Below are 72,089 nucleotides of genomic sequence, written 5' to 3' on the forward strand. Positions count from 1 at the left end.
CATCTGTCTGAATTCAGGCTGAGATATTCTGACACTCCATCTTTTAGTTCAATCAAAGGCAAATATATACATGTATATACTAGGAAAATGGTGAACTGTGTTTTTCTCTGTTGTAGTTTTTTCTTCATTTAAAAAATGTATTTTACCATTTCTAATGTCTGGAAATATTTATTTTCTTTTCATGTTCACTGATTTTCTTTCCCTGCAAGTAATAAGTAACAAGGGCCTATTAATGGACTGAATGTTCTATTGTTATATAAATTCTTAAAAGGAAAAAAAGAAAAAGTTTCAACTTTAAGAAACTTTGAAGGTTCTAGAACTGTCTAGTTCTTCTGTTTACATAGATTTTACCTGATCTGATTTTAGGAGAAATCATCATTATGGATCGATTTTGTTTCTCAAGTAACTACAAAATTACAGGGTAGCTCATTGGTCCATAGGAATAGGAACTGTTGTTTAGGAATGTGAACTGTTGTTTAGTACACCAAATTGTCAGTCATAATTCAAAGATTTGAGTCTCAAACAAACATTTCCTTCCAAATGTTGAGCTGGAAGGCCAATGAGCCACAAAATCACTCACTGTTGAAGTATATTTGAACAGTAAATTGACAAGAGCACACACCATCTTCTGTGGAAGAGCTTTCTGGATGTAGTAGGCTTGCTAAATTTACACTAACGGTTCTATGAAAGCACCAGAAAGTTGTAGATATACAGTAAATACTTCACCTCATCGGAAGCAGTGAGTTAGAGAACAGGGAATAAAAACATATGGTGTTTGTATTCCAATACAGATAAATCCAGCTGTTGCAAGAAAAGCTTCCTGAAAAAGATCTGGTCAGTGATCACCACTGGATTTACCAAGCTCCTGTAATCCCTACAGGCTCCCAGTTTTGGCCTTTGTTGTTTCTCGTGGTTTTTGTTAATTCTGCAGTGGATTTTCTTTGCTTTGTTTCTTTGTTTTTAGAAAACAGAAGATTATCCCATTCTTCATTTCTGACATCAGGCAAGAATTCCTATTAACTAGGCTTTCCAGGTTGATGTTTGGCAACAGCAAGGGAAGGCAAAAGAAACTGCTGTTTCTGTGGATTAGAAATTCTGAGAAAGTAAGGTTTTCCATTTGAAACATCACATTTGGAGACTTTAAAAATCATCATCTCCAGGTTTCCGGGCATCAGATATTTTACATCTTTATTCCATTTTTAATAGATAATGGATTCAAAGACATCCCACTTTTAATTTTCAACACGGATCTAGAAAGCTCATATTTCTTTAATGGGCATTGTATCTCAGATTGACTCTTTGAAAATAGTGCAACTTGGTTTCGTGAAGATTCTCATTTGTATCTCCCTGGAAGTTCTTCTCTTTCTACTCATCTTTTGAAGAGGAAAGAGGCACTGGATAGAACCCTACTGTGAACTAAAAGAGGCATAATGAGAGTGAACTTCTGTTTGAGCTCATCATGTGCCTTTTGTAAAAACATGAGGTGACAATGATATTTCCTGCTTTCTTTACAGTGGCTGCAAAGTAAAGGAAAAAATAAAGTTAAGGAACACTTTTATTATGTCTACTGAAAGGGCAATAGCTATTCTTTGATATACTTCTGAAACACATTAAATTACAAATCAAATTCAAATGATATATTTAACAAAATATTTCTGTGTAATCACACAAGCAAGACTTGTAAATAACAGAGTTCAAAGCTCTGGAGCAGATGGGCTTTCTGTTTTAATTCTTCATCTGATTTGCTGTGTGCCGGTAAATCTCTGAGTTTCATTTGCTTTATTCAAATCCCTTGGCTATTCAGGACACATTGTGTCTGTTGTAGAATGTCAGCTGTTTTATATAGACTCCTAAACTAAAACAAAACATATGTATATTTAGCACACACAAAGAATATGAAAAACAAAATGTTGAAAAAAAAATAATCCTGCACTTGTGACCTGTATAAATCCTCTGTATAGGTGTTATGTACACCTCTAAAGAGAGAGGATGCAGATACTCATGCAATAGGCCAGATTTTAAAAAGAGTTTACTAGAAATTCAAAAGCAAAAAATAGTGGTAAATTAGGAGTTAAATACTTTAAACTTTTACACTACTATAAAAATCTTTCTCTATGCCAATTTTAATTTAATTTAATTTAATTTGCCCAAATAGGATTCAATTGGTTTAACTTGATTGCTAGTAATCACTTACACTAACTTTCGAGCTCAGAGCACTGCACATAGAAGTCGTGCCAAGTTAGTTTGGGCTGACTGTTTAGATTTAATAATATTGTTTTTAAAGGATTTAGCTCTTTACTATCTTGTAACATCATACTATCATTTTGAAAACTTTCTGGACATAAAGCTGGCTTGGAAAAAAATAATATTCTTTCCAAATATGACTATAACACTTTCCACTGAGATGCACATCAGCTTATATTGAGTTACCAACAGATCTGTAGTGAATCCCTAACAGTCTTGGACTTGATAAATGCATTACCCTTAGGTGTGTTTGGGTAGGACAGGGAAAGAAAATAAGCATAATGCGATGTGTCTTTCCCTTAGCACTTGTTCTTTGAAAGAGCATTCCTGTTGCTAGCAACAAATTATATTTGTCTTTCAAAGACTAGACATTTTCTTCTGTGATTTTTCCCTTAAAAGCCAGTTATTTTGTTACCACGGTCCATCACAAAACAGCCTGTTTGTTTGATTACATCCAAATATTTTTAGCATTTACTATGGAATGACATGATAACTGTGATAACAACCCTTGAAAAGAAAAGAGAAAATCTGGGTTACATGTGAGCACTGATGGACAGGAATCTCAGCCATGGAGGAAAAATAGTTTTGTCCTACTTTCTGAGCAGATGAGAATTAGAGACAGAATGAACCACTTCCAATTTTAGGTCAATATTTTCACCCAGGGAGAACTCAGAAAAACATGTCATCCTTTGGTATGCAGCACTCATGTCTGTGGAGGCAAAGACCATCCTGTGTAACCCTTGACACTTTTCTAAAATAAAAACAGTTGCCATTGTTTATATACCAATTAAAATAATTCAAGAGGGGAAAATGTGGGATGCGAGGTTATGTCTCTTTGGCTCTGAAGCTATTCCAGCTACCCATTTGCTCTTTATGGCACAGAGGTGCATGAACCTCTGCCATTGAATCATTCATTTTTTACTCTATCTGTCTGTCTGTCTCTCTGTTTACAGACATATAAATGCAGCAAATATACATAAAATTTATTTGTTCATACGAAATAAGGGGAAAGTGAAATACTGGAGCTATGTTGAAAATGTATTTATTTTTGCAAACACACTACTTGTCGAGACTAAAAGAGATTCTGTGTGTATACACACACAAGGTCATTGTAGATAACGTACTTACCTCTCTAGTGATAGGGCAAGGAATCTGAGCTGTTTTACAATACACAACTTCCATGTACTTTAACAAAAAAACCTTGTACTGTTTTTGTAAACCCAGGAAAGGATCTCAGCCTACTTGTTGCTTAAGCAAAACTCTGACATTTCACGTTAAGAATAAAAGCATAGTAAATATATTAGCAAAGAACGTGAAAACATTGCATATTTGGAAAATACCTTTAGCCACTAAGAGACAGTCTGCATGTTCATTATTTGAAAACTCATTTAAAATTCCCTTGGGAAGTCACTAGGTTTTCCTGTTCCCTACTTTTCTGTGCACTGCTAACAACCTTGAAGCAAACTAACATGAACTACATTGCAGATGCCAGGAAACAAAGTAAAAAGTCCATTGCAGATCTCTTTAAAATAACCTGTGGCTATGCTGATGACAAGAACTGTCAGGACTTGGTAAACTAAGGGACTTTGATTAAAAACAAAACAAACAAACAAAAAAACCTGCTTTCCTAGTGCTTAGGGAAATCATTGCAGTGTTTAGCCTGTTATAAGTCAGGCATTCATCCAAAATGACTGCCACCTTGGAAGTTATTGCCAGCCTTAGCTATGGTTTGTAGGATTAAATCAAATCCTTCTCATGCTGTTACAAAAACAAACAAATCATGTGTTCTGTGAGTATGTGTAGACTGTGCAATATTTGATTTAAAAACCTGGGTAAAGCTTGCAATAGATAGGTTAAGTGTGACATAGGATACTAACTCAAGTTATCTCTGGCAAAATATGTGGATTTTGCATCCCTTGGGGCAGCATCATAGGAAGGAGCAGAAACTGGATCGGTGATGGCAATAGGAGGGGAAGAGGGAAAGTAAGCAGTATTTGAGATCCAGTAGGTGCACATAATACGAGGATTTTTCTCCCCCCATGGATGCTGGCAGCGCCTTATAAGTAACAGATAGCGAGGAGCTGGTATTATCTTTACTCCGAGCAGAGCTGAGGCAGCTGACCATGCCGCGCTCCCGGCACTTCGCAGCGCCTGCCACTTCAGCAGAAGGCTGGGAGCGATGAGAGGTGCCTAGAGCCCGAGCACCGGTGCCCGCAGGTGAGCAGCTGCGCGGCGCGCTCGTGGGGCGGCTGCACCCAACTTTCTCGTCGCTTCTCTGCACGAGTAGCGGCGCCCTCCCAGCGCTCCCGCTTTGCTCCCGGAGGCCGGGAGGGTCCGGGGTGGGGGGGTAGGGGGTGTCCCAGCCCGGCCCTGCTCCTGCGAGCCCACGCGTGGCCCGGGCAGAAGCGAGAGCTGGGGAAGCTGTCCCGGCTGCAGCGCCCCGAGGGGCTGCGGGGGGCGTCCCCGGGGGACACCGGGGGTCGGGGGGGAGAGTTCGGGACGGACACGCAGGGCACGGCTTTGGGGCCCTCCCCGTAAACGCGGCGCCCACCGGCAAAGGGCGTGGGACAGCGCCGGGGGGTGTGTGTGGGGGGAAGCAGGTCCCTAAACCGGTTTCCTCGGGGTCTGGCCCCAAACGCAGGTTACCTATGGTTAATTAGGATTGCAAAGCATCCCTGGCCCCATCTGGCTACATGCATAGGCTACCGGCCCGGCTCGGTAGGTGTATGCGGTCTATAGGCGCACACGCGTAGTGCTGCATCTCCTACGTTTCCAGCTAGCCTTCATTCATCTTTGTGCCGCGATTCAATGCTTGATCAAAGGTTGAACGCTAACGCGAGCCGCCTGTATTTTTGTAATGCACGGCCCTTAAAATAGAGTGTTTTGTAAACTGTAGGTGTCAAAAGGTTCCCAGTCCAGTCGTCCCCCTCTCTCCCCCCTCCCCCCCCCCCCCGCGCAGCCGTGCAGCTACCCCCTCCAATAACAATAATGCTGCAGATTGGAGAAGGATTTGAGGCTGCAGCCAGAGAGAAAGGGATTAGGGCGAGAGCACTGAAAGTTAAATTGTGCTGCATATAAAAAATGGGCGGATTGGTCTCTAGACGAGAGTTTGGTACCACCTTCCTTTCTAAAATAAAATCTCTCTGGCATGAAGTCACAGCCTATTTCACATCCGGTTTACCCTGGGACGTATTACTACTGTCTTGCTAAAGAGAAAGCTTTTGTTGTAGAGAGCGGCGGCCGGAATACCGGCAAGGGAGATTTGGCTTCTAAAAGCCCGGAGGAGCGGAGCAGCGGCGACGCCAGCAATGGCCGAGGCGGAGTGAGCGGCGGGGCCGGAGCCGCGCGGCCGAGGCGGAGTGAGCGGCGGGGCCGGAGCCGCGCAGCCTCCGCGGGCGGGCGGGGACCCCCGGCACAACCGGGCAGCAGACCCGCGGGGCTCTTGGCAAGGGCGGCTGCACTCGAGCGCACCCCCGAGCGCGCCCCGGCTGCTGCTGCTGCGGGCTCCGCGGCCAGGCGCGGCTCCTCCGCCCGCTCTCCGCAGGTACAGGCGGCCGCTGGCGTTTGCTTTATTGCCTCTCCCCCCCCCCTTCCTCCCTCCCTCCGGCTGGAAAAGCCGCAGCGATCGATGGGTGGTTAAATGTATTTGGGGTTCTTTACCTTTGAGCGCGGACGGATTTGCACCGCTCCCCTTGGAAAAGGTTTATGGGGTTGGGGGCTTTTTTTTTTTTTGCCCTTTTTTTTTTTTTCTCCTCTCTCTCTCTCTCGAGGGAGGCGGTGGGAGGGGTGGCTTGCTCAGGGTGAGGGGGAAATACAAAGTTGAAATGCCGGGAGGAAAACAAGTCGCGATTTGCACCTCAGAACTGTGAAAATCTCTCACCGGGGGTCACAATGCATCAAAATGCCTATTCTTTTTTTTTTTTTTTTTTCTTCTTTCTTTTTTTTTTTTCTTTCATTTTCTTTTTCCTTTTTTCTTTTTTTTTTTTTTTTCTTTTTCTTTTTCTTTTCTTCCTTCCAGTGAGCGCTGCTGGAATTCTCCCAGACGCGTGGCTTTCTCCCATTTTCAAGGGGAAAACCAGCGCTGGTTGCACAGGCGGTGCGGGCTGGGGGAGGCCGGGGGCAGGGGCTGCTGCTGTCTGACGCTCCGTGCAAGTCTTTAACGTTTGTTTTTTTCCAGCTGCAAGAAACTTTTCCTTGTCCTGGGTTTTCAGTACCTTTATGGGTTCATTGAAGCAGGGGCTGGTGTTGGGGGGCTTGGAGGGGAGCGCATGCAGAGCTCAACAGATCAAGATAGTTCAAAATAATTCACTTTCCATTCCTTATCCCAAGAAGGCTTTTGCAAAGGCAGAAGTTGGCAGGACTCGGAGAAAGCAAATTTTGAAGCCACAGATGTTGCCTCTCTCTGTAAGGGGCTGATCGCAGCACAAGTTCAGATGCAGTCTCATTCCTGAAAATCATTATTCCTGCTTTCATGCCACATTCAGCTCCTTCCCACCCAGTTAGGTTAGCTTATCCCCACTCGATGCTTATCTGATGATCATTTGTCTTTAAACGTATTAATTATATCTCACTGCTTACAGGCAGCTTTGTAATGATATTTTATTGATTTAAAATGTCTCTGAGAGCGTGCAGTGAATTGGGGTAGCTTTATTTAAAGATACAAAACATTTCCATGAACAGTGCTTCATATTCTCAGGCACTTGGAAAACTCCACTATCGTGGGGAAATTACAGGCTTCAGATTTTGTTTATTTAATGTAATGAATGTTAAAAATCGACTGGATTCCTGCACACAGTATAGATATGTAAAGAGATATGTAAAGAGACCTGCAGCATCTCCTGGGGAATCAGTTGAATCTGGAACACCAAACCTACAAATACCAGCTAACTTTGTATTTTATGATTTGTTGGAAAGCAAAAGAAACGTTCTGGGTTTTATTACTTTCTACTCAAAGGTAAGCTGAGAGTAACTCACTCTGGGGAGAGGACAGGAAACGTTTGGAGAAGAGGAAAAGGCTGCTAATGCAAAAACACTTCCTTGCAGCCATCAGAGACTGGTAGAGACCTAGGAGATGGTGTATAAGCACATGGTTTCTTTATGAACTGAGTCCTTTAGCCTGACAAAAATGTTAGTGTGCATACCTAGCAGTAGATTACAGTCAGAATCTGGTGTTTGTAACTCCTTCTCTGACACAAATATTTTAGGGAAGGGGGAGTGGTAGAAAGAAAGTCGCTTCCATCACACCAAAGTGAAGCGGGGGCTGAGATGGAAGCACCGTTCTCCTCAGTCACACAGGCACATGCTGATACCTTCCAAGAGCTGTGGAAGGACTCAGGCTGCTTCAAGTCAAACAAGAAACAATTACACTCATTCTCTGGAAACATTAGGGAGCTGCCTTGTCACTTTTGCAATACAGGAAGAAACTGAATAAGAACTCTCACAGACTTGGGGGACAGCAGCTTTAATTCGTAATTGTTTTTAAGTTCAAGAATAATGCTGACAAGAATGCCTCCTTACCACAAAATAAATCCCACCCAAGGCTTCCATGTCCAAAAGCAGAAGGTAAACAAAACAGCCATGGCCATGCTCCTTTATACTGAATGACATGAAATAGAATATTGTGAGGTCATTGTCTGACATCAAATTATTTTGTAAAAGTTGCGTAAACTGGATGTTCTTTTTCCACTGTACCTGTTTTAATGCAGGAGTCATTGATGATTATTTTTCTTCCAGTTTCAGAGTCCGCCATGAAGAGAATCCTGGTGCTTTGTGACTGCCTCTGGGCCTGGAGCCTCCTCCTAAATGCACTGACTGAAAGAAGGTGAGGAGATACTTTTTAACGCACCTACATATTTTAGGAACCTTGCTATTAAATAATATAGAAGCATAAAGCAAATATTTCAAGGGCTGTACTACTACTCAGTGTATTGGGGAAAGTTAATCCCTGTTCAAATCCCAGCTAAATCTAAGAGAAGATTGAAAGAAAACTGCAATTTGTTTGCGTAACATCTTTTTTTTCTTTTTTTTTCCTTTTTTTTTATTTTTTCAATATTGTGAATGAAAAAAAGCAAAAGCTATCTGAAACAAATTAAACTACCTTTAAAACACCTAGGCAATTCTTTATACTCTTACAGAATGACTGCTCAGAAATAAAAGTTTCTTTAGAGGAAAAAAATGTAATTTAGCTGTTTTTTTTTTTTTTTTTTTTTTTTTTTTAAATTAAAGTGCTACTTATTAACTTTATTATCCCTACAAGCAAGGAAAAACTTTTATTTTTTGGTTGGGTCAGGATTGTGACCTGATTTAGTACCTGTTCTTGCAAAGCCAAAGCAAACCTTCCTGGGGAAGGGGACTGTTTGAATAAGGAAACATTTGCAAACTCAAACACCCAAACAGTTGATGCATTTGAAAGGCAATGCTGTACTGAATCTCTATGAAATACATGTTGAAGTCACAATCTAAAAGTGACTATCATTTGTAATTGTATGACAGCTTACCTAACAACTAATAGATTAACTAAAGACTACAAAGCAGTTTGGAGTATACTTGAAGTACTCTATTCAATTCAGAATTCAGTAAAGGGATTCGAGAAGACTCACAAATATATTTCTGGATTTTAAAAATATTAAAGTCCCACCAATAATGATACGTAATGACCAAAAAGTATTAGCAGTTTTGTATTGTCAGTAGTGATACCTAAAGGATGTATTTGGTCTTGATGTTCATAGTGTCTTCTTATACACTAGTGGCTCTAGATAAACTCTTCTTCCAGCTACCCTGAAGTATTTAAATATAAAGGTGTGGGCAAAGGGGCAAAGGTTCATCAGCACAAGTGTTTTCTCTTGGGGAGAGGAAAAAAAAGAATAAAAGCAGGTGATGAATGCAACAATTGTCATCTGGAATAAAGATAACATTTATAAGAAATAAATTTATCCTGGTAATATATTAAGAAAGGTGAGATTTGAAGTATTCACGAAGTATTTCATTTGGCCTACCTAGAGAATTTTGTGAAACTGTGTTTAGCTGTATCTGTACCTATATATGTGTAGGCATATATCTATTGTATTTGTAATGTATGCAAGTCTATTCTTAATGTGAGAATTTAAATGCATTTGACTAGTATTTAAAAATTCTATGGTGTGTCACTATTATAATGACCTGTAGATGGAGTTAGTGCACAGTGTTTTATTATACTGTGGTTTAATATGAACACAATCATATACAGTCACATTTTCCTCAAGATGTACATAATTTACATTAAGTTTATCTGTTTTAAAGTCATTTTGTCATAGTAACTTTGCTTGCCTTTTCTTCTGGATCACTGTTAATTCTTTAAGAAAAAAATCATCAAATTAGATAAAGTGTCTGTGATGCAGAACAGTCTTTCCGTATCATTCATTCTTTTCATGAAAAATAAATTAAAAAAAACAACAACAAAACACAAAACAAGCACACAAAAAAAAAAAACAAAATGGCATTAAGAATATTTTAACATGACTATTTTGACTGAAAAATTACAATCTCTGTGGAATTACAGTATACTTTATAGGTATACAAATGTTCAGATTCTTCCTGTTGTGACCATATGTCAGTTAAAAGCAGACCTAATGGTGCTTTTTGCCTCTGAAAAAATGGTGAAAGGAACAGGTAAGGGTACTGACAAATGTGTCAGCAAGAATGGAAGCGGTGTATTGTATTGCATCCTTTCATGTTGCACTGTCACTAAACCATCTTTCTGATGCCGCTCCTGCAAATATACACATTTATTTACCCCTAGAATTTCTGAAGTGTTATTATATCCTTTTGCCACCTTTATCCTGATGACCTTCTGCTATCCTTGAGATATGTACGTGCAGCAGCTTGTTTACTGGTGGTGAGTGGTAATATAGAATTTAATCCTGTGAAAAGTCCTCTGTTGCAATTCTACATAAGATGTATGAGAAAAGATCCTTTGAAAGATACTGCTCAATGGAGACAGCAGGAGAACTTGTTATTTGGTAACATATAGGAAAAATTAAAAAATAACATCTGTGACTTAAAATGCAACTATGGGTATAAAAAATAAGTATAGACCAACCTGATTTTTATCAAGTGAAATTATATGATATATGGCTAGAAGGAATTCATAGTATTTTTATTTTTTTTAAACTGTTAGAGATTTTGTCTTCTTCGTTAGGAACAATGATGTGTATGCATTAAAACACCCTGAAAATTGTTCTCAACAGTCACATACTCTGAGTGTCAGTTTTAAAATTTGTCCAAATCTGTAGCATTATTTATTGAAATCTGAACTCCAAAATAGCTTGGAGGCATTTCCAGAATATCTATATTCACAGTATCAGTGTACCTTTCCTCCTTCTTTCTGGATTTGATACAAGTAAGATGATTTGATACACACGAGATACACAAGGATACCTGACTGATGTGGTTTACATAAAATAATGTTGCAGGTATTTTGACAGAAACATATTATTTTGAATATCAGTAATATGCTTTGCAAGGTGGTCTTCGCTGGTGAAAGCAGGAGTGACTGGCAGAGCACTGAGACCCATGTAGCACCAGAGCTGTATGGATAATAGGCTGCCTAAAGAATCAATTGTGTGGCTAGAACTGATCCTAACAGAAGCTTTTGGTATTGAAATGTTGATCCAGTTCAGCAGCAAGTGTGAGAAAGTGCTGTTTTGGAAGGCAGCACTTTGTATTTCAGTTGTGATGACTACACGTGTTGATAATGGAAGTCTTCCCAGCATTGAATGAAAAAATAGTACTGGGTTTGGCTTTAAGACAACTGTAAGCAATGATTAAGGGAATTATCCATGACAGGGTGTTTGGTGAAGGTTTCAGATTTACAAAAAAAGTTTGATTCTTATGCCATTTGCAGCAGACAGAAACCAGCAAGCCCAAGGACTTCATTCTGATTTCTACTGATGGAAGTAAGATTTTGGTAGCAGAGTTCAAAGAGCTTAATTCTATCCGCATTCAATGAAAATTTCAGGACCTTTATCTGAGTTAGAGATGTACATTAGGGATCTGTAAGTGAAGCTTTATAGACATGATAAATTTCCATATCAACAGATGATTCCATTACACATTTGTAAGGAAAAGTTGGAGACATTCTTCTGAATGAAATCACTAGAGAAAAATGGGAAATAAGGCAAAATTATATATTGTTCTATGAAAGTATACACTCAAATGCTTTACTTGTAAGGATATCTTTGTGGGGTTTTATTTTTGTTTTAGCATTTATTTTCAGTACTTAAATATCAGTGTTCTAAACTACTGTATCTTTCTTATGCAAACCCTTTATGACTGTATTGAATTAAACACTTTTGCTGTAAATGAGCCTTTTACTGAAGAACATGTTGTAATATTAAAAACATTAATTAATAATGAAATAAACATTAAGCAATTTAAGTTATATTTGCTCACCGTTTATGGAAAGGTACTAGTTTCGTAAGATTTTACTAAAAATATACAATTAAAAAGAAAATGTTTAAGTGAAAAGACCCTATAAAGCTCTATATTGTAGTTTTATGGAGGAGATTTTGTGACCATAAGTCAGTAGTAGTAAGATTAAACACGTTTTGGAATTATTGTTTTGTAAGTTTATTGGTTGATTACTGTTTTTCAATTTTAACTGTTCTGTACTTCAGCTATGGGCAAACCTCATCACAAGATGAACTTAAAGACAACACCACAGTGTTTACCAGAATATTGGACCGTCTGCTGGATGGTTATGATAACCGCCTGAGACCAGGACTGGGAGGTGTGTTAAAATTTTAAAGGTTACATGCTTAAGAAAAATCAGTTAAAATAATGTTATTTTTCTAAGATATACTTACTTTCATTCAACTTATATATACATAAAATAATGCTGATATTCAAATCCATTTTTTTCACAAGTGCCATTCTGTCTTCTACATACTGTTTTCACCCATTTATGCACTCAAAAAGAAGAAAATGGTTCACAATTCAAGAAGACCTCTGAATGCTTACTAAACTTTCAAATGTACGAAGAATAAAAGATGTGATCTGACAAATGAGAAAAGTTTATGAATTAGGCCAAAACAGCACCTCCAAATATGCAAAAATCCTACTCACTGTCTTCATAAGAGGACTTGTTTTTCAAAGAGAAAACATCAATCAACCTTAGTCACATAAATGTCTCAGAGAAGTTTGTAAGTTTTTGGGGGGTATGTCAGAATTTGTTTCTTTAACATTTTGTCTTCACAGGTTGGTAAAATGTCTTTCTTCTGCTCTTGGAGCTGAATCCATAAAAAGGTATAAAACCACATAGCAATTACATCTTTATAAAAATGTTGTTACAAAGTCTACTCTTTATCAGCATCTCTACATTCCAATTGACTCTGACATGTTCTTCAGTGATATCAGTCCAAAACCGGGTCTTAAAAAGACGTTATTCATAAAGTTGGATATTTTAAATGTCTGTTATTTTAAAAATATGTTCTTTCCAGTGCATGGAAAGGACAGCTTTATTTCTTTTTTTCACATATCACTTTTTTTTTTTTTTCTTTTGGATTGTCCAAGTAAAACAAAACAAAGCAACCCACCCAATCCACAAAGTATAGTTCAACTGATTTCATATACTAGTTTTCAGGAGAATTGCATTATAAGAATAACAGGGCATTGCATTAAGAATTTTGATATCATCTCCTGCAGATGAAAAGAAAGATAATTACAAGTAAGCTTATTCTGTGACTCATGACTACCATCATGCAATATTTCTTGAATTGTGAGACAACTTCTTCTATAGTTTGATTTCATTGACTTCAAGGAATGGCTAGAGATAAAAATCTGTTTATAAAGTGTCCAGTAAGAAACACACTTAAAAATGGGTTGGTCTGTATTCTTTTTGTGTGCAATTCCAGATAATACATAAAATACATATAACTTTTTATCTACCAGTACTTTTGCCTGTTTGCTTGAAATCCTTCAGATTAGTGTAAAAATAAATGCTCCTTAATCTTTGATTAATGCAACAGTAGAATTCAGTAAGCTACTATATCACAGTAAATAAGCATAGCACAGAAGGCAATAAATAAATAAAACTCTGTAAACTGTTTAAAGTCTGGTACATGTCTACAAGAAAAATCTGAGAACACAATGATTGCTTCTATGAGTTTTGTAGCTGTTATGATGATTTGTGTTATAGCTACTAGAAAAGCAAACAAAAGGAGATGCAGGGAAAGGAATTTCTCTCATTCTTCTCTCATTCTCTGGATTGCAATTTAGAGAATTCAGCACTTCAGTGTAGACACTTAGGTATGGGTGTTTACAAATATGTTTTATGAAGTCAAACTTCAAGGGTGTATTAGAAGAAAAGGTCTGAATACGTCATGAAAGGATCACTCAGTCCAGTTAAAATTCACTCCTTACTTAGAGACTATATTATGTAACTGCTTCTATAGGAGGAAATGAATTTCTTCACAAACTTTAATAGCCTTTTGCATCATTAGAAGTTAAAAGCAAAAACGAGCAGAGCACAGGGGATACAAAGTGGAGGAAAGGCATAATTGGAATGGTTTCTATGAGCTAAGAACCTCAAGATGATGCAATTTTGATATATTTGATTTAGAGACTTTATATGATGGGGGAATATATGCTGAAATGTTCCATATATAGAAATATCCAGCAAGAAGTCTAAATCAATGTATCTGTTTGGCAGGTTTTTTAGAGGTGGAAGTTCAACAACCTTCTGTTATAGCTTGCTGCAAGTTTTAAATATATGTGAATTATATATATGTGAATATGTAATAGCGGTTTCCTTTTTGCTCTCAGCAGTGTCACCGATGGCTTCTTATTAAATATTTAATCCAGACCAGGATTTTTATTTACTATTTTTATTTACTAATACAAGAACATTTTTAGATTTACAGAATTAGGCCTAAGACTCATTCATTCTGTATCAGTTATGATGCGGCTCTGAGAGAAATTAAGAAGCCAGAGACCCTCATATTGACCCTGACATATCCTGGAAGCACAACACAGCCCAGAGAAAGCAGTCTAGGAGGTTTCTGGAGAGCGTGGAAGATAGCTTCCTGACGCAGCTGGTTAGTGAACCTACCAGGGGTGGTGCCCCGCTAGACCTTCTCTTCACAAACAGAGAAGGACTGGTGGAGGATGTGATTGTCGGGAGCTGTCTTGGGCAGAGTGACCATGAAATGGTGGAGTTCACTATTCTTGGCGAGGCCAGGAAGGGGATCAGTAAAACCGCTGTATTGGACTTTCGGAGAGCTGACTTTGAGCTGCTCAGGACACTAGTTGGTGGAGTCCCTTGGGAGGCGGTTCTGAAGGGCAGAGGAGTCCAGGAAGGCTGGGCGCTCTTCAAGAGGGAAATCTTAATGGCGCAGGAACGGTCTGTCCCCACGTGCCCAAAGACAAGCTGGCGGGGAAGAAGACCAGCCTGGCTCAACAGAGAATTGTGGCTTGATCTTAGGAGAAAAAAGAGAGTTTATAATCTTTGGAAAAGTGGGCAGGCCACTAGGGAGGACTTTAAGGATGTAGTGAGGCTGTGCAGGCACAAAATTAGGAAGGCCAAAGCTCATCTGGAGCTCAATCTGGCTACTGCCGTTAAAGATAACAAAAAACGTTTCTATAAATACATCAACACAAAAAGGAGGACTAAGGAGAATCTCCATCCTTTACTGGATGCGGGGGGAAACTTAGTTACAAGAGATGAGGAAAAGGCGGAGGTGCTCAATGCCTTCTTTGCCTCAGTCTTTAGCAGCAATACCGGTTGTTCTCTGGATACCCAGTACCCTGAGCTGGTGGAAGGGGATGGGGAGCAGGATGTGGCCCTCACTATCCATGAAGAACTGGTTGGTGACCTGCTACGGCACTTGGATGTGCACAAGTCGATGGGGCCGGATGGGATCCACCCAAGGGTACTGAGAGAACTGGCAGAGGAGCTGGCCAAGCCACTGTCCATCATTTATCAGCAGTCCTGGCGATCGGGGGAGGTCCCAGTTGACTGGCGGCTAGCAAATGTGACACCCATCTACAAGAAGGGCCGTAGGGCAGACCCGGGAAACTACAGGCCTGTCAGTTTGACCTCAGTACCAGGGAAGCTCATGAAGCAGATCCTCCTGAGAGTCATAGTGCAGCACTTGCAGGGCAAGCAGGCGATCAGGCCCAGTCAGCATGGGTTTATGAAAGGCAGATCTTGCTTGACGAACCTGATCTCCTTCTATGACAAAGTGACGCGCTGGGTGGACGAGGGAAAGGCTGTGGATGTGGTCTACCTTGACTTCAGCAAGGCTTTTGACACCGTCTCCCACAGCATTCTCCTCAAGAAACTGGCTGCTCTTGGCTTGGACTGGCACACGCTTCGTTGGGTTAGAAACTGGCTGGATAGCTGGGCCCAAAGAGTCGTGGTAAATGGAGTCAAGTCCAGTTGGAGGCCAGTCACTAGTGGCGTCCCCCAGGGCTCGGTACTGGGGCCAGTCCTCTTTAATATCTTCATCGATGATCTGGACGAGGGCATTGAGTGCACCCTCAGGAAGTTTGCAGATGACACCAAGTTAGGTGCGTGTGTCAATCTGCTCGAGGGTAGGAAAGCTCTGCAGGAGGATCTGGATAGGCTGCACTGATGGGCTGAGGTCAACTGCATGAAGTTCAACAAGGCCAAGTGCCAGGTCCTGCACCTGGGGCGCAATAACCCCAAGCAGAGCTACACGCTGGGAGAGGAATGGTTGGAGAGCTGCCTGGCAGAGAAGGACCTGGGAGTGATGGTGGATAGTCAGCTGAATATGAGCCAGCAGTGTGCTCAGGTGGCCAAGAAGGCCAACAGCATCCTGGCTTGTATCAGAAACAGTGTGACCAGCAGGGCTAGGGAGGTGATCATCCCCCTGTACTTGGCTCTGGTGAGGCCGCACCTCGAGTACTGTGTTCAGTTTTGGGCCCCTCGCTACAAGAAGGACATGGAGGTGCTTGAGCGGGTGCAGAGAAGGGCAATGAAGCTGGTGAGGGGCCTGGAGAACAAGTCTTACGAGGAGCGGCTGAGGGAGCTGGGCTTGTTCAGCCTGGAGAAGAGGAGGCTCAGGGGCGACCTTATCGCTCTCTATGGGTACCTCAAGGGAGGCTGTAGCGAGGTGGGGGTTGGTCTGTTCTCCCACGTGCCTGGTGACAGGACGAGGGGGAATGGGCTTAAGTTGCGCCAGGGGAGTTTTAGGTTAGATGTTAGGAAGAACTTCTTTACTGAAAGGGTTGTGAGGCATTGGAACAGGCTGCCCAGGGAAGTGGTGGAGTCACCATCCCTGGAAGTCTTCAAAAGACGTTTAGATGTAGAGCTTAGGGATATGGTTTAGTGGGGACTGTTAGTGTTAGGTCAGAGGTTGGACTCGATGATCTTGAGGTCTCTTCCAACCTAGAAATTCTGTGATTCTGTGTGATTCTGTGATATATACATATTATGTTAATGAATTTTACAGTTAGGCACAGTGTAAATCTTTTTACTCTTGATTACACTATAGCAGTCTTCTAATTATCCAAAATTATCTATTCTCTATTCCCTGTGCATTCTGAGAATCAGTAGATGAAGCAAAACAATGCAAGGTATAGCTACTTTCTCCTACAGAAAGGGCCAGATTGCAATAAGCTTTGTGCTTATCCCTGTAAGACCTCTCCTTACGTACTATAATACTGCAAATATATACACCCATAGAAAATCAAATTATGTGCTTGAACAGAAGCAGAAAAGAGAACGTTTCTCTTTTTTTCATCTACAGAGGAAAAGGTATATGATAGTTTCTTCAGTCTGTTTGTTTCCCCTTTCTTATTTGTATACATGAAGAATTCAGTGACAAATAAAGGTTTGTTTACCAAAAAAAATTGTAATGAATTGTGAAAGGGCTTTGATCTTGATTTTGCTCTACTTGCTTGCAAGAGTGATTTCCTCCTTTTTGAAATAAAACCCCATGATATTTCTATCTCCCAAGTTCACAAACTTCCTGTTACTGAGTGGGGTGAATAGTTTCATTGTTATGTGGAAATATCGTGGTGGAGCAGATCGTAGTGGCAGCATGAAATCTGTAACAAGCTCCTGGTGAGATCTCATTATAAAGATACATTATCAGAGCTATACAGTATATTCATTGGTAAGAAAGGTGAGGTGTTAAGATAATGAAAAATCTAGAAGAGTTGAATTTTGAACCACTCTTTCACCAAGTGTGGAGTCAGTGCTGTATTACTTTTAAATCATCCTTTTTCTTTTTTAACATCTTTTGAGGTATCACTTCAAAAAGGAAAATGAAAAAACACCTATGGTCCATAAAGAGTAAGGTAATCAATGTTAGTATTTGCCAGATTATCTAATAAGTCAATACCTGAAATAAAGTGAACAGGTCTGAGCATTTTGCCATTAAACAAAGAGTTACTTCTCATTATAAAGAATAGTTAAAAAATGAAGTATGTAACTCATGGGGAAAAATTATTAAATATAATTGAATATGCTAATTTGAAAAAACGACATTGTGGCTAAATTTAATCTGATTTTACTTTAAAGGAAACACACACAGTACTTTGTTATGCATTGACACATTTACACCTGTTATCAATAATTATTGATATAAATTATGTTATTTAGACGCTAACAACCTCCGTATGTGGGCACAGTCACTTAGTCAGGCATCGCTAGGAAATAGCATCTGTTGCATCCATCCATAAACACGGACAAATAACTACATTTACAGTTACTTGTGCTTGGAAAACAGAACTTTTAAAATTAATCTAAAAACATTCTGAATCACATTAGAGGACACCTATTTACTCTACGAGAGGATAATCATTTACAAAAAGCAAGGAGGATGAATTTTATAGAGTAACATATTGAAAATGAAAAAGAGGAAATCATGTTAGACATTAAAGTATAAATAAACTGTAAGGTCACTTGGGTAATATAATTTTCAGTGAACTATTTAGGTCGTAGAACTAGGAGTGACAAGATGCTGTCCTCTTTTCAAACACACAGTCCTGAAGAAAATAAAGGATCAGATAGTAGTGGAAAGGAGTCAAATAAAGAGGAAAAGTGAAGTTAATGTTTGGTGACCTCTCTTGGTAAACCACTATATCTACAGTGGGAGTTTAAAAGAAATAGAAAGCAACAAGAAATGCTGGAAAAAAAGTAAGTTTTGTGGATAAATGAATATTCCATTGACTTTTGTTCTGGATTGTCTTCATGTGGGGAACACATACAGAATCACAGAATTTCTAGGTTGGAAGAGACCTCAAGATCATCGAGTCCAACCTCCGACCTAACACTAACAGTCCCCACTAAACCATATCCCTAAGCTCTACATACATACATACATACGAGCCCTGGGATGCCAGTGAGACAGGTTTGGAATGCCACAAGGCAGAGAGGGCTTGCACAAAGGAGATTCTTTGCACATAGTGCTTGAGATTCAGTAACATGAAATCGAGTTTAGATACAGATTTTTACAAAATTACAAAATTTGCAGTGGAAAAAACTGTTTAATACAAAACTAAGAAGAACTAGAGTGGGTTTGATTAGGCAGATCAGAGTAAATCTTTCTAACTGAAATTTGCTTTTATAGTTTGGTTGAATTGCCATTAGGTCACACCAAATAGATTATAAATATTACTTTAGTATTGAACGGAATTATATTTTTTTGGTGTTATCAGTAAGAGCAATTTGTTGATCTCTCCACTGTGATGTATATCAAAACTGGGTGTGACTGTCCCTAGGTGGAAAGTTGGTCTCTCTTAGGCAATTAATTACTTCCATAGAGTGCTCATATTTAAAATGATGGGGAGTAAACCTGACACTATTATGTTAATTAGGTTTTAAAATTCAGTTTTATCAGAACATTATATATTAATGTATAATAAACTTACCTTTTGATGATTGCGGTCTCAACAGAAATTGTTGAATTTGAACTCACATCTGAACTAACTTAGAGTTTAGTGAAAATATGGTTTTGGTTTGCATGTGCAATAAAAATTTAGTTATACCCAAACGTTTCTACTCTAAATAAAAAGAGACTTTTACTGGGCTCTTACTCATAATCTGGTGAAGAAGCACTAGATATTACATGTAATTCTGTAAAAGTTTAAGGGGCTTATTTTGGTCTTTTTTCCACACCATAGGCACCGCACTGATGTAAAGAGAACAGTAAAAATCTATAAGAAGATCCAAGGAAAATTACTTTGATACAACAGTAAGGAGGTGGGGAAGATAGGAGCAGCTTTGAGCTGTTAATTGCTGTGGGGATAACTAGCATGACACTGCACAGTTCTCAGTCATCGCTTCATAGTGGCATGGACTATGGCAGCTCACTCTTCTCCCTTTTTGGTCTCTGCTTCTGTAAAAGCAGCAGCATAAAATTCTTCTTAGTGTTTTTGCTGTGGTTCAACCAAAACAGCAGCACAACTAGTGTGTTTTTTTCTTAGTAGGAATGGCATCTGCTAAACAGGCATCTAAACCCCTTTCAGTCAAAACCACAGGAAGACTCTTCACCATTTTAACAATTACAGCACGTGCTTAAACAAGATGTGCAGAGGGAGCAGGTGCATTAATAGAAAAAATGGAATTAATTTAAACTATCAAAGTGAGTAATTTTAATAAATGTTGTGCTCAAATTCCAGCAGGTGAGAAAGGGAAATAGTTAATGTATAGTTTCCTATGATTAATGGGCTTATTTCATGCTGTTAAAATAAATCTTCTCATTTTGTTCTCAATTTGTAATCCAATCACAATTCTAGAAATAATAAGCTCCCTGGGAGTTTAAATCAAAACACTTATTGTTTTCACTTAATAGTTTTGAGAGTTTACATTAGTCTAGCATCCTTAGAAAAACACAGTACTTGCAAACAATGACATTTCAACAGTTCACTCTGACTGATGCTTTCATAGCCGTATGTGGATCAAAATCATTTTCCACTGGTATAAACTAGTTTATTGCCTGAGGTTGTGTTCCAGTGTCTAGGTCTTGAACTCAATTGTTATTGTGCTGATTAGTAACCACTTGGACCCTATGGTTGCCTTATAGTGTACATCATTAAACATACTGTAAAGCTAGTAAGTTATTAATTTACTTTTTTTTTTTTTTTTTTTTTTTAACTGAAATCCTTACACTTTCTATCCCTATATTCTATTTCTCGTTCATGAGATAGACGGTACAGTCAAGAGACATGGTTAATGTGTCTTCACAACCGATGGATTTATCCTCAGCAGTAAGATCTGCTCCTGGCCTAAGCTTGTTTTGTTCAATGGCTTAGAATTTTCCCCAGTTCTCGGGGACATTGTGATGGTATTGAATATAGCTCAGGATTTGAAGGGCCTGAAAAAAATCTCAATGCATTCTGAGCATTTGAAGCAGAGTTTCAACTTTGCCATGGTAATCAAGCTGCAAACTGAACATGGTTAACCTTGATTCTAAATATATCCCAACTGTATGACTAAACGTATGTTCTGTGCAGGAGTGACTCAACTTTTGTAGCTTTTAACAAAGCACAGTTGAATCATCTAATTAGTAAAACAGTAAACACAAATTTTGAAACTTCTACATATGTTTGGAAGGGCTAATCCTTTTCTGTGTGCTCATACACATTTTTTCACAGCTTTTGAAAATGAGGTACATACCAAAGAAAAAGTAAATTATCTAGTCATCTTCTCAGTGGTTTTATTTGGACTTGAGGAGGACTGGTATTAGATGGTCTGCAAAAATCTAACTGATACGAAAATAACAGTCTACTGTGATTTCAGAGTCTACATTTTCTATTGTCATTATTTATGACTTATATGTCAATTATCTTCAATGCTATATAGAACTGAAAGGCACCACTAATTTTTCAATTTCCTCAGACATTTTCCATCTTACTGTGGAATTCTACAGTTTCCATTTTTTTTTCCTTAATGAATAATTACCATTTCCTTAACAAATGATTTCCTTAAGCTTTAACCTCTGTACTATGACCATATGTCTCTTAAAACTAAGATTCAGGATACCACCACATGATTCACTGCTGATTCAGTGTATTCTGTGTTTGTGTGAGGTAAATAAGATAGTTGCATTACATTAAGTAGAGGCTCACCATTTTGCTTGAGCTGTGACTTGGTTGTACCGTTGGTTGTACCATTGGTACAACCATGTACAATGTACAGCCATGTACAATGGTTGTACCATTAAGAATGAATGCAATGGGACTGAAGATCTTTCACCATCTGTTATATCCTAACAACACAGGAGTGCCTCAGTGGAAAGGAGATAGAGAGACTGGAAGTTGGAATGAAAGATCTTTTAAAGAGTCATTTGAGTTTCATTTTTCAATATCCAGAAGGCTAATAGATTTCATGATAATGTTAGTTTCTCAAACTTAAGAGGTGATAGAATACCTGGAACTTAAAAAATCTATTCAGCAATGTCTTACCGGACATCATGAAATCTCCATCTTCCTTTTCTGCTAGCTAGCTGTTTCATACAAGGTCACAGTCTTCAACTCTTGAACTTTGTAAAAGTGATGGTCTGAAGGAAAGAACACTCTTCCAAGCCGAGTAACTTCTGGATAACCACATGCTTCTTCCTGTAATAGAAGGAAGTTCACTGTGAACTTCCTTAATTCCAGAGGCAGCTGTCAGGAAAATATTTAAACTTCTCTTAGTCAGTTGAAAAGGTTGTTAGCAATGATAGGGTCACGGCTTCATTTCACTGGACAGCAGAGGAGGAAATTTCACCTATGAGACATTTTTGTCAATATTCACTGTAATTTTAACACTTAGTCATGGATTCAGAGAACCAAAAGAATACAGTTAGTCAACTCAACCTCACTGTAGTATCTTACTTTCTATGGTTACAGATAATACATTAATAATTTCATCCTTCAGTTTTCCTAATGAGTGCTACAGATTTCTTTTGCTACTACCTATTTTTTGAACCAACTTGCTAAAACAAAACAAGTGTTATTCAGTTTATTACAAGAATGAAGGTAGAATCAGAACTAATTTTACATCTGGATTACTGCTATAAAGGACATATTTTGTTGTATACATATTAATAATTCATATAAACCTGATTAAACAGAAGTTGCAGACTTCTTTTAATGTAATTGAAAAACCTATGTGCATTGTAGAGTACTGATTCTCATTAGAACTTTTGGGTCATATAGAAAAATGTATATTGTCACTAGCTTCCTAAACATGACTCTTTATTTCACTTCTCTTGTGTCAGAACTCTATTAATCTTTGTTATTGACTGATGAAAAAAAAATCAGACCAAATTATTTTCAAATCAGAGGGTTGTATTAATTTTTTAAAATTTAGTTTACAGTATTTAAATAATATTATATAGATGTTATAGCCACATGTTTCTTACTTTTATGAGTGTTTTTGCCTACTGCATGTCTTGTTTTCTGTACATGTCCTTTTCTGTTAGCATCTTTTCTTTAATATTACTTTTATTATCACACATTTCTCAAATTATTTATTTTTATTTGAAAGTTACTTGAGAACTGCGTAACTCTTTCCACATCTGATATTTGTACCAAAAACAAACCAATAACAACAATAAACACACTGGCTTGTATGGTACTACAGTAAATATTCAGACTTATATCACTGAAATTTCTGAGAGCTGATGGGGTTAGCTCCACTCAACACTGTTTGCATTTATTCCTCCAGGTGCTGTTACTCCCTGTGCCACCTTGGGTAAATATTTTCTGATGTGTGGCCAATACATTCAAAATGCCAATACATTCAAAAGTGACTGGCAGTCTGTGTGTAGAGGAAGGAAGGTGTCTCATGTTCAACATTTGTGGCACCTGTAATTGTTAGGTTCTTCTGAAGTGGCTGAGGTCATTGTGCCACTAAGCAAATTTGCATCCTACAAATCACAGAGAAGCCTAGCTTGGTGAAATAGCATATACAAATGATCTATGTTATGTACACAGTATAGATTACTGAATTATTATTCATGCTAATCTGTCACTGAGGCCTATAAAATAAATTTGGTAGTTTAAGGGAAATCTAACATTAGTTCCAATGTAATTTAAAGCACCTAAACTTACACCAAAAAAAAAATCACCTAAAACTTACAAAATAGAATGTTTATACAAATGTCAAAGAGATGTAGAGAGGTTTAAATTATATTTACCTGGTAAATTTTTAACTTGTTTTTTCTTTATTTTAGTTAAGAATAATGGAGCTTTTCATGGCAATAAAATATTTTTTATGTTTGTATACTTCATGATGTATTACCTCTCTCTTTCCTCTATGTTCCCGTGTCTCAATATTAAATACATAATTCATAAGCCTAGGGTTAATTACTAGAGATCTGCAATCAGGTTGCCCAGAAACACTGAGTACCCAATGAGACTTTTTGAGTACTGTGTAAAATATTCAGCACTGTTTATAATGTCAGACAAGAAGCTTTATTAGTCAGAGTGACAGGATTTATACAACAGCAGAAATATGGCTGCTGTACTTCAGCATCATAAGTCATGTCTCAAAAAGTTCTGTGGAAACAATGTAATAAAGAAGTGTTGCTGACAATATTGACTGTAAAATTACATCTCAAAGCAATAAATTATCAGGGCTATATGGTAGACCAATTTTAGAATGGCTAATCAAGGCAAATAATTTTTCTATTTATTGTGAGAATTTGTAGTGGTTAGACCTAATGAAGATGGTTGATAGACACTCACTGTCCTAATTTCCTGCTTCATCAGAGCGTGTAACTGAAGTGAAGACTGACATCTTCGTCACCAGTTTTGGGCCTGTTTCAGACCATGATATGGTAAGTGATGGCCTATTTCTATGGCATTTATTTTCTCTTGTCTTTTCAATTTGAAGGATGGAAGATATATGCAATAATTTATTTACTCCTTTTAAAGCTGTTAAAGCTCTTTTTTTGTTGTTGTTTTTTAAAACTCGATTCCAAAATGTCGTCAACTTTTATGTGCAATGATTCCTGTTAACTGTGACCGTGTTTAAGTGCCCTGAAATTACCATCTTCAGTGACTTTAATGATGTGTTTTAATAGACCTTATATTTACTATGTAACATATTATGAAATGCATTATGGTTTGGATCAGTACTCTTCTGAGAATGATTGTTCAGGTCCTTGCTGGCACCTCACTGATCCAATTTGCTGAGAAAGATCATCATCTTAAAATGCAATTAACACTTACAGTGTGACATCCATACAGTCCAACCTGCATTTTTATATTAAAAGCTACTGATCAGTGGGAAGTGAGTTTCCTAGAACTTGGCTGCTGAATGATAGGAGAAGATTAATGAGCGAATTAGTGTCACTTATTTATGGCATGAATTTGAAAATCAAATTGCTAGATAACTGCAGGGGATTCAGAGGTTCAGAAGACTGAATGAAGATGTTGTGATCTCTGGTCTTAAGAGATAATAAAAAATGTGTAAAAATATGGATAAAATACTTTAAATTTTGCATATAAATGACGCCATTACAAGTAGGTTGCTACTGACAGGGAAAGCCTGGTTTGATTACTAATATCTACTGGATACTGTGTTAGGACGAATGCTGAAAACATCCTCATTAACTTAAAACAAAAAAGAAAACACTTCAGTATTTTAACTGACCATGTTAAACTAAAGACATTCACAAAAGAAAGAAAGAAAAATAAGTGGAAAAATTATCACAAGAAAGAAAGCAAGTTCCATTTACCACTACAAAATAGTCAGTTGTTTAGTTGAAACTAGAAATGTAGACAGGTCTTAAACACTTCTAGTAAAGTAACTTTTACAAGATAGTTTATTTTCCTGAATGAACTTTACACAAAGCCACTATTTTCCTGACTGCATGGATAACAACAGTTATAAAACTGCAGTCAGATTTATATTTCCAACCAATGGCATCATATTTAGTTGAGAGAGAATAGCTTGGCCAGCACAGACTTTTTGACTAGTATTCTGCTGAGAACCCAGAGAAAGAGCCACACCGAAGACATCTCAGCTCATACACAGAATGCTATGCCTAGATACTATACCACTATACTCTTAAGAAGAGAAATTCCAAAAAAACAATCATTCAATAACTTCTGCTTTTTTATCTTTATTTTTTATTATTGGATAATCCTCTGAAATTAAAATGCCTATTTATTTCTCCAAATTATACATTGAAAGATGGGAAATTTCTTGTATAAAGATTGCCGCTGACATCCCTCATTTGTGTTCTGGTGATTAGCTGAGGAAAATATTTCATCTTGCTTTCCCAGTTCTGTCTGGAAGTAGGTAACTGACCACCATCAGACTGAATGAAAACTTCAAACACAGTCATACAACTAGTACATATATATATATTTAGTTATTTGGTTAATAAGCATTGAATTAAAATGGTAGCAGCTGCAGTTTGTGAGTGATCTGAGGTTTCTCTGTTTTCTTAGAGATCTGTCTTTTGGGAAAGTAGACACTGAAAGGTTCCTGAAAATTAAACGAATTTAAAGTATAGGGCAGCACACAGATGTTTGTGAGAGTTGGGGAAAAAAAAAAAGTAATAGATATATGCTGGTGAAAATACAAAGTAATACTTGTTAGTGTTGTTTTCTGTTAGCTTAGGGATATGGTTTAGTGGGGACTGTTAGTGTTAGGTCAGAGGTTGGACTCGATGATCTTGAGGTCTCTTCCACCCTAGAAATTCTGTGATTCTGTGTGTTGCCTGGCTAAACTGTTGTTTGATTGGTTGAGTCAGATTTACTAGGAAACTAGTAAATCTGTACTCCAGTACAGAACAGCAGGCTAAATAAACAGGCATGTATGTTTTCATACATAAAGACGCAAATTGAGAGCATCCAATAGGCGTGCTGAATTACTTGGTATTATCTCACACATAGGCTTCAATGTGTACTTATCCCTGACAGTTTCAGATGATTTAATTCTTAAGTAGAAGGTAAACCTAATTTGATGTTCCTGGGAAAAACTGATATGTGTATAGGATTTGGTTTTTAGGGATAAAATATTGAGGCTCAAAATCAACTACTTTCAAAATTAGTAATAGGTATATTTGAAAAAAAAAAAAAAAAAAAAAGACCTCAGTTCAGCTGCATTAATACAGCATAAATATTAATAACCCATGAAAAAAGGCTCTCAAAAATACTTAAAAACACATAACACATTGGCTCCCAATTTTCATTTAGTTAATATAGGAGAAAGAATTTATCTACATCTTAATAAAGTGTGACCAAAAAACACATAGGCAGGTGTTCATACATTTTGAAAAGTAAGAGATTACAGAAAAGTATTTAGTGTAATACTCCTACTCACCTCCCAGAAAAAGTAATGTGTGTACAGCCTACTCACACTAACTCTTCTGCTTAAGGAAATGTGTGAAATACAAGGAAAACAGAGAGGGAAAGATCAAATGAAGTCCTTATCAGAATAGAAATTTAGATTATTATCTGTGTACATTTAGTGCAAAATCTTCCACACGTACTACAGTTTGGTTGTAGATACTCAGAATCACAGAATCATTTAGGTTGGAAGAGATCTCCAAGATCATCTAGTCCAACCTCTGACCTAACACTAACAAGTCCTCCACTAAACCGTATCACTAAATCTAAACGTCTTTTAAAGACCTCCAAGGATGGTGACTCAACCACTTCACTGGGCGGCTGATTCTAATGCCTAACAACCCTTTCAGTAAAGAAGACTTGTTCTCCAGACCCCTCATCAGCTTTGTTGCCCTTCCCTGGACTCGCTCGAGCACCTCCATGTCCTTCTTGTAGCGAGGGGCCCAAAACTGAACACAGTATTCGAGGTGCAGCCTCAACAGAGTACAGGGGGACAATCACTTCCCTATCCCTGCTGGCCACACTGTTTCTTATGCAAGCCAGGATGCTGTTGGCTTTCTTGGTCACCTGAGCACACTGCTGGCTCATATTCAGTTGACTATCAACAATCACTCCCAGGTTCTTCTCTGCCAGGCAGCTTTCTAACCACTCATCTCTGAGCCTGTAGGTCTGCCTGGGGTTGTTGCCCCCAGGTGCAGGATCCATTTGAGGGCTACCCCAGATTTGCTCCAGCAAGCAGACTGACGATCAGTGTTGCTGGGATTATGGGATACAGTCACAGGGAAGCCTCACTAGCAGCTGTATTGGCACACCAGGGAAAGATGTGCTGCTGTCTGGGACCAGGACTGATGGATAGTAGCTGGGAATGAGCTATTCCAGCTGACGCCATATGTTATGAAACTACAGCCACAGCGAGACACCAGCATACCTAGACCATCTGTTTGCAAGAATCCAATGAGGCAGTTATATAGATAGTAGGTTGATATATCAGGCAGTACATGGTGTTCCTACCCACTCTCAAGACACTCTTTTAAGAACAGCACAGACATAACCTGCTATTCTATAAAGAGAATGCCTTGGCTCTGTCTTAAACCTGGGAATCAAGTTAAACAGGAGAAAAGCACTTTTTAAAATAAAAACGTCTAATTTTGGAAGAACTTTGCAAGTTTTCAGGTATGATCTCTCAGATGGTGGATTGAACTAATGATCAGATAACTGTCTATTCTCACATCACTATCATTTTGTGAAAATTTTGATATATATTATCTGAAACAAGAACCATATAAAAACACACACTTTTTTTTTTTTTTTCATAAGGACAAAATGATGTTTTTCTAGTAAGCTTTCATTCACTGTTTCTCTACTGTAAGCTCTTCAGGAAAGAATTTCTGTCTTCGTACCTTCCTGTACAGCACCTAATAGAATACAGACCATGGTGTGTTCTACCCTGTATATGAACAGTCTCTGGGCAGAGAGAACAGATGAGTGAATTAGAGAATATATAAAATACTAAATTATTTCCTGCCTGGATCTCACATGTAAGACAAAATGTTATAAATATTCAATGCTATACAATTTATTGCAGATAGCAGTCTTCTTTCTTTACTTGCACACTAAGAGATGAAGAATCTCCTCTGTGGAGAATTTATTCTGAATTCTATCTCTCTGATCTGCTTGCACATAGACCAGTGCTATAGTACATGGTTTGTTCTGCATGGCACTCTCCTGTAGAAGAAAGCTCTAATCTAAGTAAAAGATCATCCATGTGTCAGGATTCATTTGAGAGAAATTACTGTACATGTTAAAATGGGTAGTGAAAGCTAAGAGGTGAGAAAGCTCAGCCAAAAATGATGCAGTCTGTGTGCACTATGACCTATCCGCTAATTTTTAATTGAGTTTTGTCTTCTGCTGTCATATTCCTTACCAAATGTCTCAGACTCTTTGATCTTTTCCACCTAAAAAAATTGTGTTCATGTAAAGGGAAGAACCAAACTCCCTTCTTTCAACCTGTATCACTTTCCACTCACCTCCTACTTTGCAATTGCTAGAAATAAAAAGGGAATGCACACTGAAGTGATACCACCTTCTGGGCTTGTCTTTTACCTTTCTCACATGTGTACGAAGAAATCTTTGGAGCTAGTAAAACACTGAGAAAATACAATATTTTAACGCCTCTTCCTCTGAACAAATACCAATTCCAGAAGCACACTAAGCATGTGATTAAGAAAGTGGAAACACTATTATGTTTGCAATTAAATATGCATCAACATGATTCACGGGTCTCAGATATAAAGAAAAAAAAAAAACCAAAAAAAAACAAACATGACAGCAAAGACCATTCCATAGAACTACTACTATTGTCCACAATAAATTTATATAGTCACTTCATGCCTTGAAAACCAAAAAGCCACTGCTAGACTTAGTATTGTTGCTTGCTGATAGTTGCACAATTAATAAGCAGCTCACACTTGCTTATGTCATACAGAGTGTTACAATTTGTTAAAACAAAATTCATGAGTCTGAAGGAGTCTGCTATGGATAGATTTTTAAATGTTCATTCCAGAATGTTTCTCTTTACTAGCATATTCCGTGGGGAAGCTCTTTTACTTGTAGCAGTGTGCCAGAGCCATTTTCCTTCAGGATTTGCCATCAGACATTGGCACAGGATCTCAGCAAAGATTCAGCTTCTCAGCCAAATGATTATAATTCAGAGTAATTTTGAACAGTGTTTGGATAGCTGCTTTTGATATTTATCACAAAAATCTTGACCATGAGTGATAGCGTAATCTCATACAGCACTTCCATGTTAGAATGGGATTTTTCTCTCGGTAAATATTAAATTATCCATAAGAGTTTTCCACATTTTTACCACATCAGAGTGGGAAAGTACTCTGTGTTTTATCTAAAATACACCAACATATGTTTCTTAACTTCACTGTCTCCCTCTTAACTTCTTTTCTATTGCTTTGTAAAAAATAATTCTTTCATTTCATAGCAAGTTTTTTGTTTGTTTTATTCTCCCTATATACACTGACTCAGCCAGTGCATCTCCTCCCCATGGCCTCAGTCCTTGCATAACCAAACTATTACTGTTGGTCCAAAGCAATCCTCAGCTTGCACTCTCTTGAGTCCAGTGATATGGACCAATGAGCCATTTCATGTCTTTTAAATAAGACCACATAATTCTAGTAGTGTGAACTTTTCACAGGTTGACTACCTCTTTATGCTAATGAGACACCTAAAACAAAAGGCTCTAGTAAGATCCTGTCTCACCAGGCTTATTTTATTCTAAGATACATATTCTTTGCAGGCTATGCAAAATGGCTGAATATCCACAGCTTCAAGTCACAGTTTTATGGAAGGTGAAAGGAAAGGGAGAAAAGGGCAAAATATGTTGTTTCCATTATATTATACCTTAAATTCTTGTTTAACTTTTGATATGCTATTCTTCCCAACATTTGTTCTATTGAACACAGCAATGTTGTTGTAACTGTTAAAGAACCAGCAGATACATTGTAAGTAATACAAAGAACGAACGTTCTGGTAATTACTAATTTCATTAATTGTCTTGCTTTTAGGGAACAGTAAGAATATAATTTTCAAGTTCCTGTATTGCAACATATGACAATATTACTTTTTTTTTTTTTTTTTGAATTGGTGTAGGAATACACTATAGATGTATTTTTCCGCCAAAGCTGGAAAGATGAAAGATTAAAATTCAAAGGACCTATGACTGTTCTTCGGTTAAACAATTTAATGGCCAGCAAAATTTGGACACCTGATACCTTTTTCCACAATGGAAAGAAGTCAGTGGCTCATAACATGACAATGCCAAATAAATTACTACGAATTACAGAGGATGGGACATTGCTGTATACAATGAGGTGAGCCCTAAAATATTATATCCTTCATTTAGTTTGACAATATAACTTTGTAAAGCAAGATATTTTCCAAACAGGAAACAGGTTCCTCTTTCAGTGTAATTTGATTCCTGCTTAGTAATTATTTTCACAATAGGTCATAGAATGATGGATAAATAGACATTTGCAGTGTTCATTTTTTTCCTCTTGCTGTGCCACCTTTATGTGCCCTGGATGCATCTCAATACTTAATTTTAAAAAGGTACCTAGAGTATTAGGAATCCATCAGTTTGCAAAGAACCTTAATTTGGAGCTGCTTTCAAGTATTCCATCAACAAAACAGAATTACAGAAAGGTTTGGGTTGAAAGAGACCTTAAGGACCATCCTGTTCCAATGTCCCTGACATGGTTAGGCACACCTCCCACAAGATCAGGCTGCCCAAAGCCCCATCCAGCACGGCTTTGACCATTTCCAGTAGAAGTAGAATAGAGACTGAAAGTTGAACATAATCTGGCCTCTAGATCATCTATAAGGGTCTCTAATCTTTGTTTCCTATAGAAAGCAGATTCTAAGAACTAGCAGATGACCAGAGAATTCATTGCACATTCTCATTTCTTGTGCTAGTTGGTAATACAGAACATGAGAATCTAGAAATGGACATTTCTTATTCCATTTGTAACAACAATACACTATAGTGTTTGAAATGTTAGGGGTATGAAAGATTCCCGTACTGGCATCATTCTTACTGGAAATGGGGTACTCTCCATGACAATAACAAATTGAACTAACCAGTTGTCAGCAATAGGGTAAATATATCCTTTGAAAATAATGATGGTACACAGTGGTGGAAACATTCTGGATTAAAAAGACCTTGAATTGAACAATGAAAGAAATGGTATTTTGTAGCTGTCTACAGAGCTACATGTTCGTGAATCTTTTGACTCAAAGTCAAGATGGATAGTTTAGTGTGTAGGTGAATATTGAACTTTCATTTTACAATTCTAAAAATGCTTTTAAAAGCAATACAAGTATTTGGAGAAAACAACATTTCCAGGATTTTTGGAAGTTTGTTAAGTGTGTTCAATGTATCTGAAACATCATTCAAGGCTCCCTAGGCTACAGTAGAATATGGTTGGCTTGTGCTTAGAGAAGTCCAGGTCTACCTAAATGCTTGGGCTGCTAGGGATTTAATCCACAAGAACACTACCATGGCAGCACGTGGTTCATGTCTCCATTTTTGACCATAACCATTTCTATTTCTTCATCTTTGCAAGTGCCTTATTGAAGTCTTCTGCCTGATAGTCAATGCTACTGTCCATTCCTTGCTGATGTTTGATATGCAATTGTTTCAGCAAATGTTTCTAGTTTACTTAACCTCTCATATTAAGCAACATGCTTGCATCCAAGCCAATAGCATCATAATGATTTCAGCAAATGTCCAAACAACCAGAATGGGCCAGCTGAGTGACAGCAGCAGGGAAATGATTTTAGTTTCCAAGAGAACTTAATCCTCACACCAAGGTACAAGTCTGAGTGTGTTTCTGCTGTATAGTAAGCCAAGGTAGGGGGCAGACTCAGTCCCACTACTGTGTTTACACATGTAGCCTGTCAGCATGCGTGTCAGCGCCCCTAGAGGGGGCCTGTTCTAGCTGTTTATTAATTACATAAAAATAGTATAATGCCTGTTATGTGTCTTTACAGAAGTCTATTTGCTATTTCTATGAAACTAGAATAAATCTGTGTTTTTACTCACATTATAGATTGACTGTGAGAGCAGAGTGTCCAATGCATTTAGAAGACTTTCCTATGGATGTACATGCTTGCCCTTTGAAATTTGGAAGCTGTAAGTTTATTTTTAAATTGAGGTTTCTCCATTTTAAGGCCACTTTAAAAAAGTATTTTGCAACTGGGCAAAATTCAAGGTTTTAATTGTGTATTTTTCTGTCTTAAATATGTGTCTTAAAGATCCTCCAGTGTCATACTTGGACATTCACAAAGAGAAAAATGTTAACACTCAACTTCTAGAAAAATAGCTTAGAAAACATTAATCTTACAGTTGCTTTATTTTTTTTTAAGTCCCCAAATCAATTTTAGAGAGAAGTAATATGGACTGTGGATAACTCAATTGGTTTAGGTAAAAATAGTTTTGCTACCATAGTCTTACTATGTTTAGAACAAAATTTTGTCTTAGACTGCAATACCATTCATATTTCAATCATGTGACACATCTGGAAGCGGAAAATGTAGGACTCTCTTAGGAGATTTGTGACACTTGCAACATTTTTAACCTTAGATGGGGAACACACTGACCAAATATAATGCAACTGAAACCGGAGTAATAACTGACACCACTTACAATAAATTGAGAATTTCTCCCAAGAATTTTGATTTGAACTGTAGCCAACCTGTAACTGATACTTTGAAATTTAAACATATTATTTCCATAAATTAAAATATAATCCCTGCTACAACTCTTTAAGATTAAATAAATAAATTGAAGAGTTGTTTTACTCTGGTTGATTCAACACAAACATAGAAGAAAAAAATATGTGGAAAATGTAATAGTGTACAAATTGTTTCCTCAGTGGCTATTTTTTCTTGTAGAAATGGATCATTTCACTGATAACAGGTACTTAGTGGCTTGATACATTTTAGAAGTCAACAGACAGAAAACATAATTCATTCTTCAAGTGGTACCAGACAGGGTGATAACTTACTTTGGGCTGAATAGCTCTATAGTTACAATGAGAAAGGACTGACCTTTTGTCTTTAAAGACCTACTAGCCTCCTAGATAAGATATACAGAACAAAAAGCTCATACAAAGTTGGAGTATAACTGACAGGAATAGTTTACTATTTGAATGTTAAGTTTTCTTACAGCACTTCCAATAAATCTTTCCAAATCTCTTGTGAAACAGATGAGGGGAAAATGTTAATTAGTATAGGGCAGTGGGTCCTGGACAAATAACAGCAGATCTGTGCACCTGGAATCACCCAGGATCCCAGTTACATCAGAAGTGGTCACAGAGCTAAATTTCTCTTGAAAGGCACATTGAGGAGTTTATGCTGACTGTATGTTGGATCTGGAAGCTAGGAAGATGGATACTTGTGCATAAAACCTGCTAACATAAAGTTAAACCATCAAGAGGTTTTGTATAAAGGTGAACTAGCGGACTGAATTTTACACTTCTATCTAAATTTATTCTGTATTTTTTATCATTATATACATTTATTTTCTTAAATAATAAAAAACCCCACAGAATTATTTCTAAATGAAATATCATTTTCTACACCAGACTCAGAGGTGAATACTAACATTCTAATTTCAGAATGCAGGTATGGGCCATTGTATTTTACAGGCTATTTAGAGTATTTTTGTGTTTTGAACACAAATGGTCTTCAAGACAGCTGTTCTTAGCAGGAGCTAACAAAACAAGTAAGTCCAAATGCTGGGAAGGGCCATGAGACAAGATCAAGGTCTTTTCAGGGAACCTTTGCTTTCTGCTACTAGTTTAAAAGGAGTTTCTAATCTAGGGGAGTGGCTTCCACAACCTGCTTTCACTGCAAACGCTGCCTGGGGACTTCACCGTCCAAATGAGGACCTTAAATATGTGTCTTTCCCATCCTTCCCATTAGATTATACAACATAGTTATCAGATTATGAAATATTTCTGTCTGAATACTTAGGTATTGATACCAATAGAATTATCTCCCACTGGACAAATGGCTAGACTCAGGCAAGTGAAAACAGGTCTCACAGTTGTACATATAAAAAGAGAACAGTTCTTAAATTTAATTGCTGATTTTCAGTAGGAATCTCCTTTCAATACATTTTGACGTTTTTATCAAACAACTAAAGCAATTCATAAAATTCATCTTAATGAACTGAAGAATTTAATGTAAAAGTCCTTCAGTTGTAATGAAAGACACTCCTTATGTGCAGATTACAATACCAGACTTAGTAGCTCCCCAAGGTAGTGTTTGCCCAGCAGTGTTTGTTTTGAATTAAATTGGGTAAGAGTTTTTCCATATCCTCCACTATTACTCATCTCTTGTTGAAGCTGGATTCAGAAAAGCCTCACATTTGAAGGAGTGGCATATATGGACTCTGTCCATACTGTAGAGGCCAACAAATGCTTGACCCAGCTCCAAGGCTAAAATGATTTGCCAAAATCGCAGTTTGAGCTAGAGGTTATTCCAATGTAAATACAATGTGACAAATGCTAAAGAGGCTTCTGGAACAACAAAAAGCCGTATGTTGGCATAACAAAATCAGAAAGGCAGCTGCTGTCCTCAGCTCTTCCCACAAAAATCTGATTGTCAGTTTAAAACTAAGGCCACTCTGGAAAGCAGCACTGAAAGGAGCAAAAGGGTATGTTGAACTTATGCAATGTGTCAACTGGATGCTGAAGGTAGGAGGGAGAACAGACTGTCCATGATGGAAATGGAGAAGTGAACCCGGTGGGGTGAGCTCATTTCCAGCACTGGTGAGCATGCTGCCTTCCCTCTGACTCCTAATCCACTGTTTCCCAGTAGCTCAGGAAATCAGTCCCCTCTCTTCCAAACTACTCTTGTGATCCAAAACAAGTAAAATGCTTGAAAGTTTAATATTAATATTATCTTTTTTTTTTTTTTTTTAATTTTATTTGGCTAGACTAGCAGGCCAATTCTTGTACTTACTGTGGCTATTATTTTTAAGGTCGGAGTTATTAAGAAGTAGATTTGCATTTACCACTGCTTCCAGAAGAGCTAAGTATATGTTGTAGTGTTTAGGGAATAAGAAGTCTGAGGGCAAAAGTAACCTTCCACTTAAATAATGTGGGATCAAATACCATGCAATTAATTTACCAGCACACTCCATTCAAAACCACCTCTTTAATTACTGTTATCTCTTACACTGATACGATAAAATTATTAACTCACAAATGAGGTCAAGGGAATCAAATTGTTACTTTTCCTTTCCTGGTTGCCTGTTCTGAAAGCACACAGAGAAAATCTCATCCTGCAGGTAGGAGTCAGTTAGTCACCTATACACACATTTATAGTATGATTTTAGGTGTCCTAAGATGTCCCATCTGGCTTCCAGCTGCCTCTGGTGGGTGCAAGCTTTATGTAGGTTCTAATCACACATTCAGTCCCATACATGTCTTGGATACTCCTAGGTGCCAAGAATGACACTCAATGTCTGTATGTAGACAACTAACTCCCACCCTGAATGCTCAAAGCAAGAGCTGTCAGACTGCAGACTACACAAAATGGCAGAAGAATATTACAATACTAAGGTAAAAAATGTTATGTATAGTTTAATTCATTAAATAACAGAAATAGCACAATAATAACGGCACAAAACACTTGGATGATATTTGTAGGATACTACTGAATTATCTATATAACATGCTAGACTAATTGGGCCTGGAAAATACAGTGGTTTTTGTTTGCTCTTTTTAGGACTTCAATAAATGTAAACTTGAATAAGTGTGAGCATTCCGCAGAAATAACCAGACAGGAAAATAGATTCACTGTGATTTAAACTCATGTGAGCCTAGGCAGCCTCAGAACTATCTGCTATACTTGTTATACAGCAAAGGCACCGTGAGAGGGTGATGACAAAATGGAGAGTTCTAGCCAGGCTGAAGAAGAAGTCACTGGAGCTACTCTGAAAAGGACTTATTTTCTGACAGTGGCCCAGACACCACCAAACCACCACAAATTAAAAATAGCGGGGCTCGTCTGTCTTTATAGTAGTTAAAAATTAGAATAAGAGCTGGAGTCCTTGCATGACCATGAAATTCCATGTCTAACTCTCCCTTCTGGTTATTCAGATTTTATATAGGTGGTAATGATGTAAGAGAGAGAAAGACTTTCAATGTCATTGAAGGCGAACCTTAATCCAGCCCTACAGCAGCTATTTAGCTGATCATAATATGGATAGACCTGTAAAATCACTTATATTCCCCATAATCAGAAAGTTCCAGTATGCTAATCATGGTTTTTCTACAAGTTATTACAGAGTATTAAGTATTCAGAGTACTGCTCAAAACCTTGTTCTGTTAAAGACATAGCGGTAGACGGACAAAAGCTGAAATGCAATGTATTCGTTTTAAATTAGATGCTTATACCAGAGCAGAGGTTGTGTATGAATGGACACGGGAACCTGCAAGATCAGTGGTTGTGGCTGAAGATGGCTCTCGACTGAACCAGTATGATCTGCTTGGACAAACTGTGGACTCTGGAATTGTTCAGTCCAGTACAGGTTTGTGAAAAAGGGTTACCAGTTTATAGCAAAATGAGATCTCAAAGATATTCTTGGAGGCAGTGAAATAAGATGCTAAAAAAAAAAAAAAAAAAAAAAAAAAAAAAAAAAAGCATATAGTCTCATAAGGAGGTATTTAGAAAGTGAAAAAAAAATATGTCACCAAATTAAAAAACAAAACAAAACAAAACATTTGGAACATCCAAACATAGTATTTTGGTACTTTAATGCTGCCACTACCTTTTACTCCAAAACAATTAAAACTGAGATACACAAATATAGCCATATAGTCCTTGTTTAAAGTATTAGTTAAGTGTAATGCTGAAGCTGGCTAAAAAATTTTGCACTTTGCATTTGCTGTTTCAAAATTTAATCTTTGGGTGTGATTTGTTGTTGTTGTTTTGTTTGCTTGTTAGTTTTTTATTACTTTGGAAAGGCACAAAAATCTGAATACAGTAATAAACTGAACTTTGAGCATGAACAAGATCTCGAAGTGTTGACTGGAATTAATGTTCCATGAATCAGAGGGATGCACTCCATTAGACATAGCTGTATTGCTCTGAATGTCTCTGCAGTTGTAATGGGATGCACTCCATTAGACATAGCTGTATTGCTCTGAATGTCCCTGCAGTTGTAATGGAACTGAAGAAGTACCTGCCTATGCCAAACTTTCTAATCTGTCATTCATAAAGTGAACAAATATTTAAAGGAAAGTGAGTCACTTTAAGGTGAACCCTAAATTGTGTCTGATTTTTTTATTTAGCTTCTCAGTATATGTTCATGTGGCCTATTAAGCTAACAAATTTTCTCATAGACTAAAATTTCCAGTGGACCACTATTCAGGTTACTGTTTGGAAGCTTCTGTTGATGTAATCGTAAAAGTAAGTGGGATGGCAGAAATAAGGACTTCACATAAGAACTATCAACACAACTGCTTCCACAGATTCACCACTTTCATTATTGAGCACTGAGGTCTGCATTGGTCAAAGAGAAAGAAAAGCAGTGAGAACTTTTGGCCTGGCCACAGACAGAAATATTCCTGTTGATTTCTTTGGAGCCAGTAATTCACCTCACCTGCCCTTTCCTGGCAAGTCAGTGTAATTTGTGAGGGACTGCAAGGGTCCTGAGCTCTTTGCTCTTTCTCTTTGGAGGCTATTCACTCAGAGAGACCACAGCAACCTGCATGGCTGCCCTTTTGCACTCATTGCCAATTCCCTGCTTACCCGATGCATTTTAAGGGCAGCAGGACAGTCAGAAAAGACTCCAACTTGGGAACATATTTAAACTGAACAGATAATAGCAGATATAATTCATGGTAGTTAGATGGTACTGTGAGAAGCACTCTTTAAATTCGTAAGACAGTCAGAAAATAGGTGTTTAAATAGAATTAAGGCAAACCTAAGAAATGTAAGAATTCTTTATATATTTCCATGAAGTAACTAAATTACATTTCCTTTGCCCATGATATTTCATAGTTTTGAATTCTGCCTCCTTTTTTCTGCCTGAAATTTTTACCATGCCAATCCATAAAGTTAAACGAAGTGTTATTATTTACTAAAACAAATATACTATTGTTTAGATGCAGAAAAACGTTATAAAAAATTAAATACAATGATTATCAAAACTAAAACCAAGCCTGTTAAATAATCTTTTAGTACAAAACTTGCAATTCTCTTAAATTAACACCTGATAAGCATATACAGTGGAAGAAACATTGATTGCTTGCAAATTCAATATCTCAAGGAAAAGTGCTTCTTGACATTTGCCCTCACCAAAATAGTGGTGGGGTCAGAAGTGGGTAATGGCCTTTCTCCACATTCAAATAGCTGGGCAGCTATCTCAACACAATCCTCCAGCACATCTTTATCCTCTGATCATCTCTGTTTTAAGACATGACATACGTAATGAAAACTGTGAAATCCCTCCCTGTTTTTAGAGGGATGGAGATTGACTCATCTGACAAAAGGGTCTTTTTTTCTTGTTCGGGGTCTAGAACAAGATAAATACAATCTGATTTTTTTTCATGAAAAGAGATCTGCAATTGTTGTTGTCTTCAAGATAGTCTTTCAAATACTAAAATGCTTTTACAATCTAGTTATTCACACATCATAGAATGCCTCAGGTTGGAAGGGACCTTAAAGATCATCTAGCTCCAGCCCCCCTCAGGTTGCCCAAGGCTCCCATCCAGCCTTGCCTTGAACACCTCCAGGGACAGGGCATCCACAACTTCTCTGGGCAACCTGTTCCCATGCCTCGCTGCTTCTACAATGAAAAATTTTCTCCTAATGTCTAATCTCTTAGTTTAAGACCTCTTTAAGACCATTCCCCCTTGTCCTTTCATTATCTATCTGAGTAAAGAGGATCCTCCATCCTTTTTATAAGCCCCCTTTCAAGTATTGAAAGGCTTCAATGAGGTCTTCCCAGAGGCTTCTCTTTTCCAGGCTGAGCAACCCCACATCTCTCTGAGTGGAAGAGGAATTGGTTGGAAGTTGGACAGTGGTCAGTAGTGGTCACGTGGCCATATATTTTAATTAAAGACAAAATATGGGAAACTGAAGATTCCATAAATAACTGGAGTGTTTTAATCTCTTATAGTTATTTAAGTAAGTCCCATTAAAAATCTATTATATTCTAATAAATGACTCCAGTCCACTGGTATTTTGGAGACCTACAAAAATGTTTTTGACTTATAACTAAACTGTAAGAATTATTCTAGGTCTATGTTTTGCCTGAGATGCTCATGACATTACCTTTAACTGACTTCTAGCTCAGAACTATTTTCTTAACAGATGAGAGTAGTCCCTGTCTTTTAAATTGCCTTCATGCTTCGAATCTTGTTCTCATTTTCCAGGGGTTAAAAATAATTTCATAATTTAAGCAACTAAGTAAAGCTTCAGAGCAGAGTGGTGTATTCACTCTATATTCTTAGCTCGCCAGCTATAATCACTGAATTAATTCTGACACATCATTGTGAACATTTTATATCTGATTGCATTAAAATAGTTTCCCATGACATATCATAGCAGATGAAATTTAATTATTGTTTTTTCTAGCTAAGACTGGCACCCTTCAGAAAATTATAATCTCTGTTACTGGTTGTTCTGGTGAAAGTTACAGAATAATGGGTAAAAATCAAGTCAATGCCCCCCATGCTGTTCCTGAAGTCCTGTTTTCTGAAAGAAGATTTTCCTTGTATGTCCTTTGCTCTAGCTCTCAATTTTTAATTGGTTCTCTTTTCTGTCCTTTGCTACTGACTTCTATTTTATATTAAAACATACAGGGAGTATTGTCATGTCTTATAAATAAGATTTCCTCAGGGTTATATATTGAGAAATATTGTTCAACTGAATGTTCTTTTACACTCTGAATTAAAGAAAAGGGCATTTGACATGCTTAGTACATAAGCAGTCAATGTCTAGACATAGTTTTTCAATCCAATTTAAGCTTTTCCTGTACAAATACAACAGTCTCTTTCCAGTCTCTTCTTCTGTACAAGTGCAACAGTCTTTTTCCAGAGAGTGTGAAATGGCAATTTCACATCATCTCTAATCTAGGCAGAGGTTTTCATCCAGTCACATTTCCACCTGTTTCTTTCCTAAGCTAATGTCTATTGAATAAAGAATCAATCTTCGGTGAACAATATGTCACAAGTATATGTTTTGCAGTCTATATACTGTTTCTCAAAATCTGTTTTCAATGATGTTGTCAATATCTGTAAATATTTGCTGTCCTCTGGAAGAAATGATTTATATAGTTATATAAATACTTAAGATGCCTTTTGTATGTAATTGGAATACCCAGATCATATATTCTTACAGCACCTTAAAAGTTACTGGTAATGAAAATATTATACATTATTCTTGTGTTGGCCATTTACTATGGGAGAGAATATTAATTTAGTAAGGTACTGAATTAGTGGTATAGGGATGCTTAATCTTCACAGCAGATAAAGCACTAACAGTGATAATACAAACATAATCACATCAACAATTACAACTACAGCTTGGCCCTACTGAAACATTTCTGACTTCCTGTCTCCATTCAGTCATTGTTTGATGATTACATGTGTATGTTACAGTGTGTTTCCATCTTCTAATGGAATAAAACCTTTCAGAAGAGGCCTAAACAGCCACCAGTTAATGCAGACTTTTATTCAGTACTCAGTGAAGAAGATGAAAAGGATGGTAATTTAATTAGCATTTCCCAGAACTGTCTAGTTTTGTATTATTAGTGGAACTTTATTATTAAATGGGGGAACTTTTATTATTAAATATTTTCTTCAGAGCTGACCCAATTTGATCTGAGGTCTTATTTTTATAACAGTAGTGATTACAATGAAAGTTATATAACTGTATAACTATGTAGTTATAACTATATAACTATATAACTATATAAAATTAGATATATATAATGAGTTCCTATAAGGTCTTGTAATTTGTTTATTTATAAAAGCTTTAATGTTTTTTTCTGTTTTTTTTTTTTTTTGTTGTTGTTGTTGTTTGTTTGTTTGTTTGTTTGTTTTGTTTTGTTTTGTTTTGTTTTTTAGGAGAATATGTTGTTATGACTACACATTTTCATTTGAAAAGAAAGATTGGTTACTTTGTCATTCAGACTTACCTGCCATGCATCATGACAGTGATACTGTCACAGGTGTCCTTCTGGCTTAACAGAGAATCTGTTCCAGCAAGAACTGTATTTGGTAAGAAAGATCTATAAACTCCTTGGCAATCACATGACAGATAATTTTAAGAAATTTTGTGATAAAACTGGTTATGTGTAATGTGATATTGGAGAACAGCAGGAGTCTGTACACAATGCAGTACACAACAGTTAACGTGTTCCATTGTGAAGATGCATCAGAAGCTGATACAAGTTCCAAAGCTTTTAAACTGACTGTAAAAAGAGACCTGAAAATATCTCAAACAATCTATTCCAGTTCTACTTTTCCAAAACAATAAATATATGAATAAAACATTTCTGATAAATGGCAATGGCTTTCATGGCGGGGATTGTCAAAAAGTTTTAATCAATGGGTGTTAGTCCTTTGAAAATTCGTATCTTGAAAACACCTTTTGTAGGCTGCTGTCTCCTATTGAAATCAGAGATCATCTATTGGGTTTATAGCAGTGAAAAGATGCACTTAATGAATGCACTAAGGAGGAAGTCTGAGGGATTCTAAGTTTATACAGTTGGTCCCTAGTGTTTTAAGTGCTGCCTGTAAACACTTATTTTAAAATTAGGAAAAAACAAAACAAACAAAAAAAACAACTAGCATGTTTTTTGAAGCTATTATTCCAAGTCAAGCACATGGTTAAAAAATAAATTAAAAAAAAAAAATATATATATATATATACACACATGTATATATACATCTATATGTATATATAACAAATCTGGTTAAGGAAAATAGAACCTAAGATTTTTGAAATGTGACCTAGTCTTTTTGTGGGAGGCCTGAATATCTTTGGCAGAGGAGGTGGAAAAACACACAGCCAAGTGGGGTTTTAGACCCATTTCCCTGCCTTGGGACAGTGCTGGGGCAAGATGCCATGGGCCCTTCTCCTTTGCTGAAAAGAGTTTATGTATTTACAGTGTACACAGCAAAACTGGAGAGAATAACAAGGCCTCATGTTGAGAAACATGCAGACACTGTTCAGCTATTGTTGAACAAGAGTTGCTTTTACATGTATTGACCTTTCTCTTGCTCTCTTCATAGTTTTGCTTTAGTTTCCCAAAGCCTCTGGAAATAATTCATAACTTGCATAACCTTAGACCTCATGAACCAAGTAAAGACTTTCTGTAGATGTATGGATCTGCATTTACAAAAGAATGGTTTAAAGCACAAGAAAATTAAATTTGATTTACGTAATATGATTTAATGTCTAAAATTAGTTCAGAAGTTTTATCACTGAGAACTAATCTGGGACTTTTATGAGCCTCTGTACTCAAAGCTATTGAAGTTGTAACTATTTTATCTCTCTTTGCATATGCCATTTAAAAATAAATGTCAGATCAGCATTTTGCAATGCCATACTTCATTGTCCCTAGATGGAGAACAAAATTTTCTAGTCTCATAATGAATAGTAAATAATACTGTATGACGTTGCAGCTGTTATCTTGAGATATCTCAAAATTTTCCTCTTAGAAGGCACTATTTAGTAAATAGTGTTGTGTTTGTTTTATTGTAACATAACAAGATAGTTTTTTTCATTTCCTAATGACTGAAAAAATGTCACAATATTTTGCATGCATGTATACATACAGAAGCACAGCTTAGATATTTTAGCCCACTCTTACTAGCACAGACCATATAAATTATAAAACCTGCTTGGCTACTACATAAGAGAAATATAAGCTCACTAATAATGAGTCAAAGATGAGATTAGGTTGTCTCTTGGGGAAAGAAACTGCTTCCTCACTAGGCACTAAAAATTCAAGTTCTTTACACCAGTACATAAACACATTGTTCATTATTTGCCCTGTTTTATACCACTGCATGTTTTCAATAATACTCAGTGCAGTGAAGATGTACCAGCAAAGCACATTCAATATGTGACACTGCAGTTGTCAGGGTAACTTGTGGACATATGATTTGATGTAAACATCTAGCCTACGCTTGTAGATTTTTTTCAAGCTGCTGTAGGCAGAATGAGTTCAACACAGCCCTGCCACTCACTGAAAGCTCCATGGCCAGCTAAGGAAAAAAGTGTCAGCAGCAATGGGACAAGCGGATATCAGAAATACAAAAGCATTGTTACTGTTCTTATATAAGTTCTTTGCTATTTTCAGTGAATCAGTAAATAAAAGGACAGATCTCTAAAACCATCAACTTAAATATATGGAATATATCACATAAAGCTTAGTATGTTTGAGTATAAGTTTGAAGGAACATATGCTACATAAACTACCATTAATCAGGCTGAGTAACATGAAAACAATATGTTTTCAAGATTTATATCTTATTATCCTAGAACTGTTGCAAGAAAGAACTAAAAATATGAAATATTTAAATCTGCAGTGCAATTCACAGGGCTTGGATAAGGAACAGCAACAATAATTCCTCAAATTCCATGAAGCATAAAGTAGCATCCAGTCCAAAATGCAAAATATTATTTCTATCCCCATTTAAAAAAAATACCAATGTACTAAAACAATGTCAAAGAACAAAAGGTATAGAAGAGATGTTACAAAGAACCTGCAACTTCCACAGAAATTGAAATTTGATTTTAAGTGAATTTAAGTGGAGAGGTCTACAAAAATTAGGGGTAGAAATACGGGTTTCACTTCTATTGTAGTAGTTGAGAATCGAAACTCAAAATATAGCCACTCATATAAAGACCTAAAAACTGTTTGTTTTTCAGGAGTAACAACTGTCCTAACAATGACTACGTTGAGCATTAGTGCAAGGAATTCACTACCTAAGGTGGCCTATGCCACTGCTATGGATTGGTTTATAGCGGTTTGTTATGCCTTCGTGTTTTCTGCACTCATCGAATTTGCAACAGTGAACTACTTCACAAAGAGAGGTTATGCATGGGATGGCAAAAGTGTCGTTCCTGAAAAGGTAACACCACTTAATATTTATTCCAACAGTTCATATTATGTCATGCATGATCTCCGTATATTTTAGCCTATTAGAGCTCCTGTACAATTTAAATAGTTATTCTAAAAGTTTCCTCATGTTCACCCACACAGCATTTCTACACGCACACACAGAATAATTGCTTAGACACTGAGTACCTCAATATGCAGTCTTCTTCTCTGGATGATATTTAGTGCTATTATTATCATAAAAAATTTGCATAGTCTCTGATTTTTCATAGAGAAAAAAACATTTTTGCAAACAGGCTCTGGGATTTTGACTTGTGCAGATAAGCAGGAAGAAGACACTTTTTTTTTTTTTTCTTTAAAGGGAAGGCAATTCGTTCTCTAATATTTTATCAAGAGAAAATGTTCATGCCTCAATATATACGTAAAAGAAAATCTTGTGACTGCAGTACTTGAGAGTTTTCAAATTGTGTGGCTCCCCAACTTAAACTTCAGGAGAGTTACCGTGTAACCATGATCACTACCGAGCCTTTTCTTTCCTTTGCCTCCTGTTTTTTCCCTATTAACAGAAAAATGTTATTCCTAATTCTTAGCATATAGGAGAAATTGAATTGTTCTTGGGGAAGCACTGACTGTCATTCTGTAATCCTGTTCCACACATTCCTCAAGGAAATGAAGGACATCACATTGACTCCTTTGGTATGGGATTAGACTGTCTGTAAATCACATATGCATCAAACTGTTGAGGGTGCGTACAGGATGAAAGAGAAAGTTTCTGATTTTCTATGAAATATCACATGACCTCCTTCTGTGAGGAAGCTCATTTTGATTTTTTTTTTTTTAAGAGATCTTGAAAGAGACTTTTAACTTTCCTAATTACTTATTATGAACATTCACAGATTAGAGATTCAGCAGAATAAATATTTGAAGGAGCAGATGTTAGTCATTGGTATGCGAATATATGTGTTTAATTCAGGAATGTATGCCTATATATAAATATTCTTTATCTTTTTTTTCCCCTATTTTAGTCGCATAAGACTCTCAATGCGAGAACAGAAATAAAATTAAGACATTTACAAGATGAGAACAAACGTAAAAGTACTGCGGAACAAAGTGAAGTAACTTAAAAGTATAGTATTGAGCTTCATGACAATTTGTTAATATTGAGTTTTCAGTTATTGATGAACTTTTTTACTTTACTGAAAGTAATTTATTTGCTTCTTTTTTTGCCCCTATCTTCATGATATCTATTTTTTAATAAAATAGGTGGTATTAATAAAACGTAATAATTGAATATTAAATATTGACTTTTGAACATAGCCTACCTGGTAGCATAAGTTACTATTACCAGCCACTTCATTTGTTTCAAATAAAACTATTATTTTTGGGAAAACAAAACAAAGCAAAACAAACAAACAAAAAAAAACAACACTAAATACGCAATATTCAGCTTATGTTTCCTTCCTGTGCAGGACTCTATATCATGCTTCTACAAGCCTCTCTCCACTTGTCTGGATGCGTTTGTAGCTTTTCTGCATACTCTCAAGTGTCCTGAAGGAACGCTTCTGCTTCCTTAAACGTTCACCACTTGAACAAGATTTTTTTTTTTTATACTAAAGCCAACTACTGGCTTGTTTATACAGCTATAAATCTATAGTTGATATGTTATAACTAGTAAAACAAAAAAAAAACAACACTCCCTCCCTGGGATAGGTGCAAGTTGAAAACAGAATTATGCTTGCTGTTTAGTGAAATGTAATAAAAAAAAAATAAAATCACATGTGGCTGTTTCTCTTTATCCATAGCATTATTATTTACCTTCTAGAGGACTAAATGATCAACATTTGCTTTAGCTTTTTGGAGCAAACAATGCCTAATGATTTTCTAAGCTCCCTCTAGTCTTTTTTTTTTTTTTTTTTTTATCTGTTTCCTCGTAAATGGTGCTTTTTTATACACCTCCTTATCCATCTAGTATATCTCTTTATATTTATCCTTGTGCAGTGCTGGAAGAAGGGTTCAGACTGTCTGCAACCTGGACAGTTGAATTCCAGCTGACGTCCCCACACAAGACTTTTTTTTTCTCTCCTAACTAAAATACTGGAAAACACAAGGACCCATTTGACAATCTAGATACTCTTTCCAATAGTTCACCACTGAAAGCTTTTCAATATGTTATTGCTTTAGCAATACAGGTAGGTGTACTGGGTCTATACCACACTAAAAAATTGAACAGCTATTTAGGGCCCTATATTCAGAATGACATTTCATCCATTAGGAACCAGTTGTAACACTCAAACATGAACTTCAATTTTGTTTTCCTTAATTCATATGCTTCTGGCATGTATCCTTAGTGTAAAAAGACCGATAGATTTACCTATTCTTAAATAATTCATTCTTTTAGTGCATGATCACATTATATTTGTATTGCGTATTTTTATGTATGAACTGTGTGAGAATGCGTTATAAAAAACATTATTTGTTTAAACGTTGAAAAGCTACATTTAAAAACTAAGTGTCTTTTAAAGCTTTTGGCCTGGTCAAGTTTGTTTGATTAAGGCAATGTTGAATTCTGAGTCGATCATCACTGCTAATTACCATTAAAGGTAATTTTGTGTATCAGTAAGCCTAGCTATCAGTACAAGTCCTTATTATAGTTTATCAATCACATATGTTGGTTTAACTAATACAAGTAATCCAGACTGATGATTTTGTCCATATCTTCATCTAAATATTTTGCATGAGTTATGTGCCCAAATACTAGCTTCTTCCTTAGAGCCTATCACAATTTGTGGTATAAACTTCTTCTTTTGTTGCAAAAGCTCATGGTGCTTTTTCAGTTTGTTATCTATTGAGAAAACAGTACAAATAAAATATTTTCTTCTTTCTTCAGCCAAAGAAAGTGAAGGATCCTCTCATTAAGAAAAACAACACATACACAGCAGCAGCTACAAGCTACACCCCTAATATTGCAAGGGACCCTGGGCTGGCAACCATTGCTAAAAGTGCAACAATAGAGCCCAAAGAAGTTAAGACAGAAACAAAACCTGCAGAACCCAAGAAAACTTTTAACAGCGTCAGCAAAATTGATCGACTATCAAGAATAGCCTTCCCATTGCTTTTTGGAATCTTTAACTTAGTCTACTGGGCTACCTATTTAAACCGGGAGCCCCAGTTAAAAGCCCCAACTCCCCACCAATAACCTCATTTATTCATCTAGCTCTGTTTTGTCTTTTGCTCTGGGAATTGCTTCCAGTTTTCACATACAGTAATTCCCATTTGCTTCATTGCTTCTGTCTTAAAGAAAATAAAGGTTTCTTCGTTTAACCAGAAGTAAAATATATCCGTATACGTAAAAACCCTGTGTCCAAGGGAGAGAACGATACATGCTATATAATTTAACAAACTGATTCCTAAAAAGGGAAAGATCTAATAATAAAAAAGGAAAGCATTTTAGATACCTTAAGTACTGACTGTCCCCAAGAGATACTGTATATGGACATGAAAAAGATATTTTTATTCAATGGATTGTGAGGAGCAGGATAGTATTACAAAGTCCATGTTGCATATACTATGCTGTACCATTCAACTGCTATTTATAATCTTCAAGGATGTAAAGCTTCCCATTTGCCACGTCCTTGCCGAAATAACATAAAATGTTATTTTCTTAATCCTTTGTCCCTTCTATACTCCAAACTACCTGATTTATAATATTAAATGGTCTTTAAAAAAAAAGGGAAATTATTCACTGTAGGTACAGTTTATCACTGTATAGCACATAAGATCTAATGGTAACAAATGCTTTAATCTGCTGTTTTACTGAAGTCTTGTTCTAAGCATTGAGTTGTCACTAGAATAGATTTAAAAAGAGTTGCACAATCAAGTGCATATCCCAAGTCCCCTCTATCTCCTGTGTAATCCAAACAAATCCTGGATGCTTTTACAGATAGGTTTTATTCATCATTATGTTTTAGAGAGTTAAAAAAAAGTCGCAAGCTCTAGATGTTGAATGTATTCTTTTATAAAATGATACATTAAAAAAGGTTTAGATTGAAATTTATGGATAGCAGAAAGACAGAATATAGTATTTAAATAATATATGTAAATATGCAGCATGAGATTGTACTTTTTTTTTTTTTTTTTTTTTACTTTTTAAACTTTTGATCTTAAAACATTGTTTAGGATTCACCTCTTAGCTCTTAATATGTTACTTAACACTCAATAAAACATATTTAGAGCCTAGATGAAGAAAAAAGTATTGGTACTGGAAAGCATAAAAAAATACATAGAAAGTGCTTGGAATTAATTCCATTTGTAAAGTGGTTAAGTGTACAGTAGTTTGCAATTTGACAATGTCATCTGATGTTTACTATTAGATTAACAACTGGTCTGCTCAGGTCATGCATAAATAATAAAGGAAGGGATTATATTTGCTAGGTTAAAAATGGTGAAATATTAAGACAGAAGTTCATCTGTATATTACTGCTATATTTGCTGATACATAACTGTTACAATAAGTGATGTAATATATGTAGCATTAAATACAAAAACAGAAGTCATACACAAAAGAATGTACAGGAAAATAGATTTTATTGAGTAAACTTATAACATTTCATTTTTACTGTAGCAATATATTTGTAGGAACAATATGTAAGGGCTTTAAATACAAGATGTCCATTTTACAGGTACTGTGCTCCCTTAAAAAAATCTAGACAGTATCGCTATTGCTGATTCTTAGAAATAAAATTTCAGATAAAGATTTTTCAAAGAGATGGGAAGAATGATGGTGCAAGCATCAATTCAAAAACCATAATACATGGTACAGAATGAATTTTAAAACAATACTACATGGACCTCCAGAGAAACTGCGAATGAAAATCAAATTTCATAGGCGTGTTTCAGGCAATGTTTTATAAACTTTCTCAATAAATCAGAAAGTTGACATTCTCTATGTTAAAAAAAAAAAAAAAAGAAATAGTTAATGTTTTATTTATTTATTTATTTATTTTTTTGATTCTTTTTAACGCTTCACTGTCTAACATCTAGTCCTGTCTAAACTTGATAAGATATCTGATTGGATCTTATTAAAAGGGGATGTTTTCATCTTCTGGTATCATGTGTAGATATATGTATAGAAAAAATAAACTATGGCTCTTTAACTTCAGTGTACTTGTTTATCTTGTTATTTTTGGCGTTAAACTAGTGTGTTCATTTATGGCATTTTATCCTTCTAGTAATTCATAGCTACCTTTTGGTCTGCGTTTTGCACATTAGATGTGAATATTACTTAACTAGTCTGCTTTTTGCTATGCAATGACTGCATAATATCACCTCTTAGTTTGTTAGTCTATGCCAATAGTATTATACTGTACAAACTTGATTGCAGAGTTTATCAAAGATAAGGTATTCAATGTAGCTTTTTTACAGTGCTTTGCTAAACCATGTAATAATAGTAAGTCTTCCTTGAAAATAATGATACACTCTTATAGAGGACAGTTTCTGTTTACTCCTGGGATAATTTTAAAAAGATGACATTGAATGTTTATTGCACCTCAGTGCAGTGATGTGGCAATAAAACCTAAATCTAATAGAGGTTGTTTATGGCAGAAGCATGTATTGCTTTACAGAGTTTAGCAAAAGCTCTTTATTTTATGTCAGACTGTAATTCTATTATAATAATAAAGCTAAAAATGTTCAATAATGAAAGTGAATGTTTTACTTTGGTTTTCTTTAGTTACTGCTTTTTGCAACGCATTGCTTTATAAACTGCTATTCATTCAAAAAACTTTTTGTGGATTTTTTTGTAATGAATGCAGTTTAATGGTTGTAATTTTCTGTTCAGTGTTTTCAACGGGAATATTTCCAAAATCTGATTTGACTTTCAAAAAAATATTGTTCAGTCTACGTAATGTATTTCCAGTAAAGCAATAAATTGAATCTGATGAACAATTGGTGAGGTTTAGTACCACAAAATGAATATGATATGTGGTAGGAAGAGAATAAAATATGATCTCTCCCACCTAAACTGGCTGATAGACCATTAGTAAAGATGTGGACCTTTTTATTATAGATGTCATATAAATATGGATCTAAGGTCTAAGAAAGACTGTTAGGACAGGACCTCAGGTGGTATAAAATAACACTATTTCACTTATTTAATGAGTTATGGGGATAGCATTTAGACATGAGCATGTATAGTTTAAAAATACTCAAGTCTTTATTTTCCACATAGAAGAATACAGATACAGGAAAAGTCATTCAAGTGCACTCAGCCCTCAGGTTTTCTTGGGAAAATTCCTGGGAGCAAGCCTCATGCTCTTATGTAGAGGAAGAAAAACAACCAGCGGCAGGCATTTTACAAAGGATCCAAAGCAGGAAAGACTCTCATAAATATATATAACAATATTTACAGCACTCTTAAGAAACTAAGTCTCACAAAGCAACTTACCAAAGTAGAAGGAAAGATAGCATTAATATGTGCTCACTCAAAAAAAAAAAAAAAATATATATATATATATATATATAAAAATTATTCTGGTTTCCTCTATTTTGAGAAAAGAGAATTATGCAGTCTGAATCCCTGTTCCTTGCCTCCTCCTAACTATGCAGAGCTGAATCCCTATGGAAACCCACACAGAATTTTCTGGAGGAGTAGGGAAGTGGCAAGTGACACCGAACATCCACCTCCTATGTTCACATGCCAGATGCAGAGCATACATGAAGACTCCCCCACCTCCTTTATCACCGCTCAGACATTCTTGGACAGAACTTGAGTAAAATGAGTGAAAAATACAAAGATGAAACGGGACTTGACTCAGAAAAACATATAGCACCATTCAGCCTCATGGAGTGGAAAAACAGCTCTGCCAGATGGCAAATTCAGTCACCAGACAGTCCAGAATGACACCCCGACGTGGCATTGCTCTATGATATTACATCAATAGGGGAAAATCCTCTATTTTTTCTGGGAAGCTACTGAAAAAATGTGGGAGAACAAGATTAGCTCAATTTGAAATCTGCTGGTGCCTCCTTCTGTAACCTTATTTTTTGGCAGAGGATAAAATGTTTTTTCTCTCAGTCATAAGCCACCTCTCGTGGAAATGGAGAGATGATGAAGGAGACCATGTCCACAGGCCAGGATAACCTAATCATTAGGTTACAGAAATAAACCTCTTTTGATGTACATTCTACTTGTCTTGATCTTCAGGGGTTGATCACATTATCAGAATCTCAAGTAGTAATTTGGTGTGCTACACTTAATGCCACACTAGTACAGCAGGCTGAACAAGTCTGGCTGAGGGAATAAGTGTTTCACTTGCTGTCAGAGTGCATACCTGTGCTTAGCTGAAGCATCCATCAGCAACCTGGTAGCCATTTGGTTCAACAGCCCAAGCAGTCAGTGTCAAAGGGCAGCCATACTTTATACAGTCTTAGTCACAGAAATGCATGTGCATAAGCCACACCTATTGACAGGTTTAACAAAGGCAAAGAACTCTGATGTTTTGATGGGATTTTTAATATTCGGAGTGTCAAAGAAAACCACAAAAAAAAATGCTAATTATATTAGTTTGCTTGGATTGACAGATGGGTAACCTGAGAAAAACTGTTTTCTCTTTAACTCCTCGTATTCTCCACCAATATGGCAAATAATAAAAGCTTATGAAACACTAACAGTCAGAAAATGGGGCATGCAGGCTTCAGGGAGCGAATAATAAGACAAATTCTTTCAGCTTTGGCTTTGTATCAAAATGACTGTCCAAATAAATTAGTGTGACTGGGGAAAGTTTAACTTTTTCTTAGAGGCTGGAAAAATATTGGCTACATTTTAAAAGACAAAAAATCTCAAGATCTCAGACTTTGTGTAATAGGGATGTAATAGGGATAGGGTAATAGGAATTTCCTTTTCCACAAGGGGAAAACAACAAAAAAACTTACTATGCATAAAGGAGACAGCTTAAATATAAATGTGTTCACATTCTTAGCACATGAATTTTGCTAGTGAAGTGTATTATCAGCTTGTCAAGCTGTTGCTGTCAGGTTACATCTGATTACAAACTGTACAATACAATGAGAGAGGTAAAAGCCTCTGAATGACAAGTTTCTGTAGGCTCATTCAGTCAGGCTACAGGCCCATTCCAACAGGCAGGATGACTTCACAGGTGCTGGTAAACTCATATGATTCAATTGCTTTAGGGCACTTGAAGATGCTCTGAGTAGATTCTACACTTGCAGCACAGCTGTCTGTTACAGGAATTTCACCCAAAAACTAGAGATGTGACCTCCCTAAAAATCTTCTTCTGACTGACCAAATTACATTGATTTTTAAATGTAGTCTCAAGGGAGGAAAGATGTATTTGCTGAACGCTGGCTCCAAACAAGGACATTTGAGTACAAATAGGACAAATTTCTTTCCAAGTGCTTTCCTTTATTAAGGACACAATTAAACTCAAGTTGTACAAGCCTAAAACCTGAACTAGGACTATGGTACTGAATTTGGCTAGAAGCAGTTTGCTGATTGCTGCCCAGAAAGCACCATCCTTACTACATGATTGCTTTACTACATTATTGTTTTACATTCCCCTGCTAGGTAATTAATGTAAGGTGCTTAAAAACAGAGAAGATACCAAAAACTTAAAGCTCCTATTTGATTACTGCTTGCAACAGCAGAACACCACTTCTAAATAAGCCTCTAGGATTTTTTCTCCCTTGTAGACATTTGTTAATGTAACCAGTTTTCCACAAGGATATGAAAAACTCCATCAAAAAAAATGAAACAAAAAATATTTCATGGTCATCTAAAATCACAAATAAAACAAGTGAGTCTACAATAGAAAGATCCTTATTTTCTTCATGAATTTACCTTTTCTTAAAAAAGAAAATCTATCAAAAACATAAAAAAAAAAATCATAGTAGACAAGGCGCATTTTAAATGAACGCACAATTTCAATAAGGGAAAGAACAAATAGAGAAAGAAGTAGAGATATCTCTGCCAATTGTTAGTACCAGCCATGGGGGCAAAAATTTAAGCAACATTTAAGTAACATTTTGGAATAGGTTTTAAGCAACAAAAGACACCACCTACTTTTTGGATGAAAATGGTACAATTTCACTAGTTTCAGCAGCCCTTTTAGATTCTCCCCCCCCCCCCCCCCCCCCCCCACCTTTGATGTTGTTTCTCTAAATACAAGCAAAAAAGCTACCCATGAAATTCAGCTTCCTTTCTTTCCTGTCAGGCGGGCTAAAGCAGGCATGGAGATATGAGGGACACAGTTCCCAAAAGGTAATTGTGTACATCCCACAACAGTGTGGGAGTCTTACATAAAAATTGTTTCATACTGCCATATTAGAGCTGTTTTAACTCATAATGTTCAGCTAAGCCTCATGGAGACAACAAAATAATACGCAGATTAATATAAAAGCAAGGGCTTGATAGGATTTTGCTTCTTCATTTATACCAGACAGCTAAAGCAAGCTTTGATGAAAAAAAATATGCTGTGCACAGCTATTCTGAAAACAACACCTACTGTAAGTCAGCCTGCTGATTTCTGCATATTTCCATCATCTCCTCCCTATTTTGCTTGATTTGTAAGAGCTGGGCTAATTTAGACTAAGCAAAATGTGTCCTTGGGTCATCAGGGTGTTTACCAGCTTGTTTGCTATTATCTTCTCTCCTAAGTGTCTCTTCTGCAGCAAGGCACAGAAAACAAATGAACACAACTATTTCAACAGTTTAAAAGGATACACTGTGTATTGTGAGTAATATATATACATTGGTATATTTAGATAGCTGCAAAGCCAGAATTTTCACACCTGAATATGCTTATTTTACTACATCCATATGTAAATGCCAGATAAAATATTCCGCCAGATTCCCAGCAGAGAAAAGTCTTTTTGCAGTTCCACAAGATAATTCCAGAGCTTCTCACCCATGATTTTAATAGCACACTTCTAAGAAAGAATAGGAGTTTTTCCCTGGTCATTGTGTTACTGAATCTCAATGGTTATGTTTATTTGTAAATGCCTCAAACCTTCCTTGGCCTTCTTTTTCAAGAGAGGTAGCAGGGCTGAGAGTATCCGCTTCCATTCTGGTTCTTCAATGGAAGGATTTTTTGCTTGCAACTCCTGTCATTAGAAGTTTAAATTTTGAGCAAATTACTTTTTATAACATTGAAACAGAAGAGAAAGATGATTGTAGATATTACAGAAACCTGGTAAACCAGAAATTCACATTTGGAGGTTTGTTCCAGCTTTAGTCCTGACTATCGACAGCTTCACACACTTCCCAGACAGAATTTCTCCTAGACAGATTTGGTCTTGTACTAGCAAAATGATTATATAACACAACAAAAATCTTTTCAAATGGTAAGAGCAGAATAAAACCAGCATTGGGTGCTTTTGAAAACCTTACTTCATATTTCTATCCATACACAGAATGACTTTTAAAGCATACTATGCCGCTAAATAATATTTAAGAGAAAGCAACAGAAAGCAGAGAATTTGACATTGCAGCAAGTTCAGCTGATGATTTTCTTAGTTTGTATTTTGTCAGTACATGGGCTAAAAATCTTATTCCGGTAGGCACAGGACCAGTGCCATGAATACTGCATTGGCATGCCACAGAAACCTGTGTCTCAGGTGTCTGAAAGAGAAAAAATTCTAGTTGTGTTCATGCCACTCTCAAAGCTTTTTTAAATTATAAAGCAGAACTGGAAGACTGATATTGAGGGTTGCCACAAAACTCTGTGGAGCCATAGATCAAATTAGAAACACAAGTTAATCATCACCATCCTGCATCACACCTTGATAACACAAGTGGAAGTAACAAGTTAACTCAGTTTTGTGAAATAGGCCTTTCGCGTTATTCTAGACCTGACATTTATAGTTCAGTGCTTCCCCCCTCCCCTCAACTTAAAGAGCATTCTCAGTCCATTGCAAAGTAGGACTTCTAAAAAGTAAGAATGTTATTTTTTTTACAGCCTTAGATTCAAAGGGTAGAAAGTAGTATATGGTCATATTTCTTGAAGCTCTCCTGAAGAAATGCAATTTCATTTGGCCACTGCATGAACTAAGTGAAAAGAAGTCTATAAACAAACATGATTCATTTATTTATAAATGTATAGAGATAAATAATAATTCTCTGATATAGCATGATCTGACATATTTATTAGTAAGCCATGTACTTGGCAACAACACTTGTAAGACAACAAACTACTGCCTCTTAATGGGAATTACATGAATAATAAGTCTCAGGAGACACCAGTGATAAAGGTAAATATTGGCTCTAAAAAATGTCAGACAGGCAATTATACCTCTGTATAGCAGGCAAGCTAGATGGGTTATTAGCTATTATTTTGTTTTATTATATCTAATATTCAATAGCTTAGAAAGTAATGTTTAAAAGATATGAAGGCTGATGGTATCTGAAACCATGGTCAGTGCAAGTAATCATCCACTTCACATCATGACTGCCTCTGGACAGCGTGCATCAGTGAAGTAAGGAAAACTTGTTTCAAGGTCAACAGCTTGAACAGAAAACCAACACAGCAGAAACTGAGTTGTAATATGCCTTGTCCCCAAACCCAGACCAAAAATATACCTTGTTTCTATTATTACTAGTTTTTGTACTGTAGCAGAGAAAAACTTGTCTGAGATTTCAACTCCATTACTTCAAGCACTACACAAAGGGTTCTAGCCCTATGCACAGTTATAGGAATGGACAATGGACACATTGTTCTCATAAGTGTTCGGGGGAGGGGGGGGGGGGACGACTTGGCCTATACAGGACCAGGAGGAACTGAAGACAAGGAGGCTGCAAAGTGAAAGGTGAAGCAGCGCAACACAGGTCAAACAAGGTTGGCAAACAGCGGACAAATGCATTTGTATATGAGGGGAAGAGGCAATGCCACAGCTGTCAGATCTGCTTCTTCGTGACTCCAGGTCTGGTCAGGGCTTCAGCAGTAGCCAGGAGCCCAGAGTGGCCTGAGCCACCAGTTCCTGCATCGCCCAGCTTCCCCTAGCCACAGCCAAACAGGAGTAACTGAGCACAGGGCAGGATCACACCAGCCACAGGTTTCTGTGGAAAATCTTAAAACCTGGCATGGGGCTGCCTCTGTGGTATCATCACAAGGACAGCGTTAAAAAAAATAAGGCTGCAAGAAACAGTCCTGTTCCCCCTTGTGGCTCCAAACACAGGGCAACAATCCTCACAGAAGCTATTGCCCCACATGACTGAATACTATACAAGAGAATAGCATGGCTTAAGACAGTTTTAAGAAATTTTAAATAAAACGGGAATTCATTTTGTGGAGGCTTTTTTATTCCAGCAAGTCTCTGTAATAAAAAAAGGGGGGGGGAGGGGGGAAGCGGGTGGGTTGAGACAGATGACTCTCACATAGTTCATAAAGTCTTTAGCAGAATTCTAAAACATGTTCAAAATTACTAGGAGTTGAGCACGTAGAGGGTAGACACATTCCTACTCATGGGATTTCTCCACGAAGAGGAAAGTTTCTGAAATTTGAACTGCTTTTTGTGTGACTGCTTCACAGCTGTAATATATTTTAAAATAAATGCCTCAACTCTGTTTACTCATGAAACCACAAGCCCTGAGGTCTCAGAAATCACCAGTCTGACTTGCATTTCTTCTGCTACTCATGCCACTACTGGCAAGTGCAGTGCAATAGGTCAAGGGACATAGCTGTAAAGATGTGTAAAGATGTGCCAAGATAAGGAAAATCAATCTCAGAGCCCAAAAGGCAAAGCTACTGATGCAGAAGATTACTAAATACAACCAGTTGCCTTATGGCATGGGAATCTTCCATGAACGATACTGTGAGGCTGCTTTTCAGTAAATATAAGATCTTATTCTTTGTGACTTGAGAACACTTTTCCCCCCTCCATTTCTTCTCATTTGCTCAGGGAAAAAGTGGTAGAGTATATCTGTACAAAATACACTATGATCTTTCTGTGGCTAATATTAGAGGAAATGTAAAACATTCTGACCCTTAGACAAATTTGCATCATCTCTGGGACTTAGCCAAGGGTAGAACATCCTTTGGTCAAAACATCTTAGTATTAAATATGTATATTTGGAGCTCAGATTAGGGGGATGATTTGGGCTCTGTCAACCCTAATGAAACAACACTAACCCTGTAATCAATTGATTAGAATACTGTTAATAGTTTATAAGTATAGAGATATAGATATTATATATAAATACACACGTGTGTTAACTTCCTCCCTAATTTCAGCTGGTTCTTCTCTCATCCTTAGCTTCAGTGTTCATTTGTACTTGCTTAAGTTTTACTGTCTAGTTACCTACTAACACAACAGCCTTCATGCAAATTATGCTATTTTATATAATCTCTCGAGAAGTGTAAATGGTAACATTTTCCTACTAAACCCGACGAAATAAATGGAAAGCTTGGGGTTTGGCATCCACTTCAGGTCAGGTACAACATTCCACTACTTGACAGCTGCTAGTATGGTGATTTTGATTAAATTTAATTTAGTAAGTTTATGAATTTGTTTTCATAGACTTCAGTGGTGCAACAGTACACATAACCTGAAAACCTTCCTTATTTGTCAAATTGTAATTATTAACATTTTGTTAACACAGTGTAAGATACCCTAAAAGTAATTTTTCTAATCTGGTGTTTATTGTTGTTTAGTATATTTAAGTATCTTCAATACCAAGTGCATGTTTGAGTATAACTGCACAGTGCCACTGAGACACAGGCACGACAACCTTTGAGGCCGATGTACCTTCCAACCCCATTTCTTCTACCCAGCTAGAGTACACCTCTGATTTGCTGTGAATGCATTGGCTGAGCAAACTGTGAACACAGGCACAGCTGTGGAGAATCTCTCTAAATCCTTGGTCTGAACTGTGACCACAATTCTAAATGAGCTAGCATTTAGAGTAGCACTCCATGAGTAACCCCAGATCTCAGTTCCAATTTCCCATGGAGAAAACTGGCAAGTTATTCATATGTGTGAATCAATTACATCCCTATTCTGGAAGCCTGATTCTAAAAGGCTTTAAAAGGCTTATTGCAACTTACAATAGAGGTAGAGCTCTGCATTCTGCTTTGCTACTCTATTTTGCCATCTTCCTCCTTGCTTCTTAAGATAATGGTCTTAGATGCATATTGGGTTTGAAGGTCTTCTGATTTTTCTAAAAACCTGTTTTTCAAGCTATGTTCACCTAGGTAGAGTCAAATCATTTGAACTATGAAAGTTAATGTGGCTGAGCATATGATCACCAGGTATCTCATCCTTATCTTGTAAGAAACACTAAAATGGGGTTGCCTGAACAAATTTGGGTCTCAGACCATGTTGGCAAAAATTACACAGTTCTGTGCAGTATTACTTGAACTGGAATTTCTTTCTGATACACTCTAATTTGCTAAAGTTTTAATTACATGCTTTTGTTTCACTCTTCCTTTTGCTGAGTTGTGAGGGCTAACTATAGGGAATGGACTCGGGACAAAACTGAGATGATAGATTGGATTATGCTATAAGGACTGTTGGACAAAAACCACAAAGAGATTGTGGAAACATTGTGTAGCTGCAGACAACCTGGGTCAGGATTAGAAAGCAATAGTCCCAGGACAACAGAGCCTCATGGCTGTGACTTATAACAACTGTGTATAGCCTAAATAAAAATTAAAAAAAAAATAAATAATAATAATAATAAAAAAAACAGCTTAGTTAACTCTTATCTGTTATCTGTAGCTACTGCCCCCACCTCATTCTGAAAACCTTATCTTTAACTAAGTGTCTTGGTATTTGACAAAAAATAAGCTTTTAGAAGCTTTTATTCTTCTGAGAGATATTATGACACATGACCAAAATTACCTCACCAAAAAGAGTTAATTCATGTGTAATCTGAGATATATCATATCTGCCACTATAAAAAAGCAATCACGTACCTCTCTTTGACTGATTTATAGTTGGTGCTATATAAGGTCTTCAAACAGCAAGCTTCTTAGTATTATAACACAGGATAAGATAATATTTCTCACCAGATTTTTTTTAATATCTCCACTTCACTTGGTGTACTGTGTCCAGGTCTGGGGCCCCCAGCACAGGAAAGATGTGGACCTGTTAAAACGCATACAGAGGAGAGCCACAAAGATGATCAGAGAGCTGGAGCACCTCTCCTGTTAAGAAAGGCTGGGGATGTTCAGCCTGGAGAAGAGAAGGCTCCATGGAGACCTCGTTACAGCCTTTAAATACTTAAAAGAGTTCTTATAAAAAGGATGGAGTGGGACTCTTTACTCATGTAGGTAAAGATATGACAAGGGGGAATGGTTTTAAACTGAAAGAGGGGAGATTTAGATTAGATGCTAGTAAGAAATTCATCACTCAGAGGGTGGTGAGACACTGGAACAGGTTGCCCAGAGAGGCTGTGGATGCCCCATCCCCAGGTGTGTTCAAGACCAGGCTGGATGGGACCCTGGCAAAACTGATCTAGTGAGTGGCATCCCCACCTATGGGAGTGGGGTTGGAGTTAGACAATCTTTAAGGTCCCTTCCAATCCAAGCCATTCTATGATTCTATGAGAAATAGCTTGTTAAATACTGGTATATCAAAATCTACCTGACTGACCACTTTTTTTTTTTTTTTTTTTTTCCTGCAGACTTTTAAAGATACAGATGTATTTGACTTTGAGCAATATATTCTTGCTCTAAAAGAACTGATGAGAAGTTGTAAGAATTTTATTTCCAAGTGAATAAAGGATATGCTATGAAAAGAAATGTGAAAGTCTGAATACGATGACTTAAATGTAAGGTTGATAGTGTAGTATTATTAATATAGTATCAAATGGTTCACAGAAAATGAATACCTGACAAATCAATTCGCTGAAATTAATAAAACTTATTGGAAGTTTTAGATATATTCTGCTACATAAAATGATTTTTTCCTGCCAAGTCTTCCTTGTGATTCTGGAATAGTGTAAAAACATACTATTTACAAAAGGCAAGATGATGAGTAGTGAGGCCTGTCAAGGAAAATAAGCAGCACAGTATTGGATTTTAGAGATCTGACGGGACAGGGAGAGGAGGAGGGGAACTATGAAGTGAAAAAACCCTATGTGCAAGAAATGAAATATTCAAAAAGGCTGCATCAGAAACAGGGAACAAAATCCCATTCCCTGGTAAAGAAATCAGAAGATGTTATTGTACAGCTAAATGGTAAAGTCCTGGAATGTATTTGCATGTCTTCATTTTCAGTTCATGTTGAGAAACCAAGATCTAAGCAGTGATTTTATCTAAGTAATCAGGCCCCTCTCCAGCTACATCATAAAACTTTTGTTATTGTAGGAATTGAGCCAGCATACAATTGAATTTAATTCCAGATTCATTTGGAAGAAAGACATCTGGAGAAAAAAGAAAAACCTGCACTTACATCAAGATAATTGCCACTATCACCTCCTACCTGGCCAAAAGATCTAATGAGAAACTGCAGCCCTAATTAGGAAAATCAGTTTCAACCATCCAGCTTTAGACCCTTATGCATTCAGAGTTTAAAATTATGTGGGTTATAGCTGTGGTTTTTTTGCACCTCAGCATTGAGCAGAGATTTGAGTAATGTGAAACAGTTCACAGGTTGTGAGTACGTTGCTGAGTCATGTGTGAAAAAATACTGTATCCCAGCACACAAGTGAGACTTTCAGCAAAGTAAGATTTTCAACTAAGGTGGTAGTTTTTAAGCAAAAATTCATCTCTTATGAGGTGATTAAATTAATGGGGATTGTTGTAATATGATTGGAAGTGGATTATAGTATCATTTTACTTCCTGGGTTTATATGATAGAAATTGCAGATGATTGCAGGTAGTAGTATCCTTTAATTTAGCAATAAAAGGAAAACCTCCAAGCCAGAACTGGAAAAGTAAAATAAATGGAAACTAAAAAGATTTTGATGTGACATTTAGGCTTATACTGCTGCATACTGACCAGGGTAGGGATTTGGGAGTTACTGTTGAAAATGTGCAGACTTGAATACAGTGCACTGCTGTCATGGAGGAGGAACATAAAAATACAAAGCAAAGCTCCAGAGAGACAGAAATGGAATGTAAGTAAGAAAGAGTATTGATGGTGGTATCCTACAGCACTACAATGTAAATGCAGAAATACTGTCCACCCCAAATGAGAAAATTGAGACAAGGAATGAAAAAGAGGTGACCCAGGAGTGCATGAGCAGCATACCTAGATGTACATCACATTGTGTAATACTAATCAGAATTAATTTTTAAAATACACTGTTAAAAAAAAAAAAAAAAAAAAAAAAAAGGACATCTCCAACAGGGAAGTTTAAAATGCAGGGGCAAGAAGAACAAGGAAAGTCTGTGCAGTAGGTCAGACAATGAAACAGAAAATGAAAGCCGGTTTCATTATGAAGCCAGTTAACTAGACAGATTAATATTGTATAGCAAATTCAAATTAATACGCCCACTGGGATATTTTCATTAAAGGTAGAATTATTGCTTATCAGAAAGCTCCCATACCTAATCCAAAGTGAAGGAAATTAATCTTCCTCATCATCACATCTTTTCAAGTGGCCAAGCGTGAACCCAGAAGTGCTAATTTTTGCTTAATTCAGACTGCTGAGAAACACATAAGCAAACTGGTCTGGGAGCCTTCATTGTAAGTTATACTGGTCAATGACCAATTAATCACAGTTAAGAGATTTGGAAATGCTTTTTTCAATATCTGAAAGACATCTGGTCCCCCTTGGAAGGAACTTTAGTTTGTTAGCACTCCATATAGCCCAGAGCCCCCAGGCAATGCCGTAGCTCTGTTGGTATAGTGACTGTTTCAACGACAAGTTTTCAAGAAAACAGCACTAACTAAGCAAAAGAAAGTCTGAAGCAAGAACCAGACACACAGTTAAGAGAACAGATCAATATCAGAATGAGAAGCACATCTGAGCATCGCCCAGTGTCATCTCCATACAATACTGTATCTGTCACACCCAGGATATATAATTTACACCACTTGCTCTCCTTTTGTTCTTCTCTCCTAGTCCCAAATAATTTTTTATTTCTCCCCCCCCGCCTTGTCCTTTTAAGATACCAGAAGATTGCAAGATAACAGACTGGAAGCTCAATTTCAAAGCTTTATGAGAATAATTTCACAAATATTTGAAAGGCTGAAAATGATTGTGTATAACCTCTGAAAAATTAATCTCCCAACCTCCCAGCTCACCACAGCCCCTTGCCATTCTGAAATCTAAAATAAGTCTTTCTGAACCCCTCTACTAATCAAAGTGCTATAGCCCTTACTATAAGTAGATTTAAGCGATCCCAGCTCACTTGTGGTGTCACTCTACCAGATAATCCCACTATCATGAAGAGTTCATCATAAAGGGACTTGAAATTTATGTTAACTCACAATGGCTCCAGCCTTTTTAAAGAACAAGATGCCTTAGTTATTTCTATTCCCTACACTTATTGATAAATGGAAAATTAGTACTTCAGGGACTTCCTTTCCCTATTTTTTTTAAATCATTTATTTTAATGAATATGAACATAACTAAAAACAATCATAGATATTACTATAAATTTAACAGTTTTGCTAATTTTGACCCAAAAGTAACAGAAGTCAAGGTTAGTTCCAAGGCATTTTCTTCAACATACAACAAAAACTAAGTTCTTTGCACAGTTACACTCCAAGTAGCTTGTGAGTGACAGCTGTCAGGTTGGTTCATAAACAGGATTCCATACAACAGGTATCTAAAGAGACCAGGGAACAAAAAGTGATAGAAAACAATTATGGTAAGTAATCAAGTTGTTAGTTCACTGCGAGTTTTTGTCATTGCATATAATACTTTATTGATTTTTAAGCCCAGCATGGAAAGAAAGAGCCAGTTTTTCCATACTAGAAATATCTACTGAAACTTATAGGTAACTGCCATCATCCAGAAATGAAAAATTAAAAGACTTCCCCCCGCCCCCCCCCCCACCAAAAAAAAAAAAGAAAAAAAAAAAGAAAAAAAAAGTTTCTAAAGGAATCTCTGAAATAGCTTAGAATACTGAAGACAGCATATGCAAAGAAAAAAAGGAAATAAGTGAAATGCACATTTTAAGAACAAAAATAAAAGGAATATAGTATTCTGAAATTGAAAATTCCTAAAATTAAGAGTGCCAGACATATGACAACATAATATTTGTATTCATTCAAATACATGTATTTAAGTTAGAAATTTTGTAATCATTCATTTTCAGACTTGCAATTCTCTTCCTGCAACATTTGTTCACTACATCACACAGTAGCATTTGAATTGCTATATTCTAGAAATTCTGCACTCTGAATTTCGCCTAGTGTACAACCAGTCCTCAAATGGAAGTAGAAAAGCTGTCAGAGTAGCAATTGCAGTTCAGATCACCTGTCTAGATTGAAAATAATAGCCCTAAATATAATTTTCCGTGCTTTAAGAACCACATCTGTGTTAGCCCCCTCCTTCCATGTGTTCCCATGCAACAGATAGGAAAAAAAAAGTCTTGAAAGCAACAACTAGACAAAGTTTGGGACAGGCGTTGTCTTACTGTGCTGATTCACTAAGCTCTTAATCATAGCATCAATAGTAATTATTAAAGTGTCACCGAGAAACTCAAGATGTTCCTAACTCAGCAATACAAATAGAGCTTTGTTTATTCAACCAGGAGAAAAATTTTGACATAGAGTACCCTTCTCACACATATTTAATGAGCTCATTTTCTAGTGAGGATTAACCGATAGGATGTTTGGATGGAATTTAATTATTCTTAGTGAGATAAAGTAACAAATTACAGTAGACTGTGAACTAGTAAATAAGTCATTTATTTTACCATAATTAAGACCTAACTTAGAGCACTAAGTAACAACGTTATTGAGAGACTGTAAGCTATCTTTTTAGCATTTTGAGTTCCAGTGTATTAGTTTATAATCCAGAATTTAAGTGCGTTTAATAGAAGTGGAGAGGATACAGTTAGAAAATAAAAAGGTAAAATTTTCTGCAACTTTATATTATAAATATTTACATTTGAAAGTTTTCTAATCACATTAGAGAAATATTTGAGTTGAGGAGGCCCAACTATTTTCAGTATCATAAGACAAAATAATACTTTTGTACCAGTTGCACCTCTTTAAAAAAAAAGTTTAAAAGGCAAATATAAATTAGCTGTCTATAATCCCTAAAAGATGGTTAATACGGATCACATAGTATCTGAACAACTATAATATCTATTCATCAATAGCATTATGCATGATCCTTTAGTACCTCATCTCACATAGATGCCATAGGCACAAACTGTCCTGTTTTCTATGACAAAATTTTTAAGCCTGGAATTTAATGAAATATTTCAGATTAGCAAAAGCTCATTTTAGCTGGGTGACCTGCTTTCAATTTGTTTTTAAGTCTCTAGGCCTAGAGTACTTATACCATAGCACTGAACCAGGCTGTGAGCTTAAATCCTGCTTCATTATATCATCAGTAGCTATAAACATGGACCTATTGCACATACATTGCCATACCTTGGCCCATTCAGAACTTAAAGCAGAATAGGTATCAGCATCCAAACCAGTAACCTTTTTCCCCCTGCCAGGGTAGCTCAGAGACTGTGTGGAACAGGCACACTTATGACGTGTCAATAACACAAGTTTCTTTGCTAAAACTCACTTTGGGCTACTGTATTAGCATTTACACTTGTAATCAAGCTGTTAGCCAACATTTCTGAAAACAGGTACCTCAATAGTGATTGATCATGCAAATTATATCACATAATTTGCATATGCTACCTAAATATAGGGTAGGCTCCAGTCTCCCCTGACAGAAAGATGAAGAAGGACACGCTGTTCCCAGTGTTCTTGCCATCAAAACTTGAGGATCTGCAATTACACTCAATAACAACCTCCTTCTTCCCTTTCAACACTCAACAATAACCATGGCAGCAAGGACATATGTACTGCCCTCCACCATTCAAGGAAGACTGCAGTTTTACTCCAAAAGTTTTCATTTATTTCTGTGTTTTAACTTAAGATTCCCTTCTGGTATTTTTCTTAATAAACCTGATGTTACTGACAGCCAGCCCACCAGGTGTGATGACCACCTGACTACTACGCAGAGAACATTAGCCAAAAATGGTACAGAGACATAACAGAAGAAATATTGACGCTTCACCTTTTCCTCTGAAGGCACAATACCTAAATAGCCACAACACCAAAACACTTTGATGTTTCAGGGGAGTGTTCCATTTTTTATACTTTGATTAAACCCAGAGAAGGATTAGAGACAGCCTTGTTTGTTTTGATGCCCAGGAGTTGAAGCAATGTCCTGAAAGCATTTACTCTAGCTACTGCTCTGTTTGATTCTTCCAGGAAAAGACACAGAGCCAGATGTCAGACATGCCATTTCTATATTATACAAACTACTGGGCAATCAGTCAACAGCACAGTGGGAAAGAGGGAGGCAAGTGATGGATTCTGACAAGGTTTCATATTGCTACCTTTCTTTCCACAGGTAAACACAAGTCAACATTATGTGTCATTCAACTCAAATCAATTAGCATATTCTATTCATTGGCTGTATTCATTTGCAACATTTTTTTTCCCTAAGCTTATTTCTTTTCCATAAGCAAACAACTTTTATTTCATAAATAAATATGGCTCCCCTAGCACAAAGTTTCATTTCAGCTACTCCTATTTTATAGTTGTCTGCTGCTGCTTTGCCCTAAAGCTTTGATATTCTTTTCTCAGAGTTAACTGCAGCCACTCAAAAGAGCCTGATGTTTATACCTGTATACCTTGTTTTGTTACTGAGGCTTCATGCTTGCCAACATCAGTGACAGAGAGGTAAAGTGCAATCAAGTCACCACAGGGAAACTGCATTAAGTTGCATTGATTGTTCTTCTGACTACCAGTTACCCTCCCTACTCAGTTCATAATCTACCGCAACCCTTAAACCGGCACTTTTCAGAGCAAGTACCCATACCCAATTCTGCAGGAACGGGATGCCTGTATTACTAAACTCATAAAAATAACGTGTGTATTGCTCTTTCATAACTGTCATCTAAAGAAATCAGATAATCCTCTATTGGTGAGATTTACTATGCTTCCTTTACTATCTCCTCATCTTGTCTCATATACAAACTCTGCTAGGCAATTGCTTTTTGTTCTCTCCTTGATCAAGAGAATGCTAGAAACTATAGATCTGTAAATAATTGCTTTGGGAATTCATTAGAATACACACAGGCATGATATATTTTATTTCCTACTTTTGCTCTTGATTTATTAGTTTGTAAAATTTAAAGACCAATTTCAAGTGTGCCATCTTGATTTTCTATCATAACTTGCAATCCATAACACAGTATGCTCCCTTATACAAGTCAAGTATGACAAAGGAGTTCTTACTGAATCTATTTCCAGTTTCTGTAGCTCTTCGGAGAGCTGTACCTTTTTAATACGTATGCTTGAGATAATAAAATGACAATCATTTTGTTTTGCAGGAATTACGAGATGCAGATTCTAGGCAGATAAAATGCATTGATGCTATATCAGTAGATATCAGCTCATTCTCAATTTCTTTGTATCTTTGATTGCAAACTTTCTTTCCTTAATGATAAGATACAAACAATAACTTTAAAGTTCAACAAAAAATGTTAACGTTCATTTCATACTCAGGCTTGTTTCTCTTCAATTGTTTTCATCCCTGTCTCTTTCATTTTGACTTGGGTAATTTTTTTCATTTTGAAAAAAGTGTTGCTTTGGTTCACAAGACAACAACATGCAAAACCTTCTGTTCACTAACAGGTTGTATAGCCTTTAAGATACATAAATTAAAAAGAAAATTGAGGTACTTGCACATAGAAGGATCTATACTACAGCAGTCAGCTCCTTTAATTGCAGTGGATTCATTTACAAATCCACCACCAGCTTTGAATCACAATAATTCAATTCAAATGATTTAAACAGGCCTAGGGAAATCAAAAGAAAAAACTGCTCAGACTACTGTGATAACTGGTGAGGAAATTGCTTCCAGCATATTGCATAGCCAGAAAGACAGGCAACTGAAATTAACAGTGTATTGAAGTGACTATTTTTCATAAATTCTGATTTATTGTTCAGTTTCACTGAACTGACAATCATAATTCACACTGGCACAAACTGAAAGTAAAGTGACTGTTAAAAGACTAACAAACCACAACAGTGCTTTATGTTTACTTGTACCCAAAAAAAAGGAGCCACAGAAAACACCAGACAAGAGTGAATCAGAGGATGTGACTATTCTGCACTCAATTTCTGAACAGTGTAACTAATTTCAAATACAATTTTCACCAGAGAAGAAGAAAGATTATTTGCTTTTAATGCTTTCATCCCTTGCTATAAGAGGGGCATGTTCTCATGAGATCCAGCAACACCTCATCGAGGTAAGGCAACACCTGGGCACAGCCCTGCTGTTTGTAGGTTACCTAACTATTAATCTAAATTTTTACTTTTAAAAATATGCAACAAATAATGGAAAATGCTCTGCCCTGGTCAGGCCTCACCTGGAGTACTGTGTCCAGTTCTGGGCTCCCCAGTACAAGAAAGACAGGGATCTCCTGGAAAGAGTCCAGTGGAGGGCCACAAAGATGATATGGGGCCTGGAGCATCTTCCCTATGAAGAAAGGCTGAGTGACCTGGGTCTGTTCAGCCTGGAGAAGAGAAGACTTAGAGGGGATCTCCTCGGTGTATATAAATATCTGAGGGGTGGGGGACAGAAGGATGTAGCTAACCTCTTCTCAGTGGTTTGTGGGGATAGGACAAGGGGCAATGGCTGCAAGTTAGAGCACAGGAAGTTCTGCACTGACATGCGAAAGAACTTCTTCATGGTGAGGGTGACGGAGCATTGGAACAGGCTGCCTAGGGAGGTTGTGGAGTCTCCTTCTCTGGAGATATTCAAGGCCTGTCTGGACGCCTACCATGATGGTCCAACTGATGATCTTTTGAGGTCCCTTCCAACCCCTACAGTTCAGTTCTGTGATATTCCATCAATTTTTAAAGAACTAAATACCTTCTCAGAACAAGCTACATCTCAGTAGTCCTACATAGGAACTACTTTCAAAATCTGTCCTTTGCTCCATTGCAAAAGTACATATAGATGAGGGAAATGAGATGTTTCCCAATAATAAACAATCTGTCATCATCTATTCAGTTCAAGCCTAAACAATGTCACCTTTTTAGTTTTAATTTGTCTCTTATGTAAACCAGAGTACTAATCTCTTCAACAAGCATCCCACTCTCAACTTTCATAATTGCTTACGTTTATTTCTTGGAGTATATAAAGGCCCAAATGTATATCTGTCTTTCATTACTTTGATCCCAAAGAATTTATATATACTATTTCAATACTTCAGTATTTGTAGAGGAGGGGAAAACAGATTTCACCAACATTAAGGCAGTTAATTTGGAAGAGGTTGAGCCATATTCAAGGACATCTACTGTGGTCTTGCCTTGACTAGAAGTCCACAAATGTGTAACTGATGCCCATAATTCCATGAGTTCAATGCACAATTTTCCTATTTATAATACGCAGTAGAATACTTCAGGCAAAGCTGAGCAATTAGTGACCCTTTTCAAATTGTTACTATTCTCTGCTGGTACTAGGGCTGCTCCCTGCAGTCCCAAAGCAGGCAAAACACTATTGACTTCATGGCCTTTTTCAATCTCATCTCCTGCATTAACATAACTCAACTTGTTTTTTCCAGTGTAAGGGAATTTTTTGGTACTATGACTTTCTTGCATTGTTATAGATGGAGGTTACCCCACTGCATCTCATTTCTAGTTAGTTCAAGCACACCAGATTGCTAAGGTCATGCCAAACTTCAGAATTATGAGCCCATCCTCTCCTGTGACAAGGAGAAATGGAGAGAAGAAAGTTAACATGCAATGTGGACAGAACCTGGAAAACAGTCTTTAAGAAGTTTATGCAGGGAACTTGCAAAGAGTAGTACAGTACATCTTGAAACTTAAACTTTATTTGTACAGACCTACTTTCTTAGAGATACCTTTCCTAAGATTTGAGGTACCTGTTTTAAATTTGCCAACAATTTCCATTGTAAATAAAATTCCTGAATTAATGAAAAGTCTATTTTAGATTTCAGAAGGTACTGGAAAAAAGTTCCAAAGTTTTAAAAAAGCAGTACCAGAAAATATGTTACTGTAACAATTTCATTTCGATTTCTTTCTGCCTTAGTGATTCCTGTGAGAACCTCACTTGTTATCTCTGGGGAAAAAACAAAACAAAACAAAAACAAACAAACAAAACACAAAACAAAAAACAAAACAAAACAAAAAAAAAAAAACAAGACAGAGCTCTGTTTTTCCTCATTTTAGCTATAAACTGATAATACATATGTAAGCATATATATATATACATATATTCATTCCTCTATCATTATGAAAGGCTGATCTTAAGATATGAAAGAAGGGAGGAAGAGATTTTTGAAATGCGTTCAGCAGTGGTGAGTAGGTTGTGTGAGTAGGTGACCCTGTTAAATTTGAGCTCCCTCTCAAGAATAGGAGAGGAAAAAACTAAGATATGCATGTGGATGTTGCTACTTTTGCCCCTCTTCAAATAGATGCAGCCTTTCCCAAAATAAATATATATTTTTAAAAGCACTGATTTTATCTTGTTATACTACAGATACAGAGCATAAAGCAGCTCTTGGTTTATTCAATCTAGTTCACTCTGCCACATTCCTTAAGAAGTTATAAAGTAGGTAATTGAACCACCATTTCAGCATGGCTATCCTATGAAATTCAGCATCTTAAAAACAAACACCAGCAAAATTCATTTTTCTTTTTTCTTTTTTTTTTCCCACAAGTCATTTTGAAGAAATTTAGCCAGTTTATCAGTTGATAACTCAACATTATGATAAGACCAAAGCAACCAAGAATACAAACCATGTTGTTTTCCTTTCTAATAATGAAATTAATACTTAAGTAATTCAGTTTCTTTTCAGAAAAATTTAACTTCATACTTCTCCCCTCCCCAACAGAGTTGAGGTGGACTTCTTCCACTATAGAATTCAAGAAGTACAGAAAATTTTGATCCTACTGAAGTCATCTACATATTACCACTGACTTCTAGAGGATTTCATGCATACATATCTGTAATGTTATTCCCAACTTTCCCACATCTCTGTAGGAACAGGTAGAATGATCTTCACATTTCTCAAGTGGTCCTTCTTCAAAGATTCTTACCTCTTTGAATTTAACTTTGAAGTGTCTAGATTTAAGGGAGCAAGTAATTATTCTCTATGGCTTGAAACACCCTTTTTTTTTTTTTTTTTTTTGTAGGTGTTCTTTTCTTATAGTAGCAAAGCATATGCATTTAGAACACAGCAGAAGACTCATAAAACAGAAGCTAAGAGAAAGCTACAAAATTATAAAAGAAAACAACAGGTATTTTTACAGAAGGAATTCCATCTTTATTTAATCCCTACATTGTATAAAACAATTAGAAATTTAATGTTTCTAAATGTGTTCACATTTTAAATGCATTCACTTACATTTCTGTGCTCGTTTCTCATTAATATTCTAACAATTAAGCCTTGTGCAGTTTTTCTGATACTATCTACAATATGAATACGAATATTATGGACTAATAATAAAGATGAGGTCATGAAACCACAGTCAAATACAAACATCTGTGCAAACAACAATTCATGTTTCCCCTAATCAAAAGGGAACCACAATTATATCCCTGTATTTGTAGTTGGATCAATTTAGATTAGAATAGTTCAGTTGGAAGGGACCTACAAAAATTAGGTCCAACTGCTAGAACATTTTAGGGCCAACCAAGTTAAATCATATTATTGAAGTCATTATCTGAATCCCTCCAGAAGAGGCCCTACCATCAGACAGAGGGTCTGATCACCTCTCTAAGAAGCCTGTTGCAGTGTTTGACCACCCTGTGGGTACAGAAATTTTCCCTGATGTCCAGTCTGACCCTCCCCCTCAGTGTTGTTCCCTGTGCCATGCCATCGGTTCCCAGGGAGAAGAGGCTGGCATCCCCTCTGCTCTTCTCCTCCTCAGGGAGTTGCAGAGAACAACAAGGGCACCTCATTCAGTTTTTTATGCAGCAACATCCCCAAGCCCTTCTTCTCAGGGTTACTCTCAATCCAGTTATTCCCAGATCTCTATCTGTGCTTCAGATTACACCGACCCAGGTGCAGGACTTCACACTTGATCTTGTTGATCATTAAGGTCTGTATACCCCCACCATTCAAGCCTGTAAAGATCCCTCTGGATGGCATCCCTTCTCTCCATGTTGACAAATGAGACAAGTGCAAATGAATTTAATTATGTCTCTTCATAGAATCCACTTTGTTTTTAAAATAAATTCTACAACTTTATCTAAGCCAAACTGAGTCACCAATGGGATATGCATTGTGAGAGAGCCAGGTGACCTAATTAAGTGACCAACAGTGAGATCCTGAAAAGTTGATTAATCTCCAAACCAAATCCCAGCCATTCACTTGAGTCACAAACCCTTCTTGTGATATTTGCTGTGTAAACACACTGTCTGCCTCCCTCTTGGAAAAATAAAATACTTTAACAGGATTCACATAAGAAAAAAAAATTCCATCTGAATAGCTTATTAAAAGTTATTTTGAAACCAAATTACCCAGTCAAGTTTTATCCACTGTTAGCACCACTGTATATCAAGTAACGATAGGAGCTATAAAAGAAAGGAAGAAATGGCATGCCCATGTTCATTTTTTAGGCTGAATTTTGCCACGTTCCACACTACATTTATAACTAATACTGTCCTTGAAAGTGTCCTTGAAAGTTCCTACAACATAAACTCCACCCCCCGCCCCCCACTACCATTAAGGAAGACCCTTGGGAAAGAAAAAAAGACCCT

The 72,089-nt window shown here is 36.8% G+C and overlaps 1 protein-coding gene across 2 annotated transcripts; it reads left to right on the plus strand.

Moving 5' to 3' along the window:
* Positions 1-5,392: 5,392 nt before the first annotated feature.
* Positions 5,393-47,399, plus strand: GABRA1 (gamma-aminobutyric acid type A receptor subunit alpha1; the record flags this gene model as incomplete). 2 transcript variants are annotated; one of them, XM_084295492.1, is made up of 10 exons in its annotated part: positions 5,393-5,470; positions 7,998-8,065; positions 11,898-12,010; positions 23,947-24,014; positions 30,202-30,422; positions 32,160-32,242; positions 36,509-36,652; positions 41,199-41,351; positions 44,014-44,216; positions 47,091-47,399. In XM_084295492.1, 10 exons carry the CDS (start codon positions 5,393-5,395, stop codon positions 47,397-47,399), a joined length of 1,440 nt encoding a protein of 479 aa, XP_084151618.1. The 2 variants fall into 2 exon arrangements, with proteins under 2 accessions (XP_084151618.1, XP_084151619.1); XM_084295493.1 differs by lacking the exon at positions 5,393-5,470 and adding an exon at positions 5,707-5,788 and having other exon boundaries at positions 7,978-8,065.
* Between the last annotated feature and the right edge of the window lie 24,690 nt (positions 47,400-72,089).

This window comes from Netta rufina (assembly GCF_964035555.1).
Source record: "Netta rufina genome assembly, chromosome: 14".
NCBI classification, from domain to species: domain Eukaryota; kingdom Metazoa; phylum Chordata; class Aves; order Anseriformes; family Anatidae; genus Netta; species Netta rufina.